Below are 71,558 nucleotides of genomic sequence, written 5' to 3' on the forward strand. Positions count from 1 at the left end.
ACCTTCCAGGATGTTAGCTGAGCCATTGTATCTCTTTGGGAAAGTATAATAGGCTTCTTGGGTCCAAGTAGTTTTCATGTCTCTCTGCTTTGCTCCATCCTTCCTCATTGTGACTGGCCTTTCCTTCTCCTAGCCCTCTATAACTCCCCAAACCTCTTAGCAGACTTTTTCTCTGAAACAAAGCACTCCACTTGTAGGGCTCACAGACTCCATTCCTCACTCTGGCCCTGGTCCTGCTGAGCTGTACTCTTAGAAGAGAAGAAGAAGAAGAGTTTGGATTTGATATCCCTCTTTATCACTACCCGAAGGAGTCTCAAAGCGGCTAACGTTCTCCTTTCCCTTCCTCCCCCACAACAAACACTCTGTGAGGTGAGTGGGGCTGAGAGACTTCAAAGAAGTGTGACTAACCCAACGTCACGCAGCAGCTGCATGTGGAGGAGCGGAGACGCGAACCCGGTTCACCAGATTACGAGTCTACTGCTCCCAACCACTACACCACACTGACTCTTACTTGTGGAGGTGCTAAATGTTGGCCTCACACAGGGTATGGTTGAAAGACCAAAGTCTGCTCCTATCTTGGCTACATGCTCCAGTCTATCCTTTTGCTTCCCTTCTTGGTTAGACACCTGCAGATATCCATAACAACCTCCTCTTCTCTTAACAACCCCTGTTGATAAGGTGGAGCACAGGAAGTCAATCAAAACATCAAAATGTTCACAATTGTAAAACTTCTCTAATCATCCCTAGATCCTCTCAAATCTTGCCCGACTCACTTCCCCAAACCCAAACCACCAGAAAGGATCCCAAGCATGGACTTGCTTCTCTAAATCCTACACAGTTACATGCCATCTCCCCTCACATCCTACGTTTCCTCCACATCGACACACACCAATATCTTTCCCAGGGTCTGAACTCTACATAAGCCACTCATCCTCAAGCTTCCTTCAAGTGGCTATTTTGGTGTGATGAACTCAACATGAGTGTTGTCATGGGAGAGGGCATGTCTTGTGAACATATTAGGGTACTTTGTGACTTGCTGAGCATACATATTTCTTGGGGGGGGGGGAGAGGTGAGTGAAGATATTGAGGAACAACAGCTAACTACTGTATCATGTGCTGTACAACGGTTGGCACCTTTCAGAGGTGCACCCAGCACAGCTAAAAGCTATAGCGTTCATTTTTACTAGTCTTCTGCAAAAGTTATTACCTGACATTTTGTATTAGTCACTCTAATTAACATCCTGAAATAATGTAATATTTTGAGTCAGGAATGTTAAAGAGCAAATGTTGTACAGTGGGTAGCATATCTGAATTGGACCAATGAGAAAGCGCATGAAGATCACTGGGAAACCTTGGTCCAGTTACTTTCTCTTTTTCTAACTTCTCAGGGTTATTGTGAGGATAAAATGGGTTGTGTCTGTGGGTGTCCCTTTTATCACTGTTATGAAAGAACCATTTGGCTACCGTCAGTAAGGATAGCGCATTAATACTTACTATGACTCCGCTGAATAGTCTCCCTTTTCAGTTTTCAAAAACAGAAATTTCAGTTGAATAGAAATATATCCTGAAGAAGACTTCAATTATTTGAATATCTCTCTCTCTCTCTCTCTCTCTCTCTCTCTCTCTCTCTCTCTCTCTCTCCTCTTGAACAGTGTTGTTGACTTTTCCTCTTGCTGCTGTATATTCCTCGTCACTTGAGTCATCGTAGCCAAGCAAGGATCACAAAGGCCAAAAAAGGAAGACATGTTTTGAAACTCTCAAAAAATATTATGGAAAAATTGTGAATAGTGAGTATTAAAACTAATCTTTAAGAGACGCGGGTGGCGCTGTGGGTTAAACCACAGAGCCTGGCACTTGCCGATCAGAAGGTCGGCGGTTCGAATCTCCGTGACGGGGTGAGCTCCTGTTGCTCAGTCCCTGCTCCTGCCAACCTAGCAGTTCGAAAGCACATTAAGTGCAAGTAGATAAATAGGTACTGCTCTGGCGGGAAGGTAAACGGCGTTTCCGTGGCTGCTCTGGTTCGCCAGAAGTGGCTTAGTCGTGCTGGCCACATAAAGCGAGATGAGCGCCGCAACCCCAGAGTCTTCTGTGACTGGACCTTGAAAGTAATCTTGTTGGTGAAGAAAATAATAATTTGGAGATTAAGCTTCTGGCATGGTTCTTTCGTGCTAAACTTTACACAGCTGGGCACAACTCATTAAGAAATGATCGCACTCATGTCCCATTGAAATAAATAAGAGCTGCTCAAGGCCATTCATGTGCCCCTTTCACAAATCCCATTCACTTCAATGGAGCATGGACTGGAGACATTCCCAAAGGGTTGTGCCCAGTGTTAATACACTGCTTTCACTTCAAATGAGAGAAGAATCTGGCCCAAGCTCTTCTCATGATAAATATCACAGTTTTTTAAAGGTTCCAAAAATCCAGCTTTAACACTCACTTAAAGTGATAATTGTTATCTATAGGAGGTGAGTGCAGAAGGAGTGTTTGTTAGGAGAGCAATTAAACTTCAGTCTTAGAACTACACAAATATACTGTCTGGGGTTGCCCCCCTCCCTCTGCAGAGAAACCATCTTCATCCACCGTGTTGCCACTGCATTCATAAAAGCAAATTACATCAAGGCATTGAACCTTAGAGAGTTTAAAAATAAGACTTTTGCAAACTCCACTACAAGGGAAGATGCTCCAGTGCCTCTCCCTGCCCTTAAATAATGCAAAGTAATAGGCTACCAGTTCAGTTATTTTAAACTAAAACAGATAAAAATAGATGAGATCTCTCATCTTTTTTATTACCGAATCATGATGTGGAATAATGAAGGCAAAGTATAGCTGCTGAGGTCTTTCACAGTTGGGCTTACCCAAGGGGCGGGGTGGGGAGACTCTTGCAATGATGCAGTCAGGCTAGCAGTGGAAATTCACTGGGAAAATGAGCAATGAGATTTGATGGGGCAACCTGTTGAGTCCCACCAAAGCCACCAGGTTCAGTTCAGATGAACCTCTCTATAAGGTCTTTCCACCTTAGTCCACCATGTGTCATGGGCTGAGGCTACAGAGAGGAAAGAGATGCCAGCTTTCAAGAAGTATTGCACAGCAGTAGCCCAGAAATGTGGATTGTTTCATAGCGTGTGTGTTTCTTCCCCATTTCTCTTTAGTTTCAGAAAACTCATTTGACTGACTATAGCTAGGCTGGAAAGGATGAAGAACGTAAGTTGAGCTGTTCAACTTGAGAAGCAGATCTGGCTCTCCATAGGAAAGGTGGTCTTGTTTCCATTGTTTCAATCACTCTAAAGCGCTCTGGAGGCATCATAGCCCAAGATGGTTGCCAATATAGTACCCTTCAGATGGTGCTTGACGACAACTCCCCTGAGCCCCAGCCAACATATGAAGGACACCACATTGGCTAACCCTGTCCTAGCCAATCAAGAAATTCAAAGAAAGCAGGATGATATTACATGGTTGCGTGATATCTGCTGTGGACCCCCAGAAACAAAAGAAGTCCAGGTTGCCAAATGCCTGAGCAGAGCTTCCTTCCAGAGTCCTAATGCTCAGAGAACAGCAAGTTGGAGATCAGCAGAGATCACATGGACTTAAGAGTACCACAGGGTTGTATGACTCAAGTCTCTTCCTTATCACTGGTGGAGAATGGCTGCTGCTACCATTTCCGTGACCATCTTCACCCTCGTAAAAATCTTCATGTCTTCATAGCATACAGACTGCTTCATCTGAGGTGGTGCCACCACATGTTGCCTTGTGCTAATAGGAGAGTCTGTGTGATGTAGTGCTGGACTAAGACCTAAGGAGACCCAGCTTCACTTTCTACCTAGACATCCAGCTCACTGAATGATCTTAGGCCAGCCACTGTCTCTCAGCATAATCTCCTTCACAAGGTTGTTGGATGAGGAAAGAACAAGGCAAATCCACCTGGTTAAACGTGATAAGGCCGCCTCCAGAGAATGCACAGCATTCTGAAGACCCAACAATTATCAGGTCTTGCAGAGCATCTTTCAAAGCACCCTCTTGCACAGTGCCTTGCACAGTGCTTTGGAGGCACCACTGATCAGCTGATCTGCAGTATCTGCAAGCCCCACCCCCTGCTTTTGGCTCAAGCAGATTTTTTACCTGTAGGGCAGATGGGCGTGGCTTGGCCAAAATACCTCACCCCCAATGATAAGCCCTGCAGGCTGGAGGTCTCCCACCACTGTCTTGATAATACACAGAAAGATGGGCAGTGCAGAAAACGCTGCACTGGAGAAAGAGAAAATGAAGAACTTTTCAAATACCTGAAGGATTGTTATTTAGAAGGCAGCAAAGCAGGTTTGGGAGGTGGGTTGTTATCCAAGAAGACTATTCATTTTGTCCTGGGTACCTAGGAAGGTAGTTCCAGGAAATTGTATTAAGGCAGGTGATTATTCTTTTTCCTTTTTTCCTTTTGGGGCTTTTTTAGGTTCCTGAAACTCAGTAGTTCTGGGTCTAGTCAATGCCTGGACAAGAGAAACTCATAGTAGGTTGAGTTACAGATAGGTAGCCGTGTTGGTCTGCCATAGTCAAAACAAAAAAAATCCTTCCAGTAGCACCTTAAAGACCAACTAAGTCAGTTCTTGGTATGAGCTTTCATGTAGGTTGGTTAGCTATAATGTGGCCTCCAGCTGAGTATTCTCCCTTTAATTAAGCTCCATCCCTATGTACAGAAGGCAGGCAGTACATCTGTACACATTCCAGTGCTTCTTGAAAACTCTGAGTTCTCTCGCTTCTGATCCTGCTGACCATGACTGCGATTCAGCGAAGCCCTTCCCGCCAGCCCTACCAGAGAGGACGAGGAAGCGCATCCTTCGCGCATCCCCTGCTGGAGAGGGAATCTCCTTGCGCACCAAGAGGAGGGAAAGGCGGACCTCGCAGGGGAGGATGGCCAAGGTGCCACTCTCCTCGCCCCGAGCGTAGAAAGGACCCGGCTGTGCGCAACGGAGAGGGAATCTTTTGTTTTCTGTTCGTATGGCCGTCCGGCCCAGGATGTCGTGCTGCCTGAGGAAATGCTACCCAGTCAAGGTGCAACCGAGAGCCATTTGATTACAGGTGGCTTGCGTGCAGCAAAGCAAATTGAACAGGGAAGGAAAGGCACTCTGCACATTCCCCAAAGCACGCACATCTGCTTGTCCATTGGGCCATCGATCGGGCTTGGGAATGTCTACACGGACTGGCGGCGGCTCTCCAGGGTTTCAGGCAGGGATCATTTCCAAGCCGCCCTGGAGATATGTTTTTTATTACTGTTGTTGTTGTTCCCTTCTGCTTGCAAGGCAGGAGCTGTACCACTGAGCTAAGGCCCTTCCCGGTGGATTTCCCCATAAATTGGAAAGGGTAGCCTGGCAGCGCCGCTGTGCGCCATAAGGGCGCTTAAGAGCGCACGCTTTTGGAAGCGGAACCTCTGGGAGGGCGCTGCTGTAAACTCCCCGGCCTGAATACCAAGGAGAGACCCTGGCATGGGAGGGACCAGAGAGCTTCGCGGGACGAGTATGCTCTGCCACGGTCCCGGGAGAAACTTCGCAGATCACCAGACAAGCCCCCGCGCCCCGCGCCATCCTGCTACGGCTTCTCCAAATAAAAGGCGCGCCGTGGCCAGGGAGCCTCCTACCGTTTCGGGAAGGAACTGGCAGGCAGGGACCTGGGAGAAAGCGAGGGGTCGGAGTGCTGGGAGTTGGGAGACGCCCCCCCCCCAACTTCCTCGACTTAATAGAGGAGAGAAGAACCCGAAGCGACTCCGAGCTTGGCCGTTTCCCCACCAAGGTGGATTCAGCAGTGGAAATGAAAGCGATGCTGGGGATAGTGGGGAGGATTCTGAAAGAGGAAGGAAGGAAGGTAGAGATGCGGAGTGCGTGGCTGGCTGGGAGAAACACTGAGGACCAGTAACTTTCTTTTTTAATGAGGGCACGCCCCTACCTGCGGACAAAGGGGAGGCCAGATAAACAGCCTTTGCACCAGAGAAGAGAGACGGGAAGACCCTTTCAAGCTCAAATGGTTAAAATGATGCGTTCCCTACCACGACATTGTGATGTCTGTGCAACTTTAAATCAGTGCAACTCACTTCTGAGAGAACTCGTTTTTATTCAGAGCAAAAGTGCCTTGCAATTAAAGGGGAATAATAAAACAGAGGTCGGGGGAACCTAAATGCAAATGTCTGGGCGGAGGGGTTTTCAGAAGCCTCCAGGATGTGGACAGAGATGTTCCAGATTTGCTAGCTAGGATCTGCGCCACTATTACGGGATGCTAGAAATTTCACAGGCAAGGAGACGTTCGGTGCTACTGCGATGGGGTGGGAGGAAGGTTGCGGTAGGTCTGGCGTGGTGTAATAGAGAAGAGCTATCGCCTGCCTGTCGAAAAGAGGAAGAAGCTGTATACTGACCATTTGTCCATTTTGCTCAGCACTGCTCACACGGACAGGCAGTGGCTCTCCAGGGTTTGAGGCAGCGGTCTCTCTCAGCCCTACCTCGAAGTGTCGGGCCTTGAATCTGGGGCCTTAGCAGGCAAGCCAGATGCCACGCGAGGAAAGGCATGAGAAGAGAGCGAGCCTGGTGGACTTTTATGAGTCTCTAAGGCAAATTCAGAGGGACAGGGTTATATGCATAGTGAAGAAGCACAGGAGTCCGCTTTATACTGGTGAGACCACCCACTCCTACCCCCACCCCGTTTCTTCATCTTGACTCTCCTAAATGGAATAACTATTTGTTGTTCTTCACATTTTGGAAGTGCAAGTTAGCAACTGCTACTGAGCTGCAAGCAACCATTATTATTCCATAAAAATTCTGACTGGGTAGGGAATTTAATAAGGGTTCAAGTCCAGAACTATGTGTAGCCTGAACAGACAGGTGGGTAGGGAAAGGAAGGGAGGTCATATTCTTTGCTTGGTTGGGGGGAGAACTCAGGTATGGAGGACCCCATAAAGAGAGAGGGGCAGTACACCTTGTGAGGGGCGGGGGATTTTCCTGCCTTCAAGACGCCGGGACCAAAGAAAGTAGTGTCAAAGCATCTATCTCTTTAACTGCCTCTCTATATACATAAATATCTATCTCGCTATCTGTCTCGCTATATACATAAACATATATGAATATACATCAATGAAAGGTTAAGTGGTGACACGTGTCCCTCAACCTGGGTCTTATGAGTGGGGAGCCGTTCATCTGAACAACTGGGTCTCTATGGTATATTTTTCATCTCTTCATTCGACAGATAGGAGGGCAGCTTTCTTGGGCTCTTTCAGAAGACAGAGCCAACCATAGCGTGAGTTTAAGATCTCAAAGGCAACTGGTTTCCCATTGATTTTCTTTTTTTTTTTAATTCAAGAGGCTAAGAGATTAATCCTCACACAGAGTTCATCTAGGCCCAGGATTTATTGGTCAGAGTTGCTTAGACACAGGCAGGCACACACGTTGTGTGCATGACTGTGGCTATTACATATACACAACTTTTTTCCCTACCCTATGGGAAACATCAGCAATTACCTGCTTCAGGTGCCCTTTGAAGGCAAATCCCACCACCACCGCCAGGCCTTCCCTGATCATTCAGCTGCACCCTGTCATTTTTGTACATTTTGCCTCCTTTTTACTGCTCTTCTGATTGTTTTGCTGCATATTGGTAATTTTCCAGGTTTTTTTAGTCGTTGTACACCTATCAGAGGATTTTCTTGTACCATAAAGCTGTACATAAATGGTCTTGAACAAAGACATAAATCAGGCTGAATATTCAAAAACTCCAAATATCTCCCCCCCCCCGCCGCCGCCCGACTTGAGATGTTTAACCTTCAGAAGCCTGCAAGGAATATTGGAGTCATTGAAGCCAACAGCATTGCAGTGTAGGCCAGAACTCAGCATTCACGCCTCGCTTCTGCGATGCCCCCTCTGAAAAAGGAAAAGCGTTCTTCACGCCACCGCTCCTAGGTAGGACAACATGAAGTAGGCATATGGGACGGGGAAGTTTTATTCAAGTAGCACGCTGTCTATAAAGTTCCCGTATAGAAACAGTTTTTAAAAGTGACATTTACGCACAATCGCTCCTTCGTTGGTTGGCTCTCAAGAATGACTGGGCATGCACCCCTCTTTGTGTGTGTACGGAATGTCCCCTTTCAGGAGAAAGTCCTGGAATAAAGGACACCTTGGGGCTCCGTCTGCGCTTCTCTCTTCCACCTTCCTTTGCATCATTTCTAAGAGATGGGGAGGGGGGGGGAGATAGAAGGAGGGTGGAACAGCTGCAGCCCCAGAGCTTAGGTGAAGCTGACTAGACCCAGCCCTAGCGAAGAGCAGCTCTGTTTTCTTTCATCTCCCTTTTGATAGCGGAGCTGATCTGAACTTCCTACCTCGTTACAACTTTTCTTCCTCCTTTCCTCCCGCCGGCCCCCCCGCCCCCACCCACTTTTTATTACTCGCGCGTAGTAATTAATTCCTCCTTGGCGCGTTTCCTCTCCTGCAGTGATCTTTGGGTCACTGGTTTGTACATATGGCGAGCTGATAATGAAAAAGAGGCGAGCGCGGGGTGGGGGGGGGAGGAGGGCGAGGCCGGGATGGGGCCCCCGCTTCCTTGTTCCTGCAGGAGACGCGCTTGGCTGGGCGCGCAACCTCCGCGCCTTCCCGCGCCCCCAGACCTATGGCTCGAGCCCCGTTGTACGTTGAAGAGGAGGGCGGGGTGGAGGGCGGGGGGGGGAGCGATCCAAGTTTTGCAATAGCCCTGATCCTCCTCGCCAGTCAGGAGTAGCTGCTCCTTCTGACTCCTGGCCCCGTTTCATCGACGAGCTCCAAAAAAAGCCACATCAAAAGGCCATACCCGTCTTTCTTGTCTAATAAGGTTCTGTAGACTGAGATGCTTCGGATCTGTTTTCACACACAGGGAGCATATATAAGACGTGTGATTATTATTAATTTTTTTAAAAAAAAAAAATGTCAAGCCAGTTTCCAGCCCTCGCGTTTCTCTTTGAAAAGTTAGACGGGACGTCACAAACTTTTAAAGGCTGTCCATTCTAGCTAGGAACCACAACAAGACGTCGAGAGTTGGGGTTGGGTGGTTGCTGACAGAAAATCAATGATGACGCATTAAAATAAATTAATGTAAAGGCGGGGGGGGGGGTGTTTGTGTCTGACTTCTATTTTTGAATTTTCGGGTGAGCGTGACGCATCTGGTTGCAACAGGTTCGATTGGCAACCCAGCGTTCGCCCTGGAAAGCGCCGGTCCCCAAACTGGTTAAGATGATGCAGTAAAATGATAAAGGAGAGTCATTGCACTCTGTGGCTCCGGACTCCAGTAAATACGTTTGGTTTACTTAGGAGTAAGTCCCTTGATTCCCGCCGAGTTTACTTTCTAAGGAAGTACGGGAAGGATCGGGGCTTCGCCCTAGAACAACTTTACTTGCAAGTAAAAGTCGACATGACGTTTCTCACGGGTAAACATCTGGAAAGAAACGAAGTTCAAAACCAACCTGGGACTTGGGGTTCAACGTGGCATTTCCTGTAGGGATCTGTGCTTTAAAATATACGCAATCTTGTTACACCAATGGGACTACTCCAGAGTAGGTAGGGGGAAACCTATTCCTGTTGCAGATTGTTATAATTTTGCAGAATGACCCACTTCTTTCGAAACTTGGGGTCTGTTTGAGATTTTATGATAATTCACTTTTTCCCAAGCAAGGCTTGCAAGTAAGGAGAGTCTTGTGAAAAGTCTGGAGACATTCTGTAGATCGTAGTGGGTAGCTTGATAAATAGGTGGTGACTTTTTTTATATCCCCCCTCCTCAGGAAAAAAAAAATGTCCTTATTTATTTCAGTGAGTTGACGTTGCTGAATTCCTGTGAGATGCTTTCTTTGGAAAACTCAAAAGCGAACAACAGGCACGACCAACCTGTTTGCTCATGGTTGGGACTCGGCAAAGGCCGCTGAAGCTGCTCTTATCTCCAGGCCCATCTCTCCACGATTTTGCTCGTCTCTCAACACCTTTGTCCGACCAGGAGCTTTCTGTAGCCCGGGATAAAGGCGACCGTTGCCAGCCAGCGGGAGACAACCATTAATTTCACATTAAACTTAGCCCCATCCGCGCCGTTCACTTGATGACGCGTGAGGAGTCCCACGGCAACTGGAGGAAGAAATAAACTTGGATAAAGCAAAAACTTATTTTCAAAACTTTCGGATTCCGCCCCCCCCCCATCCGTATTTTATATTACTTGCATATATCATAACCTCATCCGCAAAGTTATTTCAACAGAAGCAGCTTTGGTCAACCTTAATATGTAAAAATAAATCCTTTAAAAAATACCCCCCCCCCTCCTTGTCTTCGAGACCAGGGTGCCGGAGATGCTAAGTCTAACTTTCTTGGGAAGTTGCCCCCCTTAAGTTCTCTTTCCCCCCCCGCCGCCCCCCCCAGCGATTTCAAAAGGTCCTTTCCATTGTGTTTCTAGCTAGATGGGCAGATATCAAGGTGTCTCGCTTCCACTCCGCTCCATATATTCCATAACAGCAACTGTTACTTTTCCTAACAAAATTTACCACTCTGCCAAAAAAAAAAAAAAAAGTTTAAGAGGAGTGGAAGAAGAAAAAAGAAAGAAAAGAAAAGAAAACATGTAATTGATGTTATCCCAAGAAAGCTCAGTCTCCACCCCCTTTCATTTCCAAGCCCTTCAGGTAGAAGGAGAAGAGCGAGAGAACGAGAGATGTTCCAAGATTTTTTTTTGTTGTTGATGGTTTTTTTTTTCTTTTTTGCCTTCTTCAGGGTTAATACATCAGAAGGCGAGCTTCTGCCGCCTCGGCCAATCAGAACTCAGCCCTGGCAGCTATAATATAGAACTAAAGGCAGGCTCCACTCACAAGCGTTTGTAGCTGAGCTCCCATTAGAATCCAGACCTTTTTTTTCCCTCCCCCTTCCTTCCGCCTTCATTCTTGCTTTCCCGAACGTTTTTTTGGGGGGGTCTCTGCCTCCCGGTGCCACGATCCAAACTCCGATGAGTTCCGTTATCACAAGCGACCTCCTCGAAGCTGCCATTCCAGCACCTGTCTGGCTAGGGATCGGGGGAGAGTATCCGAAGGAGCAGGCAGCGAAAAGGCGATAGGAGGCTCTGAAAGAACCGCAGATCTCCAGAGACAGAGAGAGAGAGAAAGAGAGGGAGAGAGAGACAGATAGACAGACCGAAAGAGGCAGAGAGGAGACACACACACACACACACACACACACACACCCAGGAGCCAGGCAGGGAGCCGTGTGCGCGCGTGTGTGTGTGCGTGCGTGCGCGCGCGTGGAAAGTGGCCGTTTCCTCCACGGACGGAATGCTGCTCTTGCGGAGAATTGCTCTGCTGCTGGTCTTCGTGGGCGCTCTGCTGCTCTCCTGCGGGCTGGCTTGTGGACCGGGCAGGGGCTTCGGCAAGAGGCGGCACCCGAAGAAGCTGACCCCTTTAGCCTACAAGCAGTTCATTCCCAACGTGGCAGAGAAGACGCTGGGCGCCAGTGGAAGGTACGAAGGCAAGATCAGCCGCAACTCGGAGCGCTTTAAAGAGCTCACCCCCAATTACAACCCTGACATTATTTTTAAGGATGAAGAGAACACGGGAGCCGACAGGCTGATGACACAGGTCAGGAAAAAAATAATACACCCTTCCGCTTCTTCTCGTTCAGACGTTCGCGCTTTGTGTGCGTGTATGCGGGGCGGGGTGGGGAGAGGTGGGGAGGGGGGGACCCCCTGAGTTTAAGGGGCAGTCGCGGTGGGAGCGTCCTCTCCTTCAGGGCATCCCAGCATCCTCCTCCCATCCTCGCCTTTCCTCGTCCTTAGCTCTCTTTTCTCAATGGGTCTCCATAAGTTTGCTAGAGAAAGGTGGGCGGGTGGGCGCCTCTACCTGTCTGCCTGTCTGCGTGCATTTATTCCTTCTCCTGGGCTGTGACCAGGGAGGCTGGAGAGAGGGGGAGCGCGCGTGTGTGAATGGTGTGATAGTTGCAGGGAGAACCACGCTATGCTCTTCCCTGGGAGTTGGTTGGTTAGCTGGTTCTGAGTGCATCCAGCCCCCTCCGCAGCCCCCAAGGGACCTACTTGGATCTAACGAATAGGGTGGCGCTAATGGGGCCCTTAAGTGCATATCGACTGTGCCAAACCCCTTCTTTCCCTTGGGCATTTGTTTTATTTTTATTTTTTAAAATTTAGAGACATACAGTTTAAATTAACCACCTTTCCCTAATTGCACCTTGCAAGCTTCTGCTAGTAAGGTTGGGATCTTGCACTTCCGAAAGGCTAGCTTGAAGTTCAGTGGCAATCATAATAATAATTGATAATAATAATGATAATAATAACAGCGTGATCACCGTTATTATGCGCCGTTCGACTTATCGCCGTGCTGCAAAACCATCTTTTGCAACTGTGCCAAACAGAGCGTTAATCTATCGATTTTCCTTTAAGGATGCTCACCACCAGAGCTATATTCCTTCCCCGTCCCCGCCCCCACCGCAAGAGGGGGAGGGACAAGTAACTTAACCAGCATTGCATCACTTGTTTGAGAGAAAGGGAGAATATCCGATGTATGGCTGGCGCATATATCTATCATCTATCTATCTATCTATCTATCTATCTATCTATCTATCTATCTATCTAGCTACATGCATATATAGATATATGTACATATTCAGAAGGCACCCGATTCCATAAATATTGGATATGGGCTAAAAATTGGATCCTGGATCTATTATCCATTAACCATCAACCTTTTACTAGGTGAAGAATTCTTCTGATCATCCTGAATCATAGCTAATGATCGCTATTTGCTCAGGGGTGGTGGTGTTATTTGCCATAAACTCCAACACCCCCCCCCCCGCGCACCAGCCTCCTAGTTTCGGAGTTCTTCCAACTACCTGCAATGTCATCCAGTCCCTAGAAATGGGTTTCCTTCCAAATATAGGTCAACAGTCGTTGCCCCCCTCCTCCCCGCACCTCAGTCGCTATTAATATATTTAAGCCCCACCTTCGTTTCTATAATAAGAGCTCAGCTGGAGTCACCACGAGGATGTGGGGGGGGGATTTCCTAAACTCTGCCCTCTCCGCTCCTCTTCCCCACCTCCTCTTCCTCCTCCCTATTCTTCTCCCGCGGCCTGATTTTCCGCACGTTTAGGAGATTTATCCGGGCCAAACGGAAGAGCGGCGGCGGCCGCCGCGATCTCCAGCCGACCACCTTAAATCTGACTGCACCTTAGGAGGGTGCTGACGCGCGCGCCGCGCCGAGGCGCGCGAGCCTCCCTTAACCAGGGACAGGCCAGCGCGCGGGGCTTGGGGAGAGTTCAGCGCCCGATCCCGCCTCCTGCAAGGCGAGAGAGAACGAAGGCGAAGCGCAAATGGAGAGGGCAAGGCCAGCAGCGAGGAAGAGGGGTGCCATTGTGGGCGACCCCCTCCTCTGCTCCAGTTCCCAGTCTCCTTCCATCATCTCCCACCCCACCCCCGCCTCCACCTCCCCATACGCGCACACTTCCCTCATCTGCCAAGACGCAAGAACTGGGGGGTAGCTGTGCGGCGGCCAGTCCAGCCCATCTCGCATTTTCAGCTCCACTTACTCCTCTTGTATCGATCGCAACGGCTAGAATTTCAGTTTGTATCCTTTTGAAAGGCGGCCGAGGCGGCGGCTGCTGCTGCTGTCTTCTGGTGCTGCTGACTTGCTGTGTGGCGCGGAAGCTCCAGGAACAGACGCCCCCCCCCCCGCCTTCTCCCTCTCTCCCTCTGTGCGCGCATCCCCACAGCACGAGCCTAACATGTTATGTCTAGATCTTCTTAGGCGAAGTCAATCAGAAAAGCAATCGCAAGCAAGTAAGTTCCTTCCTCCTCAAGAGAGCATGGAACGAGCTTGGGAACTGGGCATAGATGCATATGAGCAATTGGGAGGGGGGCGCAGCAAGGAGGAGATGCCGGCCTCTGTTGCTCGGCTCTAGGTTGCTTCTCTACACACGCCGCCGCCCCCCCCCCCGCTCCAGCCCCGCAGCCTTCTTCCCAAGCGCCTTGGGGTCTCTCTCTGAGCGCAGAGCGCAGAGCGCAGAGCGCAGAGCAAAGCTTCCCTTCCTTCTACTCGGCTGGCCTCCTTTGCTGCATTAGCTAGCAGCGTTTGAACTTCTGACCTTCTGTCAACTTCCCTCAGACGAAGGAAACAGAAAAACAACATCACACACACACACACACACGCTTCGCAGTGCCTCTGATTCCCTTGTATACAAAGGGGGCACCTGGGAATGCGAGGTGCGGAGTGTGTGCGCAATGGGAGGAAGGGCAAGGTGAGGAGAGCTGCGCCCGCCAGGCGCCTCAGCGGTGCCACTCGTCCAATGGACTTGGAAGGACGCTGGGTGGGGATTTCGAGGGTGCGGGTGAGACTTTTGGGGGTGGGCGGGTTAAAAAGAGAGCAAGAACCAAGCAGGAGAGTGGGATCCCCTTTTGGGTGGGCCGGATAAGCAGACCTTGGTGGCCAAGTCCGTCGAGGCGGAGCGCAAAGGCCGCCTCGAGGGCATCCGCCAATCTGCTGCGACCCCAAGTGTGGATGCGGCGCTGCAGGTTGTGGGGAGGGAGGGGTAGAAAGCGTGGGGCGGGATGTGCCTTGGAGATGCAGAATGTCAGTATGAATGGTCTGGTGGGTCACCTCGTCAGATCTGTTCCCCCACGCCTTGCCTCCTGCTTCGTCCCGGCGCAGCCGAGATTCAGCCGAGGGTTTGCCTGCTCCTTTCAACCTTGGGGGAAAGGAAAGGGGGGAGGAGAGAGAGAGAGAGATCTGACGCCCTGGACGGAATGGTTAAACTTTCAGAGCAGTTGCTTGAATGCATTAGCCGCTGGTTAATATTAACTCCGGGAGTGGGGAGGGGGAGAAGAGCGCAAATAGAGAGAGCTCGGAGCTGGCGGGTGATTCCTACGTTTACAGGTGACAGAAGCTCTTGGTTGAAGGGTTCTCCCCACCCCGCCTCCCACACCCAGCCCTACACGCGGCCAGCCATTGGCTGGATCTGCAGGCAAGATAAGGGTGCCAGCTCTTTTATGATAAAGTTGGAATTCGTCTGAAATAATAATAATAAACCCCAGGGGAGCCGTTAAGGAACCGCCGCCCCCTTCATAGCTCTCGGGAGCCAAAGAGAGGCACGCAGACCTAGTCTGGAAGGTCGTTCTCGCAGCCCGATCCTATGAATATTTACTTGGAAGTCAGTGCCACCGAGTTCAAGGGGACGGGGACTGCTGTTTACCGGGACTAAATCCTACTGAGCTCAGTGGGGTTTACTTCTGAGCAGCGATATATAGGATTGCAGCTTTACTCCTAAGGCACGCGGGCATAGGGTTGCAGATTTTCGCAGCCCGGGACTTTGTCTGTTTACTCGAGAGTAAATCTCACACAGAGTGGGGCGGGGACGGCTCCCCGCAGCCTCGCTATGAAGGTATTGACTGGTGCATAGGAGCGCGATCCTATGCCTGCCTGCCTACTCAGAAGCCACCGCCAGCGGGGCTTACTCTCGGGTAAAACGATCGCTGCCTGGCTTGGGGATAGGCAGGCACAGGATCGCGCTGCGGCGGGCCCGACAGGTGCCTGTTCGAAGTGTGGGTTGGCTGGCTGGGGGGAAAGAGGGAGGCGGCGGGCGGCTTGTTGAGCCCCTCGGCCAGGCCCCTTTGGCGTGCGCGCGCAGACGCACACGGCGCCCACCGACGCGGTCCTGCTGCGCTTCACGGTGGCTGAGCAGAGCGGGGCTTGATCGGCGGCACACGACCCGATGAATTAATAAATAGCTGAGGCTTCACGGCTTTTGACTCTGACAATCCCGGCTCAGCCGGTCTTTCCCTCCCCCTCCTCTCTGCGCTTGGCAAAGAGGCTGCTCGGAGCTGCCAGAGAATCCCCGAAGCTGCCCTTTCCTCCCTGCCGGCCACCGTGCGCCCCGTCCCTCCAAAGCCTCCCGTCGAGAATGGAGTCTGCCCTGGAAGTTCACGTGTCTGGGCTCGGAGGGTGTAAGATTTTCCTTACGCCCGCCCCCCCCCCAGCCTAGCCTGCGATGGTCAAAGTTTCAGGTCCCCACCTCCTCTTTCTGTCTTTCTTTCTTTCTTTCTTCCGCGGCGCAAAGGGAAAGGGAATAGGCCGGCCAGCGGGGCGGAATGCGCCACGACCCGGGCCACGCTGCGCAAGGAGTTTGCGCCAAGTCTGGGCACTTTCTAGTCATTGCGTGATCAGCTTCTCGCCTCTCCTTCCACAATTATGATAACGGCGGTGATGATGTCACTGTTAATACAAAGCCCTTCCCGGCAATGCTAAGTGGTGGCGTTTTGCTCGTAGGAAGCGAAAACCTAGGCCTCGGCTGGGTGCTCTCTCTCTTGGAAAGGCTGGAACAGACGCGGGAGAAGCTCCTTCTGAGGTGCAGAAAGCCCCCCTCCAAAAAACCAAACAAACAACAACAACACTCCACCTTCCTCCTTTCTGAAGGACCTGAAAAGGGCACTCGTGTCTTTTGCTACTTATTCCAAACTTTGCTACTTAGTGGAAGCTGTCTCCAATGTAGGGAGAGGTGCTTTTCCTCGAAGAAAGGCAACGTCTTTTTAAAATTCGGAATGCAAAATGCATAGAAAAGCGGGTTGCCCGGATTGATGTTATTTAATTGGGGGCAGATTATACATTTTCCATGTCTTGGGGGGGAAGAAGGAAAAATATAATCGAAAGAATGATCTGTGTTTTGGTATGTGTCTTTGGACTTTTCTCTGTCCTTCAAGCAATCTCTCCTCCCCTGGTTAATCCAGGCCTGTGGCAAAGCTTTTGGGGACTTCGATAGCTATAGTGAGGTCGGAGAAAGCGAGCGCCAGGAGGTTCCCCGGTTGCCGATTGCAGAGAGACAACGGAGGGGTTGTAGGGCTGTAGATGACGCAGAAAGACCTCGGCCAAGAGTCCCTCCCACCCAGTGGCGTGGGGGGTGCAGGGGGGCCAGCCGCACCGGGCGCAACATCTGGGGCTTAGGGTTATGGGGCGCAAATCCACGGGTTAGGGGGTGCAAATTACTTGCCTTGCCCCGGGTGCTGACAACCCACGCTACGCCACTGCTCCCACCTGGAGATGCTGGGGACAGTCAGAACATGGGAGCCTCTGCATTCAAAGCAGGTGCTCTTCTGTCGACCTACGGCACTCTCTCTCTCTCTCTCCATCCCTAAAAGCAGCCGAAGAACACCCACAGGCATCAGCACCCAAATGGGCTCCAGAGAGCACATGCAGCAGGAACTGCTGAGCAAGATGCAGGAAGGAAACGGCAGTCTTGCACTTGCCAGTTGTATTAGGTTAGGAGGCCAGTTTAGACATTGAGCAGAACCAAGTGGCGCAGTGGCTCTTGGATTTTATAATCTCAGGCTACAGGTGGGGGTTTGCATGTTTGAATTTCCTCCACACAAAAGGGAAATAATCTTCATGCAGAAAAGAAACAGCATTTCAGGAAGAAGATGGGTTTGGCCTGCTCTTATTTTTTTCTGAGTGCACACAGAGAGGTTTTGGTTTGTTTGGAGAAAGAAGCCGTCAGACCTGCACAGAACTTCAGCTTGAAGTGGCACAGTCTAGCAAAGGCTTGACGGTTTACAACTTTATTCTGAATAAGGTGGTAGGCAGAGTAGATCCAAGAGCAGAAAATGTGGGCCTGAGTCCTCAATGCTGCGTAGCAAGGGATAAGTCCCATTGGCCATTTCTGCGCTTCTGACTGAATCTTGGAATCAATGCTTTTGATATATTGGAAGGCTTAACTTTATAGAAAGTTAGCCTTCCGTCAGTTTGCTTCAAAAGCCAACCCCACTGACTTTCCCCACTTAGCACCCTGATCTTAACCTCAGTTCTGCTTGGGAGTAAAAATATTAGGATATGGGGTGGTCAATCCCATGGACACCTGGAACGATTCAAGCAGCTGCTGTTTCAAACGTACAAAAGGCAGGACCCTAGTAGGCATGTCTACTCAGAAGTATGTCCTATTGTGTCCAGCAAGGCTTACTCCCATGTAAGGATCACAACTTTACTTGCAAATAGGTTCCAAGAAGGCGAAGCGAACTGGTTTCGGAGTAAACGCATTTAGAGGTGTCCTCCTGGGTTATCAGATAACCGGGGCTGTTGGTAAGGCTGGCTTTGTGGGTGCGTTTTCCAGTGGGGCATAGCTTAAGCCAGCCTCTGCGCCCACCTCTTTTTCCCTGGGGTGCACCTGCTTGTTTTCTGGGAACCGTGTCCAATGTTTCAGTCCTGGGACTCCTATCTAAAAGGCACATTTTTAAATTTGAGGGTCCGCGCGTGAGTTTCTTGACCCTACAGCAGCTGGATCCCACACGAGATCATGAGATGCGGGGAGGTACAGAAGGCAATTGTGCCCCCCCCGGTAAAATTTGCTCGGCTGCCAGTGTGGAGAAAGGGGTCTTGCCCTCGCGTGACACACTAAAAGCATAAGGAACGAACACCCGTGGCGCTTGGAAGGGCCGGGGACGCGAGTGGGAAGCGTTGCCGGGGCTTCCCTACTCAATTCCGCGCATCTTCAGGGAGGGCTGGGAGAGACTCGTGCTGAAATTCTGGGAGAGCCACTGCCAGTCAGTGTAGACGGTATGGAGCTACAAGGACCCTCAGTGTCAGCTGCTTCCTATATCCCCACGCTCCAATTATGGGATCCAAAACGATTCTTCTCGGGAGATTCCAGCGTAGGGTGGCGCAGAAGCGTATCTTTTTGTGCCTGCGAGCGATCCTCGGGGCAGAGATTAGAGCCTATGCGTACGTTCTCCGTGATGGGTTAAGGGTTAAGACCGCAACACACACACACACACACACGGACGTTTCGTGCAACTCGATCCTATCCATGTTTATACAGGAGCAAGTACTTCTGAAGGACTTATTCCCAAGGAAGTTTCCACGTGATCCACAGCCACCTTTTCATGCTGTTGGTCTCTGCCCGGTAGTTCCAGCTCCCGTCTTTTCTACCCACCTGCTTCTTTGCCAGCCCCAACTGGAGGCTTTGCTCGCAAAACCGACTTGCGATGTATCCTAAACAGGCAGAAACGTTCAGGATGAAATCATGGGTCCGCACGGGTTTTCCTCCGTAGTGAGTGGGCAGAGGAGATAGCTTAAAAAGTAAATAAGCCTTCTTGGTTTTCGGAGAGATGATGGGAAGCTTTAAGGCCGCGATCCTAAGCAGATCCCCGCTTCCCGGTTTCGAAATCAACGCGGTTCTTTCTTACCTCGGAAAGAGCTTTTCTTAAAAAAAATGTTTGCGATGGAATGCTTCGGTCACTGGAGGATACCACCCACAAAACATCTGTGGATCGCACCTTTCTCCCCGCCCTGCCTTCTAAGATGTTCTCATATTCTATTCGCTCTGCTCTCAAACGGTCCCTAGAAATAAGCAACGTGGGTATGGGTCTAGTAAAGGTGTATGTATGTATGTGCGTGCGTGAGTCAGTATCCTTGGGGTGGGAGCGGGGTGGGCTTAGCCAGTTGGGCAACAGGCTGGGAGACACGGGTAGCCGCTGGGATAGTTGTCATGTATGCCTTCGCAGTCTGAGTCTTCCTCTTGGCTCTGCGTGGAAATCCGGAGTCCACTCAGAGTGGGAGAGCGCACCAGCGCCCAACGGCAGCGAGACTGCTGTGGGGTGGGGAGGGATTGGAGCCCATTTAGGGGTGCAAGAGGAAGAGGAGCGATCCTAGCTGACATCCCTTCCGGATCCTGGCCTTGACAGAAGCGCACCAGATCCATATCAATGAATGCACCGATCTGTTTTAGGGTTGAAGGGTGGAGAACCTCCATCATGTTGTCGCTGGACTCCCAGCAACTCCCATCACCCCCAGCCAGAATGGCCAGTGGCGGGGAATAGGGGGCCCAGCAGCTCCTGGGGGGGCCCACAGGTTCCCCATTCCTGATGCGAGGAGTAGGGAAGCGATACGATTCGGGTACCGGAGTGCTGTTTAACCCTTTGCAGCCTTCGCGCGTCTCCAGAAAGATGCACGCGGAAGGGAGGTGTGGATGGGTCGCTGCTGCTGCTATTACTACTCTGGGATGGCGGGAGTGGGGAAGCGAGGAGCGGCTGGCCTTCCTTTCCTCCCCTCGCGATGCTCCTGTGCTCTGCTTGACCTCCCCCCCCTGCACCCCACCCCCCCTGCAGCGCTGCAAGGATAAGCTGAACGCCTTGGCGATCTCGGTGATGAACCAGTGGCCTGGCGTGAAGCTGCGCGTGACCGAGGGCTGGGACGAGGACGGCCACCACTCCGAGGAGTCGCTGCACTACGAGGGCCGCGCCGTGGACATCACCACCTCGGATCGGGACCGCAGCAAGTATGGCATGCTGGCGCGCCTGGCCGTCGAGGCCGGCTTCGACTGGGTGTACTACGAGTCCAAGGCGCACATCCACTGCTCGGTCAAGGCCGGTAAGAAGGGGCTGGGGGCGGCTCATTCGACTCGGGAACCGACCCTTAACACCCCCTCCCAATAAATATAGATGTTGCTGTGTTATTAACCTCTTAGTAGCATTTCACAATACTGTAATCATAGCTTGTTTGGATGGGGCCTTGTGCGCTTCCTTCGGGTAACTCCTGCAGCCAAACTGGTGTCAAAAGTATTGCTCTGCTTTCCTTTGGAGGCATCAGCGAGGTCCAAGGCTTGGTCGCCTGGGCAGCCCAGGACCTCCAGACACACTGCCCAGGCTTGTGCCCCACTTCAGTGCTGCTAAGGCAGTGGTTCGACTTCAATCCCCTCCACAAACGCACTCCATTGTCTCTCTATAGACAGACGGATGCCAAACACACATAGCTTGGCCTGTATAGAAAGAGAAGGGGCAGTGCTAAGCTCCAACTCCTAGTAGTAAGCAGGTAGTAAGTACAGTAGTAGTTGACATCTGTTTCTTTATTCCAAACGACATAGCAGGCACTGTATAGATCACGCAGAAGGGATTGGTCTTCGATCCTAACAGCTTGTTGTAACCATTGCTGCCAGTAGTAAGCAAATCCTAGTATTAGTAGTACTTGACATTCACTTTGCGCCAGGGACATGCTAGTTGAAATATTGAAAAGGACTGGTCACTGGTTCTCACAGCCAACAATTAGTCCTGCTATAGGACAGTTGCGACAACTACAGTTATTTAGGATTCGTATTCCCAATACTGCCTACTCTGTACTAGGGGGAGAAGCAAGGAATGGAGAGGTGGAACAATCCCATGGCAATTGGCCAGATAATTGAAGAAGCACCAGTGGAGCTATAGCACCTTAAAAGACCAAGAGCTTTGTTGTGATGTGTGATTTCATGGGCAATGCAACAGGCGTATCTTAACCCAGCATACTGTCGCCAATAGTGGCAAGGCAAATGCCTCTGAGAAACTCACAAAGCGGGTGTGAAGGTGTTGAGCTAGCCCAGCAATCCACAGGTAGGCTGCCTTTATGTGTAGAGGTTCCTGCTTAGCTATCATGGCCAGTCTGCCAAGCCACTGGCAGGCCCATTCTCCACAAATCTGCCAAATCCTTGGTTGCTGGTGTCCATCAACTTGACTTCATTGTGCCTTGTGTAGAGAATGAATGGAATGGTGCTTAGGGCAGGACTGGGGAATCTGTGGCTCTCCAAACCTCACTGGACCCCAGTTCCCTCCAGGCCTAGCCAGCATAGCCAATGGTTAGAGATGTTGTAGTCCAGCAACAGCTGGAGGTCCACAGGTTCCCCAACCAGGCTTATGGAGAAGTGGTGGTGGTGGCTGTTGTCCTGTGGAAATGGTAGGGCAGAAGGCAGGGAACCCAACCATAGTTGGGAGCCAGAGCCAATGAAAGGAGAGCTGGCTAGTTTTGGTCTCCACTGTCCTCCCTGCTGAATTGTACAAGCCCAACGCTGAGGCTGAGGTCCAGGCAGTGTCACCTGCTGGTCTGGGTGTAAGAAGGCAAGCAGATGGGCCGGGAGGAATCAAGGCTGAGCTTGGTGGGACAGGGCCCCAATTGCCCTATTGGACATAACTCTAATGTGAAGTCTGCATTGAATGTCCATTGAACCCATAATGTAAGGGAGAATCCACCTCTCATGGACGGATCTGTCCTTCATTGACATGATGAGACCTTGACCACGGAGATGTGGCTCCCACCCTCCTCTGGAAACTACCATATTTTTCACTCTATAACACGCACCAGACCATAACACGCACGTAGTTTTTAGAGGAGGAAAACAAGAAAAAAAATATTCTAAACAAAATAGTGGATATGTGATTTTTGTGGTTCATGCTGTGGCCACAGACATGTGATCTGACAGTGAGTTTGGAGTAGCCCAATGCAAAAATCCTGAGGATCCATGTGGATCCATGCTTTGTAACCACGGAGGAGGGAAGGAAGGGGAACCATGGATCCTCTGCTCACGACTGCAGCAGATCCCCCCAGCCACCCACAGGCATTTGCTCCATAACACATACAGACATTTCCCCTTACTTTCTAGGAGGAAAAAAGTGAGTGTTATGGTGCAAAAAATACAGTACCTGAGAAAAGGCTATCCCAGACTTGCCTGCCAGATCTAAAGGCCGCAGTCTTGCTGCCCACTTGAAGGCAGCTCCATTTAAGTCAGTGAGACTTACTTCCAAGGAAAACTGTCTAGGAATCTGAATAAAGAGAGCTTGTTGAAAACCTCTCTCCCCAAGCCAGTTAAGCCCTTTGTTTTTCTACTTCCAACTCCCGAGTACAAAATCTGCGCAGCCTTATTTTGACTTGTTTGCAAGCAACAGCATTTTACTTCCCAGGACTGTGTTTAGACAGGGAGATGCTGAGTTCTCACTAGAAGGAAGGAGATTAGATCCCACGCACCCTACCCTATCCCGAGGAAGAGTCAAAGCGCACTGGTCATAGGCCAGGCTTGCCCCTAGCAGTCAGGATTCCATCTCTGCTGAATCACTGGCAAATGCACTTGAGGCTGCGAGTCAAAGTTGCAAGATGGATTTAGGTGCAGCGAGTGAGAGGCTGGTTTCGAAGGGCACAGGCTTCCAACTCAGCGTGGCTACAACATGGGTCGCCATTGATGCGGTTTAACTTGCTCCTCAGCACACCTTTAACTCCCTGGGACGCGGGTGGCACTGTGGGTTAAACCACAGAGCCTAGGACTTGCCGATCAGAAGGTCGGCGGTTCGAATCCCCGCGACGGGATGAGCTCCCGTTGCTCAGTCCCTGCTCCTGCCAACCTAGCAGTTCAAAAGCACATCAAAGTGCAAGTAGATAAATAGGTAATAGGTACCACTCTGGCGGGAAGGTAAACGGCATTTCTGTGCGTTGCTCTGGTTTGCCAGAAGCAGCTCAGTCATGCTGGCCACATGACCCAGAAGCTGTACGCCGGCTCCCTCGGCCAATAAAGCGAGATGAGCGCCGCAACCCCAGAGTCGGCCACGACTGGACCTAATGGTCAGGAGTCCCTTTACCTTTACTTTACAGCACACTTTTAACTCCCTGGTGAGCATCAGCGAGTTGAGCTGGCCTAGTGTTCAATTTATCCGGAGTAAATGTAACTGGAGTAGTAGTGCATTGCTGCACCTGTAGTAAGATTAGAGGCTTGACAATCCAATTCCAGCTCCTTCAGACTCTCTTAGAACTGACTCAGCCCTTTCAGGCCTGACCTAGATAGTTCCTTGCGATTGTAAGCAGCTGGCACCCCCAACTCAAGCCCATCCCTCGCTTCAAATGCAAACAGTTCTCAGGCAGGGGCAGCTCATTCGTTTGCTGCTCATCCTTGTAGGCAAGTCAGGTTTTCCAACGACTCGCGAGCAAATGCAACTTTGGCACTGGGGTTTGGGGATGGGGGGGCGGGGCGGGGCGGGGCGGCGCGCGCCCCCTTTGTGACTCTTCTGGGAAGAAGAAAAAGATTCTAGTAGAGAATTCTCACGTGTTTGACTCTCCAACAGGCAGCGCGACCCACAAACTAATTTACCCGGCACAATTGCTCTTACATAGGGCCAGGGCTGTTTTCTGACAGACAGGGTGTGCCCAAGACCCCATTTTCTTTCGCAACGAGCTGGAAGAGGCCAAGTCCTGTGTCGACTGGATTTCAAATGCTTTCCCACCACGCCTCGCCCTATATTCATCCTAAAATAGGTTAATTAGTAAACTCCTTCCTCATTATTCTTCTTGTTCCTGCTTCTCTGTCATCTGCAATAAAACCACCCTAGTTCCGATGAAAAAAAAGTTGTTTTCTCAAATCCGGATTGTAAATCGGCACATTGGCATGAGGCAAATGCTTTTAATCTGGATCACAAATGGCCACCGTTTAGATGAGCCCAAACCTACAGGGTGTAGGGGCCAAACACACAAACACACACACACACCCCTCCACACACACACCTTCAGCTTCCTTCTTACAACCCACCTGGCGGTACTGGGAATCCCCCATGCTTGCAGCGCCACCTGCCGATCCGACGGAGAAATGCACGCATGTGGCCGGCCCCCTCCCCCTCAAGCTATCTGCATAAATTGTCGCTTTTTAGCAAAACAGTTAACGGTGAATTATTTCGGAGGAGTCAGGCCGCTTGTTTTGCCACCTCCTCTCGTTTGTTTGTTGCCTGGAGTTTAAACAGTAGTTCAATGGCAGCTTTCAGCTGGGGCAAAAAAAAAAAAAAACCAACAAAAAAAAACACCCACCACCACTTTAAACGTGCCAAGAAACACGCATTCGCGAAAGAAAAATAATGAACTTGCTCTAAATATATCGATTGACATAAGAAACAAGAGTTAACGGCGCGCCCGTGTTTGGGAGGAGGGCGGGGAGCAGCCACCCATTTAAGTCAATGGAGAAGATTTCATTGAGAAGAGGATGGAAACAGATCGGGTTTCTTCTAACTAGCCTCTAATGCAGGCATCCCCAAACTCGTCCCTCCAGCTGTTTTGGGACTACAATTCCCATCATCCCTGACCGCTGGTCCTGCTAGCTAGGGATGATGGGAGTTGTAGTCCCAAAACAGCTGGAGGGCCGAGTTTGGAGGTGCCTGCTCTAATGTCTAATGAAAAGAGTTCCTATCCCTAAATATATGCTCTCCCACTTCTCCCCTTCCACACCCTCACACACAGAGTTCCATCTCTGCCCCCAACCCTACCATGAAATGAGTAGGAAATTCACTGCCCCTGTTTAAAGAACAATTAGCAGAGGGTCCCTGCTGATGTGCAGACAGCATATCCCACATTTCTTTGGCTTCAGGCTATGAGAGGTAACATTTAAAAAGCCTTGAACAGCATCAGCTTATTTAAGTACGCAGTGAAAGCAAAGCACCTGAGCCTTACGAGGCTAGTTTACGGGAAGAAGATGAAAAGGTGTGCGTATTTCCATGTGTGCGTAAGAATATGTGCATAAGACAGGGATGAGGAAACTGCAGCCTTCTAGACGCTGTTCAGCTCTGTCTGCTTCAGCCAGCCAGGCCAATGGTCAAGGACGATGGGCATTGTAGTCCAATGACATTTTGAGAGTCACTGGTTGCCCTCCCCGGGCAGAGGACGCACCTAAATAGTCCTTGTTTTTCTGCCACGCCAAAAAATAAAATAAAAATAAAAAGCTTAAACAAAGAGGAAGGGGCAGGAGGGAGGGTTAAGTTTCCTACACAGGGAATGCTCAGGGGTACTCATCCATAGCTTTTAGAATCCAGCTGGATTTAAGAACACAAGAAGAGCCTGCTGGATGAGGCCATGGTCCCATCCAGTCCAGCATCCGATTCTCACAGTGCCCAACCAGATGCCAGTAAGAAACCTGCAAGCAGTTTCTGAGCCCAGGAGCCACTCTCCTCTCCTGTGGTTTCCAGTAACTGTTATTTGGAAGTATTTATGCTTCCATCTATGGTGGCAGAGTGTGGCCAGTAGCCACTGATAGCTTTCTCCCAGTTAATAATTATTACTATAATTAACAACTGACCCAAATTATTCATTTCCCTTCAAAAAGGCACTGGATTTCCACCCTGTAGCTCTTGCAAATTATCTATCTTTACACATTTGTATTGTGGATACGATAGTATAGACTTTCCCATCCCCCAAAACCTGGCTTCCAAAACAGGAACTTAAGTCCCTACACACACTCTCTCTCACACACACACTCATACAGGATAGTTTGATCATTATTGTGGTGCATGTTGGGTGCTGTAGGATCACTGGAAATCCCCAAAGGACTTGGACAATGTCAAGTTTATATATAGGTACCATTTACATCTAAAGGTGCTTGAGATTTAGGCTGATGCCTGGCCCTACTTTACCTGCAAGTCAACCCTTACTCAGTCACTGAAGAGGGCATGGAAATGGTTAAAATCTGGACCCAGAGTTAATAACAACTAGATTGGTCCATAACAGCATCCAGAAGTCTAGGACATTGCAGATAGGAAGAATAATGGGCTGTGGCAATTTCTGTTTCACATATTTTTCATGATCCTCCTAGTGAGCGTGGAACATCTTGTGGTGGCAGCCTAGAACCATCTATGTTTGTCCTTATAAGATAAACATACAAAAATAGTAAAATAGTACAGGAGATAGATGATAGATGATAGATAGATAGATGATAGATAGATATAGATAGATGATAGATAGATGATAGATAGATAGATAGATAGATAGATAGATAGATAGATAGATATAGATAGATAGACAGACTTGTACTGTAGTTTGTAGATTAAGGACGATTTTGCCAATGCAAAGGCATCCAGATGTTGCTAGACTACAACTCCCATCAGCTCCAGCCAGTGTTCTGGCTAGGGCTGATAGGAGTTGTAGTCCAACATCATTTGGAGGACACCAGATGGGCAAAGGCTGAATTAATGAACAAAATGGACTACTGAGTTGATTCCAACTAAGTTCTACTTAGAGTAGACCCACTGAAGTGCAGGGACTTGTCTAACTTAGGTTTATCCATTAGAATCCACTCTGAGTAGAACCTAGTCTGGTTACAAACAATGAATTTTAGTTGGTCTACTTTGAGCGGAGTGTAGCTGGAGGCAAACCATAGAATCTAGATGGTGTCAGGGTTCAAAGGGCCTTCCCCCAAGACTCTTTTGGAAGTGAAGGACAATTGCAGTGCAATAATGTGGAATGGTATAATAGTGTTATTCTTGTGGTGTAATAGTGCTTGCCAGTTCCCTTTGTCTCACTTGTGCACATTCACTAGCTCCAATGGAACAGGGAAAACTCAACACATATAGCTGTGCTTGTTGCTACAGCTCTGTGTTGAGAAAATTAGCACCTTTTGAAAAATTGTCCTGTCCTTCAGTTACTAGAAGCACAGGACCTCTGATAGGGAACTGGCAGGTTTTCATAGTATTTGATCTCCCCTGTAGTCTAGAACACCATGGGCACAAAATGAGCATTGAAGAAGTTGTTTTTTTCTAAGTAAAGGAACCCAAATAGTTTTAGTTTATAAATATTTATTTGTAGTCTGCTTATATACAAATGTACGGTAAATACAGCATTTCTACCCTATAATTGTTCAAAGATGGATCACAAGATAATGATAATATTAAAATTAGACAACTGGGGGAACTGCAACAAAATCTTGTCCAAGTTTGGAACGAAAAAAATCCCATTGATCTCAGAATTTCTATGGATCTCTCGAACATTATCAGGTTCTCACTGAAATTTGTCTTTCAGAATTACTTTTTAAATGAAACTTAGATTTGAAGTCCTGCTCATTTAAACTTAAGGCACTACCATTTAATATCAAGGTGCCAAAGTTACTACTTTTATTCTCACCCCACCCAAAAAACCCCTTACTTCTATAATTTCATGTTGTTGCTGTTTTAAATGGAATTAGGAAACCATGGTTTTGATGCACAAATTGTTACATGGTGAGACCTGAAATAGGAAAGAGGATCAGGGGAAGCTGGGATATGGAGAACTTATTAGGTCTGAGCAACAGATCTTGCTGTAGCTTGCTCCCAGTGTGGGCATAGCCAGGATTTATTGGGGGGGGGGAGAACCTCAGTCAGTTAAGTATTTATATTGATTTACTTGATTTAGGGGGGCAGCTGCCCCCACCGCCCTTTTGGCTACGCCCATGTCTCCTAGGTCCAGTTCTAAACCCCCACTTAAGCAAGATTTCTTTTTTAAAGTTTGGTTTCTGCCAGAGGAGTCAAATCAGCTCTAATCCAAGTTTTCAATCTCACCTGCCTTCTGGAGTGAATTATCTGTTAGCCGAGCTACCACCCACAAGGTCAACACAAAAGGAACACTACTACAATAATAAATGGTTTTATAGGGCCTTCACATCAGGGAAGAATTCACCCTTTATAGATCTTTCAACAACCATTTCAAGTGCTGTACTCAAAAGCAGCCTTTGCCAACTGGGTGCCCTCCGAAGATTGTTGGACTACAACTCCCATCAGCCCTGGTTTGTAGCATGGAGGATGCCATGTTAATAATAATAATAATAATAATAATAATAATAATAATAATAATAATAATTTATTTATACCCCTCCCATCTGACTGGGTTTCCCCAGCCACTCTGGGCGGCTTCCAACAAAACACTAAAATACAACAACCTATTAAACATTAAAAGCTTCCCTAAACAGGGCTGCCTTTAGATGTCTTCTAAAAGTCTCGTAGTTATTTTTCTCTTTGGCATCTGGTGTGAGGGCATTCCACAGGGCGGGTACCACCACCAAGAAGGCCCTCTGCCTGGTTCCCTGTAACTTGGCTTCTTGCAGCGAGGGAACCGCCAGAAGGTAAAGGCTGCTCCTGGCCAGCCTAAACTGGGTGCCCATACTCATCTTCAGCACCATCCAATTCCATCAGAAGCAAATGGCCCCACCAGGCTCAATCTGGGCATTGAAATTCAGGGCACGCTCAGGATTTGGGAAGGGAGGGGGGTAACCTGGAGGGCATGTCACACGAGGTCGTGTGACTGTACAACGTGGATTTCCCCAGCCCTGGCTTGAATCCCGTCTGCTCCAGCTGGTTCCCAATGGCCAGGCTCTGGTTTCATGACTGAGAATGCAATGAGGAGATTAAAAAACCAAAGCAGTCCAGGCAGGGGAGGTTCTCTGAGCCGCCATCTCTGTTTGCAAAAAGTATGATCCCGGAGATTGGAATGCAAAAGAGGCGAGCTGCCCCCCCCCCAGGCCTGAATGACTGTCAAGAGGGGAAAGGCACCGTATAAGAGACAAGACGGATCATGGGGGCTGGGGCAGGCGAGGGGGGCAGGCGGGAGGAGAGGGAGACTGAGAGCAAGCTCCTCCATTTCAATTTCAAATACACATCTTGAGTGTTTTGGAAAAGTGTCTTGGTCTGTGCAAATAGCTCTTGGAAGGCCTTTGGTGGGGAGAGGGCAGTAGGGTTGTATAGGGTCTTCTTTTTGCCAAAGTATGCGTGTGTGAATTGGCATAGAGGCCCCCCCCCACACCTGAACAAATAGGGGGCCCGAGGGGGGTGGCAGGGTGGAGTGTTGGAAGTGTCCTCTCTTCTGAGAGTGCCTCCCTTTTATTGCACAGATCAGAATGACAATGCTGGCCTTTTATTGGATTTTAATTAGAGAACCCAAATAAGGGCCTGCTCAAAGAAGCAGATTTTCACACCTCCGCCAGCTTGCTGGCATGTTTACTGAGTTGCTACACAACTGGACCTATTCATCAGGCCCCTCTGAGTGTGCAAATAAAGCCTAGGCTGAAGAAGACGGGACTTTGGGGGGAACGGGTGGCTGGGGGGGGGAGGGGAGGGAGGTTGTCTGAAGGTGTCAGGAACTTTTCTTTTCGCTTCCTCGCAAAAGGCGTCCTTGCCTCCTTCCCGAAGATTTCTGTTCTGTTCCTTCCCCACCCTCCACTCCCAAGCCGGGGAGATAAAACTGTTAGCCGATCAATACCAATCTGTTTTGTTTTGTTTTTCCTATTTTACCCCTTCCTGAGAAAAGGCATTAGGAAAGGTTCCAAGGGTTGATTTCGAAATGTAATTGCTCAGCCGTCTAGCCACAGAGGGAGCTGAGCCACTGGCTGCCCCGACCCAGCCTGCTTTTAGGAGGAAATTTGTTCTGGAAATAGCCCACTCAGGAAGGAAGAGGGAACTTGAAAGACAGAGAGGGAAGATGGGTTTCACCATCCTGGCTCCGTTGAAACCCAGCGTGGCACTTGACTAGAGCCAGCTCACACAGCTTATTTTGCAAAAGCTCTTGATGTTGGAGGGTGGGACTGTGAGGGAATTTTAGATACCGGACCGAATGGTCATATGGGGAACCCTTGGCAAGATGTATCTGGGAATCTTTCCCTAGTGCATCTGAGCGCCTTCCTTCTTATTCAGAGTGAGGCCTGCACATCCTCCCTGATGTTGACGTGGGGCAGGATGTTGTTGGACTCCACCTCCCATCATCCCTGACCATGGACCATGCTGGCTGGTGCTGATTGGAGTTGGGGTCCAACATTAGAGGGTACCATGATATCTCATGTCTGGAAAGTATGGCAGAAGCAGTCAGTTCTACTTTTTCCTTTGGGGAGAAAGCTGTGAGGGCAACTTATGCCCACATCCTGCCTTCTGGTGCTATTTTCTGAGAGACCGGGGTGTCCAGCGATCTTTAGATGGGTCTTCTTGGCCCACCCTTTGAAACTCTTTGTTGAATTCCAAATGTAAACCAGTTTAACTGCAACAGCTTTCCCAGAGATGGTGAGAATTGTAGTTTTGTGGGGGTACTTGATAGTTCTTCCCCTTCCTGACTCACCAAGATTTCTGGGGAGATGGAGTAGTCAGTCTAAGACTGCAACACTATGCACACTTACATGGAAACAAAGCCACAATCTTTTGTTTCAAGTCCCAAATCTGCCTGCTTCCTTCCTCTTTAATATTTTTCTGCAGTTTGGATGCACTTGCAAAGTGCAATTCTGGTAAGATCCAAACTACCTGCAATCACATGCAATTTTTATATAGATTTGTGACAATGTCACGAATGTGACATATATCTCAAGTCCTTCAGATACCTACTGAGAGCAGCGCCCCTTCCCTGAAAATAAGCCCCACTGAACACTGTTTATATTTATTGGTTTATTAAATTTGTGACTCACTTCCCACAACAAAAAGTCCTGAAGCAATTTACAACACTTACTTGTGAGTAAACACCTACAGGATTGCACTGTTTGTCTTTGGTGTAGAAAGGTTGCTGCTTCTATGACATTCAAGGATGATGGTACAGTTCTTAGGGTATTAAGCAACCTTTGAGTCTTTCATTCCAGTTGACTGAGAAAAGATCTGGCAGCTTGCTAACTGTTCCTGAGGCTCCCCTCTGGTGCCAGGCTACCACCTTTCTTCATCTGTCTAAGCCAGTTAACCCACAGCCAAGAGCAGCTTTAAACATAGCAATGAAGCTGGAACCCAGATCTCCTTGGATGGAATGTTCTGACTTGGGATATGACTCCATTTAGATTGCCAGTGGATGGGCTGATTCAGGTGGTTCAGAAACTGTGGTCCATGGACCACCAGTGGTCTGTGAGCTTCATTCAAGTGGTGTGTTTCAACCAGTGGCTGCTTGGTTGTGCCAAAGGTTACGCAGAAAATGTGGGTTTGGAGTTGGGTTTCTTTGAAGTAGGAGAGAGAGGCACAGAGGTGTTTCGGAAGGCAGTTCCAGGGATAGGAAGTGTTTATGGCAGCAGATGCATCAAAATTATCATCCTGTGGTGGCCTTTCAAAGAACTACATTCTGGGGCATGTTATTTGTGAAACTCCCAGTGCGTTGGTACTCAATAGTGGCACCATGGAAATGGTATCTCTATGTCATGGGGAAAACACTTGTTTCCAAACAAGTGTTTTTGGGATAATGGCGTGCTTTTTATGTTCTTTCTTGTCCAACTCTTGCAACAAACTGAGTGTTGACTTTGAAGTAGGGAGGCTTGCTGAGTTCAAATCCTTTTTCATTCACGAACTCTCTGTGTAACCTTGAGGAAGTTCCTCATTCATAAAACTGTAGTATCTGTCACCTTCCTTGGAGATCTGCTTTGACCACGAATAATTACTAAGGAGAACTTGTGATGGACTATTATTATTCCTGGTCCTATGGATACTAAGGATTTTTTTTTTTAATGTTGTAAAATTGGCCCATGTGAACTATGCTGATCCAAAGCAAGGCTATATTGAGGGCACAAGGTTAAGTATCTCCTCCAAGTTTTCTAAGGAGCTGGGATTTCATCTCACAATCTGGGGGTGGCTGCTGTGTCCTCCGTGAGAGAGTAGCTTGACCCTGGGTGAATTTGGGGTGTCTGTAAGCAAGAGAAAGTCCTCAAAGGTTTTTGATCTGAATACAAGTATTCAGCAAGAAACAAAAACCCACATCTGAATCTGAATTTGAAAACTGCTCCTTGTTTGAGCTTGAAAAGCATTTGTTTGAGCTCTGATGTTTAACTTCCTGGGTAGAGCCAGAGACCCACCCAATATGTTTGGTTTCTTTGGAGAAAGGTGTTAAATTGTTTCAGGCAATAAATATGTCCAAGGAAGTTGGTATATTACAGTAGACATGGTATTGGCTGATGTTTATGAGAAGGAATTGAGGCTTCAGGTTATGGGAGAGACAGAAGACTCTTTATTTTCTTTGTTCTCTTCCCCTTCAGTATTGAAAGAGAATCAGCTCAACACAAACGTAGTCAGTCAGCTCAAGACGAACACAGTCCGTTTAGCTTGGGCCTGGCCTTATGTTACAAGAGAGTGAAAAGGCTCATGTCCAGGCAAAATGCAAGAACAGTCAGTCAAAAATCCCTGCTCCAAAGATCTTACAGTCTTGATTTGGTGATGCAGGGGACAAGGCAGGCTTGGGGTTGGGGGAAGGACAGGTCACAAAATGACAGACCAGGATAAATAGGGTCTTTATTTCAGAGATGGGTAGGAAGAAATCTTGGTGTGCACACCTTTTAGTGGCTGCATTCATCTTCCCTGAGCTGAGATATGCCTGTTCAAACTGGGCCAGTAATGAGTCAAATTAAAAGTGTGCTGACATGGGACCTGTGAAGCCATTAGGAGGACCACAGATTTTGTCTGCTGTTTGAAGCAAATCCGAGGGCACAAGGTCCCTCTTCTCCCTGGCAACTGCGTTTCCATAGTAACAGAGTTTCAGTGGCTACCGCAGAGTACAGCTCCCTAGTTTTATACTGCCCCTATATTATTCCATCAACAGTTGCACAGGTTTTATGTACATATATATGCTTATAAAATTTATCACTCTTACACACGCACACACACACACACACACACACACACACACAATGTAAGGATTGTAGTCAGCTAAGTCCTACTCACTGTAGAACCATTGGTGTGACTTAACATGTCTACAGTGGTACCTCGGGTTAAGTACTTAACTCGTTCCGGAGGTCCGTTCTTAACCTGAAACTGTTCTTAACCTGAAGTACCACTTTAGCTAATGCAGCCTCCTGCTGCCGCTGCGCCACCAGAGCACGATTTCTGTTCTTATCCTGAAGCAAAGTTCTTAACCTGAAGCACTATTTCTGGGTTAGCGGAGTGTGTAACCTGAAGCGTATGTAACCCAAGGTACCACTGTATTGACTTCAGTGGGTCCTTAAGTGTAGGTGGTGCTCATGCATTTGCTTGCTTTGGACGAAACAGAAATATGAGCCCCTACAGTCAATGCTTTTACTGCAGTTACCACACAGCTGCACTCAATGCCTGGTGCAATGATGATGATAATTTATATCTGGCAGATAAATCTGTTAGAGACGGCAAAATGACCCTAGGGTGAGAGTTGGCTCGCTGAGGTCATTTGGCCGGCCACACCTTTTTGCTCTTTTAAGACATTGCAGAGTGGCAAAAGAATGTTTAGACTTTATTTTTGAAAGGGGGGTGTGTGCATTGTATAGATGCAGATATATAGGATGTGATTTTTACATGTAGACTTCATATATTAGTGGGAGAAGCTGTCTTTTCTCCCAAGTAAGTTCTAATTTTACACAAGAACAGGAGCATTGCTTGGTACTTAACTTTTAGCAGGACTGTAGCCCTAATCTGCAAAGGTCAATCCTCTATCATGAAGAGCGACCAGAAGATGGTCAATTTGAAGGACTGTCTGCTGCATAGATAGAGGTCCATCAGAAGGGAGACTTGCAAAGGGCTTTAAATTGTCCCACCAACAGTTTCAGCACCTGGACGGCAGACTAAGCAGGGATGGAGGTCACCTCTCCATTTGCAAATTTTACACTCGTTGGTGTATTCATTTTTTGTGCTGGCGAATCTCCTCTTCTTTGGTAATGTGTAAATGGCCACCCTAGCAACTTTATATGCATATAGATTAGAGCTGGAATTAAATACAGTGGTACCTCGGGTTACAGACGCTCAGGTTACAGACTCCGCTAACCCAGAAATAGTACCTCGGGTTAAGAACTTTGCTTCAGGATGAAAACAAAAATTGCGCGGCGGCAGCGGGAGACCCCATTAGCTAAAGTGGTACCTCAGGTTAAGAACAGTTTCAGGTTAAGAACGGACCTCCAGAATAAATTAAGTTCTTAACCAGAGGTACCACTGTATACAGATAATAAAAAATTATTACCAAAACCAAAGCAAAACAAATCACAGAGACAGACACAGAACCACAAACGTATAAATAATATTTTCACAGTACAGATTTAGCTGATGGAGTAGAGTAGGAGGCACCTATTTAAAGTATGAGTTGTTCTGAAGAATAAACAGCAAATTTATTTGTTTTTTATCCTCCTGCCTCATCAATCCTCCCTCCTAAACTTCCTTGATTCCAACAGTCACCCATGTATATTATCTGCCACAGGAAGTATGGCAGCAGTTTAGTTTTGTTTGTTGGGCACTGGAAAGGCAAACATGAGTCTTGTGCAAAACCGTGTTTGTGTGTGTAAGTATTGGACAGCAAGCAGCTGAATAGTCTTCTACTGGAGTCAACAGAAGGGGTTTCTTTAAAGCCTGCCATAATTGCAGCAGGCTGGGGCAATTTCAAAGTAGGCTGCAGCTAGCGGGGAAGTGCTTGAAAAAAGTGTTCTGTTAGCTACAAAAGAAGTCTTCTTTTGAGCATAAATTTCAGTGGGGAAAGGGGTGGGGTTGTGGGTCCCGTGGGCACCAGATGAGGTCTATATAGGCATAGGCGCACCAGCAAGTGCAGCACTGGTGACCCCCGGTTTATAGGATGGATTTTTGCATGTGCAAAGAACTGGTTGTCTGACAGAAGGGGAGAGCAGGCAGGGCATATGTGCTCAGCCTGTTTAGGAAGATAAATCTCCTGCATGAACGTATTATGGCCTCAGACCCCAGGGTTGGCAGGAAACCTGCCCCAAAGTGTTTGCTCTTGGCCATGGGCCATTCAAGCAGGACAATAGCTGAGGTGAGGCCAGCAGATGGCTGCTCCGGCTAAGGAATGTTCAGAAACAAGCACCCAACCCAAATGTGGTGTGGTGGTTAAAGTGTTGGACTAGGACCTGGGAGAATAGGGTTCAAATCCTCAGTCCTGAAGCTCACTGGGTGATCTTTCTCTTAGGCCACCCTACCTCACAGGGTTGTTGTGAGGAAAAAATGGAGAGCGGGAAAACCATGTGTGCCACCTTTGAAGAAAGGTGGAAGAGAATTCTAATGATGTTTTACACTTTGTGACATAACAGTTTTTGTTTAAAGATGAGGGCTTCATTTTAGAATTGGAACATTTCTGGTTTAAAAAACAACAATACAGTGGTACCTCAGGTTAAATACGTTTCAGGTTACATATGCTTCAGGTTACAGACTCTGCTAACCCAGAAATATTACCTCAGGTTAAGAACTTTGCTTCAGGATGAGAACAGAAATCAGGCAGCAGCGGCATGGCAGCAGCGGGAGGCCCCATTAGCTAAAGTGGTGCTTCAGGTTAAGAACAGTTTCAGGTTAAGAACGGACCTCCAGAACGAATTAAGTACATAACCAGACATACCACTGTAATAATCAGCAGCAACTGGTGCCCTTGATATTGTTCCAAACATTACCCACTTGGCAGACCAAAGCAGCACCCACACAAATGTTTCCTTGGCTCAGGGTGGATTTTTCAAGATCACTATCTACACGCTTGAAGTGTTCATGGAAATTAAAAAAAATTCCCCTTTTGATTTCTGTGAGTGGCATTCAGCTCTGTTTTGCTCAGAGTAGACCTGTTGAAATCCATAGACCTAACTTAGTCATGTTCATTCATTTCAGTGGGTTTAGTTCAGGCACAGGCAAACTTGGCCCTTCAGATGTTTTGGAACTACAATTCCCATCATCCCTGACCACTGGTCCTGTTTGCTAGGGATCATGGGAGTTGTAGTCCCAAAACATCTGTAGGGCCGAGTTTCCCTGTGCCTGGTTTAGTTGAATAGCTCCCTATGATTGTGAGCGTGGCAGGGTGCTTATAGGGGTGGGGGGGGGATAGTGCGGAAGGCTAACTAAGGGGGGCACTTTTCCATTAGCAAAAGATGGAATGCATGGCTCAGAAAAAGGATAGATTTGCCCAGTCATATGTATAGATGCACATTTAGAAAGTATTGCTAAAGCTGAAATATAGCTACAACACATACACCACTACAATCATATACCCTGTGTGTCTGATAACATTTACTGGGCATTTTCCATCTTCTCTCCCTTTTTACAGTTCTTGATGGGCTTGAAACTGAGAACTCAAAAAAGAGTTGCAGGGCACATGTTCACCTGGTGTTTCCTTTTGACTAGATTGCAGTTAAATCAGCTAGGGATCCAGGGCTAATTCAGTCCCTCCTCCTCTCAACATGACCCATGTTGTTTTTTTAGGTGGGGAGGTTCTTCCAGTGCCCCTCCTGCCTTCCAGCCTGCCATAAGGGAGTCTGGATTGCTCTGACACTCCTGAGTTGAGATGTATAGGGTTTCACTGTGAGGGAATATGTTCATTATATAACTAGGTTAAACCTTAAGAGCATAAAAACTGACCTATTCAATGTACATGTTTCTGATTATAATCTTTAAAAATGCACAGAGCAAGACAGTGTTAAGAATTGAATTGTTGTTGTTGTTAAGACATTTTAAAAGTTCAGTCAACAAATTTCGGTCACCGGGGGCCTGTTTTTGATATGATTCATCATATCCATTCACATGCAACTCTTAATTCAATGATAATAAAATATTAAACTGAGGGAGAGGGGAAATAAATGGATCCCTGGACTTGAAACCCTGTCTATAAACTCTAGCTTAAGTGAGCTGATTTTAGACTCTGGACTTAATGCACATGTACAAACCCCAACCCCACCCTTTTGATGCATTTTCCTTCACTTACTGAACTCGAAAATGTGGTGAGCCCTGCTCTCCTACTCAGTAGGGCTCAGGACTTCTGCCTCATGATTGTTCCCTGACAGCACCATTGCATAGAAATGCGGCAACCCAACCTTAGAAGCAGGGCTGGATTTAGGTTTGATGAGGCCCTAAGCTACTGAAGGTAATGGGGCCCTTTATATGTCCAGCTGTCCTTTGTCAACAGCAAATCACCACTTTTTTGTGTTGAATATATGCTATATGGTAATTTATGGACCTAATAGGTATCTAAAGCCATTTGCACATAACAAAATATGCATTTTATCAACATACTTGTTGAAAAGTCCATGCAGAATGCAAAGTCCATGCAGAATGTAGGCACCCTATATATAGAAATGAGCAAACCAGTGATATTTTAGGGAGCAGGTGAGCAGGCAGGGCCCATTGCTTACATCCTAGGAGCCTACACAACACAAAACACTGTTGCTGTATGTAGGTTTTATTTTATTTGTTTTTTATCTTATATTTTGGAAATGTACATCCAGGTTGTTTTTCCTTTATTTTTGGGGGGCCCCCAAGAGAGTGGGGCCTTAAGTATAGCTTATTTAGCTTATACGTAAATCTGGCACTCTTAGAAGGACAGCTGGTTTCACATCCTTGAGTTCAAGCCTGGGATAGAAGAGAAATTCAGTTCCCTTTACACTTAAGTTGCCCACAGCACCAAAATGCAGCCATCCTTAGAAATGTTTACTTCCCTGAATTTTGCATGCAGTTCTCCAACCCAAAAATGTGTTTATGAAGGGGCAAAGGGCATATATGAAAGAGTTGCTAAAATATAAACATTTTTAACAAGGGGGTGGGTAAATGTTATTAACTGGTACAACTGCATCCAAAGGCATGAACACTAAAATGCTGGCTAATTTCCACGAGTTGCGAACTGCTGCAGAAATGAGCTGAGCTTAAGAGTGGGAAAACAAGAGACATCAATGAAGCCAAAATGACAGCTCCTCCGGTTCCAAGTGAAAGCCAATCTGTGTCCCCATCGCACACCTTACACCGGCAACCCCGGGGCAGGTGTCTCCAATGTGTGAACTTTAAAGACAAAAGGGAAAAGGGCAAGACGCTGCCTTGGGTGGGGTTCCCCTCCCCCGCTGCTTTTCATTGTAGTCAATTTGTGTGAGTAGCATCTGGGCAGCTGCGAAAGGGGGAAGAAGGAAGAGCCCCTTAACACTTTCTCTGCTCCTTCTTTCATTCCACTGTGATGCGTGCTAACTTCATAGGTAAGGGAGCAGGTGTATAAACATGCGCGGGTGGGAAAGGAACAAGGCGGGAGGGAGATTAGATTTCAAAGCTTCCTAGCCTGTCCTGGGAAGGAGGCAGGCATGTTTTGCTAGAAACTCCTCGTCTGGCATTATAATGCACCTCCACTCAGCCCGGCATTGTTGCCAACGGTAGGGATTTTCCCAGCATTGAATCTTAAGAAAGAAAAGAAAAAGGCGTAGTTGCAAGGCTCAGAGCTACACTCTTCAATCTGGAAGCTGGTCTCCTCTCCCCAGATATGCAGAGGTAGACCATGGCTATTCTGACCCATTTTAATTTAGCTGGTGATTTAGCATTTAGCCCAGGCATCCTCATATTCAGCCCTCCAGCTGTTTTGGGACTCCAACTCCCACCATCCCTAGCTAACAGGACCAGTGGCCAGGGATGATGGGAACTGTAGTCCCAAAACATCTGGAGGGCCAAATTTGGGGATGCCTGATTTAGCCTGTTCCAATGTACCAGTGAGGGTGAAAGCAGGAAGGGCTGTGGTTGTGGCAAGAAGAGTTTTGTGGGAAATGACGGCAGCAAGGTCTGAGAATCAGTAATGTGGCCGCTGCTGGGATTTTCCCAGTCTCACCTAGGCACCGAGCATTTAAATACAAAAAGGACAGGCAGGAAATAATCAACTCGAGATATTTAATACCTATGTCCAGTGGTGAGGAGACGAGGCTTTCCTTACGCACGTTCCAAGCACTCCCTTCTTAATTATTCCTCTGGCATTCAAGGCAAGTTCCTGGGCTGATCCCTACTCAAATTAAACCCTGGATTTTCCCTTGCACTTAGGAATGTATTAGAATCATAATTACAAGTAGTGATCTAGGAGCAGACATGGACCCGAGCCAGGAGGAGAGGGAGTTTTGCAGAAGCAGCTCCACTTTGGTGCAAGATTAGCAGCAAGGTGAAGAAGCTGCAGGCCAAAGTGAAGGCATCTGCTTGCAGGGCCACCGGAAGGCCCACTGGCCCATATATACGATATCTTTATTGTCATTGTCCCATGCAGAACAATGAAATTGAAAAACTACATAAAACATTCAAAAACCCCTAAAAACTCTGAGACCCCATTTTAAAATACAATATACTATAAAGACTCCCTATGCTGCGTTTAGAACCAGAATTGCATTAGCGTAGAAACTGTTTCTCAGGCAGCTAGTGCTAGTCTTTATAACCCTGGACCTTCTTCCAGAAGGCAGAAGCTGAAAGAGATGGTTTCTGGGGTGCGTACTATCCTGTGCTATCTCTGCCGCTTTCTTATGGCACCTGACGGCATAGATTTGATCTAAGCTGGGAAGAGTGCACCCAGTTATTCTCTCTGCAGTCTTTACAACCCTGGACAGCATTGTTTTTTCCCTGGCCATGCAGCTCCCAAACCACACACACAGACCATAAGTTAATACACTCTCCACAGTGCAATGGTAAAATGCCATCAACAAGTCCCAGCACAGTGCGTTTGTCAGAGTCGCACAGAGCCTCTGCCCCAGCCACAAAAAGGATGACTGTGCTCTGCTGGAGGGGATTGAACGGCAATACTCTTAGTCAGGGACCATTTACAGGAAGGAGTAGTGAAGGAGGAGTCGGCCCAATTCTCTTAGTGGGCCTCCTGCTGCGTCAGTGTGTCATGGTGCGCTCTGGTTGTGGTGGCAGCTGCTTTGGGCAATGCTGGGCTGGATCTAGACATGTCCAGAAAGTGTTTCAGGAAAATGTGTTGTAAACCTCAAAGTGGGATATATTATGTTGGCCAAAGACAGAACCCCACAGCGCCATCTGGTGTCACGGTGTTATAACGCATATAAAATGCTTTTTCTTTACTAATGTAGCTGAGTCCCTGGACGGCTGTATCTAACCACCCTTTGGACTCCCCCCAGCGGTCTAGTCTAGAGCACAGGTGGGGCACCTTTCCCACCAAGTGGTGTGTGTTAGCGGAGGCAAAAGTGAGCTGAGCAGCCAATGTATCTCTTTCCAGTGAACTGTAGGCTGGTTTCTACACAAACTCTCTCTCTCTCTCTCTCACACACACACACACCCTCTCTTTCCTCCATCCTCAGCACCAGGAAGCACTACTGAGTTCAAGGACACATTCCAGGCAGCCACAAACACTCAAGGAGGGTGGGAGGCAGGGCTGACTAGAGGGAGAGAGTGTGGCTTGACCTCAGGATCCTCCGGCCATTAGTCAGCATTCTGTGGCCCTCATTTTTCAAAATATCTATTTTATTGATTTATCAGAAACATAGAATTGTTGTGGGGAGGTTTTAGACTCTCCCACTTTTTAGGGTTCCTTCCCTACAGAATTTATGTACTTCTGCAAATATTGGGTACCCCTGCTGATATTGCACACTTGTGTGTGGAGCGTTCCATTTTTTATTTGTAAGAATTGGCTCTCACAGCCTGAGCATCAGAAACTCTTTTTTCTGGCTTTGAGGGACAGAAAAGCTTGCAGCCAGGCTATCTTGTAGGAAATATCTTCAGCTGTGCTTTGTCGCCATCTTGTTGAGTAATAAATTTTTGTTTTAATGCTGTTGTTGTGATTTATCGGAATATTTGTACCCTGTCTTGGGAAACTTTGCGTTGAAAGGCAGTTTAACAACAGCAGCAGCAGCAGCAACAACAACATTACTACTATTATTCTCATCACCATCTTACTATTATAGAAGCCACAGTAGAATTAGTTCCGATGCTTCCAATGTTTATTTTAAATTGAGCCAAATTTGAGAGGGAACTATTGACTTTGGTGCACGCTATATCAGAACAATTAGCTAGAGAGTTACAAAAGCCTGTGTCTCTCAGGTCCCTCTTCCTTGTAAATTCAACTGCATTGCACCATGTGATGTCATAGAAATTGTGCGGAAGGAGGAGCTAGAGAGATACAGGGTGTCGGCAGTTTAGTATCCCTGATAACTCCAAATTCCACTTGTGTTGTTGCTAGGAATTGCTTGTTGTTGTCAGGCTTCCGGGAACCAGCTTCCTTCCCCGTGGCACTCAGAATGGTGGTGCTCCCAATTAAGGATTCCACCCGCTTCTGTCCCTATTAATCTACGTCACTCCTACATCCTGTAATCTGAGCTTGTACCCTCTGTGCTTTCTGTTCTGCCACTTTCTGAGCTCTCTGTGACTTTGGAGAAGGGGTGGGTGAGAGCTGCCCAGAGACTGTGAATCTGTTAATCCTCTCTCCCCCAGTATTTCGTCTCCAAGCTGTTCCCCATCCAGTATTTCCCAGCTTCTGCCTTCTGAACTATGTCCCTCTGCAAACCACTGTTCCAAATCTATACTGTCCTCCTGCTCCTGGTAAGATTCAGGATCTGGATTTTGATAGGTCCCTGACAATTGTCCTGATTCGTTCTGTTTCTCGTTGGTGCCCTTGCTCTCTTCTAACACTCCTTCCCTTCTTCCACCTCCAGAGAACTCAGTGGCGGCCAAATCGGGCGGTTGCTTCCCTGGATCGGCTTGGGTAAACCTGGAGCAAGGAGGCACCAAGCTGGTGAAAGACCTCCACCCTGGAGACCGGGTCCTGGCGGCCGACGTGCAAGGGCAGCTGCTCTACAGCGAGTTCCTCGCCTTCCTGGACCAGGAGGAGCCTCCCGTTCGCAAGCTTTTCTACGTGATCGAGACCCGACGGCCCCGGGCGCGCCTCTTGCTCACGGCGGCTCACTTGCTTTTTGTGGCCCCGCCGCAGAACCACTCCAAGCCCCAGCCTGTCTTCGCCAGCCGCGTTCAGCCGGGGCAACGCGTCTACGTGCTGGGCAAAGGGAGCCAGACACTGTTGCAGGCTGAGGTGCGCAGCGTGTCCCTGCAGGAAGAGGCCTTGGGTGCCTACGCCCCGCTCACTGCTCAGGGCACTATCCTTATCAACCAGGTGTTGGCGTCGTGCTATGCGGTCATTGAGGAGCATAGCTGGGCCCACTGGGCGTTTGCCCCTTTCCGAGTCACTCACGCTCTCCTGGCGATGCTGTACCCCAGCGGCCTCTCCTCCCTGGTCCTTTTCCCAGCCGCTGCCCTGGACGACGCCCCAGCAGGAGTCCACTGGTATTCCCGCCTCCTCTACCACATTGGCCGCTGGGTATTGGATTCTGAGATGATACACCCACTGGGCATGGCCAGCTGAGGGGGACGGCTCTCCACACCCCACCTTGACCTGTCATAAGAACAGAGAATCACCTTATGTAAACTTCTTGGTGTTGTGAGCCGCTTTGAGCATGGTTTACCATGGGGAAGTGGCCTGCAAGTGAACAATGACGATGATGAAAATAGTACAAAGGGCGGGGAGGGGAGAAAACTAAGATGAAGAAGGAAAGAAAGAGAATGCAAGACTTTAAAACAATAATAATAATAGTAGGACAGTCCAAAGTAGACTTTAAGGAGCAGGAAGAGCCCAGGAATACCCCCCCCCCCAGTTTAGTTGAGAAATATATATATTTTTTATTTGATTTCTATTTTGTTGTCTGTTTGATTGTTTCGTTGTCCTCATCTCCTGGATATTTATTTGTTTGGTATTTTGAAATAGATGTTTTAAAGGATATGAACCCGACCTTCAAGAGCCTTAAATAGTTTCTTTGATAATTTATTATCATGTGAACTGTACACTCAACGGGGAGAAGAAAATTATTTTGCAAGGCCAAGCAAAAGTGCACAGAGTTCTATTTTTCTATGTGTGACACACGTCCAGACTTTCCAAAAGTAAAACTTCTGTCCCTCCCATCTGTACGTTGCTTTGCTCTTCTACAACAGTGAGTCCTGGAACAAACGAAAGACATACTACTCCATAGACAGGGGGGGGAGGGGGTCCGTAAATTATATTTTTATACACAGAATTGTAAATTCAATTTTTTTTTAGAGAGAGAGAGATCAATACTTAACAGTCACATTTCATTTTTTTGGGAAATAGTGTAAAATATAAGAATATATTATTTTAATTTAAATAGTATCAAATGTAATGTCAGCTTCTGTATTGTTTCTAATTGTCTTTGGAAATATTTTGCTTTGTATAAAAGATAACAGCCACCCCTTTTCAACCACACTCTTGGAACGCAAGACTGTTACACACACCTTAATTCATTTGCAAAACTCTGGGGAGGTGGGGAGAAACTCTCTTATTTTTACCTTCAAAATCAAGAAGAAGAAATTTATGAGAAAATATTTTTTAAAAAGCGCACATGTTGGCTATTATGTGACAATGGAGAATAGTTTGTACAGAGGAGGGGGGGAAGGATGTTTTGCATTAATAAACTGATAAATAACCGCTGTCAATTTACTAAAATGTATTTTTGAATATTTTGTAATAGTTTTAATAGTTTTATAGAAATAAAATGTGCCATGCACAGTCTGGTTAGTATATAATAACAAAGGATTCCTGATGCATCACATTGTTTTTTTCTTTTTAAACTGTTGTTGAGGTAGGAAAATGTGAACATCTGACATCACCATTCCAAGGGCTGCTGTATGGCCAAAGCTCTCTCGTTATTACTTAGTCACCTTCTCAAATAACGTAGTCACCTTTGAACACTCCAGTGCCATTTTGAGCTGTGCTAAAATCTCTGACCTTTAGGTAACTGAGGATGGATGAATCAGTCAATTTCAGTTTCTTTAAATTTCTGCAGCCATCTGCATTTTTTTTAAAAAAATAATAATAATAAAAACGTCCTCATGAAGATTCATCAGTATTTTAGCGCAAATTTATTCCAATGTACACATTTGTATATGCGAGTTTGACTAATATACACATCTCTGCAAGCTGTTTCCTCTAGCACAATGCTCTTTTTCTATATTATGCTCACTAATGTATTCCTTTGCACACACACTTTCCAACATCCTTGGTCATTGGCTATTCTGGCTGGGGCTGATGGAAGTTGGAATCCAACAGCAACATCTGGAATAATAATAATAATAATAATAATAATAATAATAATAATAATAATAATAATTTATACCCCACCCATCTGGCTGGATTTCCCCAGACACTCTGGGCAGCTTCCAACAAAATATTAAAATACAGTAGTCCATCAAACATTAGAAGCTTCCCTAAACAGGGCTGCCTTCCGATGGCCAATGATTCCCCTAAGGTCCCTAAATCTTATGGGCACCAAGAAGGAATTTGCCATATTGTTTGGCAGAAGCCACATGCTTAACATACTGTGCTGTTTGAACCCGAGTTCATGTTATGGAGGAGGGTTTTTAGATTATCCTCAGTTCACACTGAAGAGGACCTTTGGACCTCAGTTCAATAACAGGCCATAGCAAGACTGGTATCTCTCCTTTCCTCTCTGACTAAGACTGTGTGTGCTATTACACACATGGCTTTTGAGTCTGCCAGTAATTTCAGGGTTGTAAACCTACCTTCAGGTGGGGAACTGAGAACTCTCTCCAAACTAAGTGATGGCCTTTAGGCCTGTTAAAATCATTCTCCCTTCACCTGGTGATGTGTCAATATCATCAAGGTTGTAAAGTCTTTGTTGATGGAATGTTAATACATCTGAGGTTTTAAACTTAGTTTAGATTATGTACATTTTGGGGTGTGCGCTCTCTCTCTCTCTCTCTCTCTCTCTCTCTCTCTCTCTCTCTCTCTCTCTCTCTCTCTCTCTCTCTGTAAGTGATTGATAATTCCCTCCCTAATGTCTTTGCAAATAGGCACCTTAGAGGTTTTTCGTTATCAGCTATACTGGTGGTATAATCTTCCTGAATCCACTTTCCAAACTTTGAAGCATCAAGCGATTTCAAGAAGCACCATATGGACCATAATAGATTGACTTGCAGACCATACTATGGACAAGCAAGAGACACAAATTTAACCTTGAAGATCACATTTCCTCCTGGGCTAGAGACAACCACTTCTAGATATTGTTCCCACTAGCTTCAGCCAGCATGGCCAATGGTCGGGGATGATGGAGTTGGAGTCCAGCCACATATGGAGAGCTGTAGTTTCTCCAACCTCGATTTAGAAGCCGTGTATATACTTTCCACTAATGGAAATCATCCATACTCCTACGAAATCTACTGTATGAGTAAGTAGGTCACTGATCCTTTGTGATCTTCACTCTTCATTTCATATATGATTTGCATCCCACCTGAAATATACTCGGAGTCGAGTGTGAATTTCATGCTCTTTATTCAGCTCATAGTAGCAATGAATGAAACTTTCCCCCAAATGTCTAGCTATATATACATTATTTACACAATGGGCCCGTGTGATTGGCTAATTCCGGGCTGCTCCTGCAGGCCAATCAGGTGGCTGATTCACTTCATCCAGGAGCCTGATTGGCTGCTCCTGCAGGCCAATCAGGTGGCTGATTCACTGCCACCTGGAGCTGGATTGGGTGACTCCTGCGGACCAATCCGACTGCTGCAGTCTGGATCCTATTGTTCTAGGATTCAGCTCAGTACTTAACACCACCCCTCTTCCAAGACATTTCAAGGGTGCGCCAACCATGGCTACAAATCCTGGAATCCATGAGCGAGAAGGGAAGAAAAACCTACATGAGTACTCATGCATTTATGCACCATAACTACTCCAAACTGCAAAGCACAGGCAGGAGCACTAAACGTGCACTTTGCACACTACAAGTGTGGAAATAAAAACAACACCCCCCCCCCAATATCTAGCACCCATCGTAGCAAAGTGACATTTGTGGGATACTTTCCAGATATCTTCACAACAACTCTAGGATGTCAGTTAGTAATTACAAGCAGTGAGTAGAGGTTTGGACTAAGGAAAGCGCTCATGCCAGCACACACAGGGCTTATCCCATTGTTATCCTCCCAGCAACCTTGTGCGGCAGGCAGGGCCAAAAAGAAGCAAGACGTCAGAGGTCACAGTGTGTTGGGAATTTAAACCAGGCCCCCTTGGTTTTAGGCCCCCATTTTAACCACAGCACTGCACTGGCACTCAGACAAAGTGTACGAAAAGAGTACACCAAGAATAGGCTCCCAAAACAACTAGGCTACAAAAACATCTCTCCTTCCGCTACCTCCACCTGCCGAGCCGCTTTTACAAGATTGCCTGTAAATGTGCATGGAAAGCTTCCCCCTTTTATCAGATAACAATACTCACAATCTATAAAGCATGTTAATGGTCAAATCTTAATCTGAGTCCCTCTCCTGCATAACTGCCCAGTAAGCAAGCGACGCTCGCTAGTGGCAGTAGTGGCAGTAGTGGTGTGTGTTGGGGGGTGTAACTGCACGTGGAGACATGGTTTGCCTAAGTCTTAATAATAATAATTAATAATTTAATAATTTTTTTATTTATGCCCCGCCCTCCCCAGCCAAGGCCGGGCTCAGAGCGGCTTACAAGCAATAATAAAAACAAGATGAATGATTACAACTTAAAAATAAAAATAAAATACAACATTAAAATAATGGAACATTAAAATATTAAAATGTAGCCTCATCGCAGGAGGAGAAGGAAAAGAAAGAAAGAAGGGGGGGAAAGAGAGGGAGGGAATCAAATTGGCTCCAAGCCAAAGGCCAGGCGGAACAACTCTGTCTTACAGGCACTGCGGAAAGAAATCAGATCCTGCAGGGCCCTGGTCTCATGAGGCAGAGCGTTCCACCAGGCCGGAGCCAGAGTTGAAAAGGCCCTGGCTCTGGTTGAAGCCAATCTAACTTCCTTAGGGCCTGGGACCACTAGGGTGTTGTTATTTATGGACCTTGAGGCTCTCCGTGGGGCATACCAGGAGAGGCGGTCCCGTAGGTACGAGGGTCCTAGGCCGTGAAGGGCTTTAAAGGTCAAAAGCAGCACCTTAAATCTGACCCTGTACTCCACCGGGAGCCAGTGCAGCTTGAAAAGCACTGGGTGAATATGCTCCCATGGCAGAGACCCCGTGAGGAGCCTTGCTGCAGCATTCTGTACCCGCTGGAGTTTCTGGGACAGCTTCAAGGGCAGCCCCGCATAGAGCGAATTACAGTAGTCAAGCCTGGAGATGACCGTCGCATGGATCACTTAAGACACCCTAGTGAAGGAGTGGCCGATCCTTTGAAGCGCAAAGGCCAACTTCTCTTCTGGGCAACTTTCCAGGTGTTAAAGGTAAAGGGTAAAGAGACCCCTGACCATTAGGTCCAGTCGTGGCCGACTCAGGGGTTGCAGCACTCATCTCACTTTATTGGCCGAGGGAGCTGGCGTACAGCTTCCGGGTCATGTGGCCAGCATGGCGAACCAGAGCAGCGCACGGAAACGCCGTTTACCTTCCCGCCGGAGCAGTACCTATTTATCTACTTGCATGTTGATGTGCTTTTGAACTGCTAGGTTGGCAGGAGCAGGGACCGAGCAACGGGAGCTCACTCCATCACTGGGATTCGAACTGCTGACCTTCTGATCGGCAAGTCCTAGGCTCTGTGGTTTAACCCACAGCGCCACCCGTGTGTTGGAGGGGGCCAAATGCAAAGTGGGCAGAACAACATATGTACATCTTACCTTTGAACAGTGCACCGTCCTCTCTTAACAGGAGTGAATCATAGAATTGTAGAACTGGAAAGGACCACGAGGGTCATCTAGTCCAACCCCTTGCAGTACAGGGATCTTTCCTCCAACGTGGGGCTCAAACCCACAATCCTAAGATCAAGAGTCTCATGCTCTACCAACTGAGATATATTGAGGTTAGCTACACACTCCTCTGTGACTACAATCTGGGCACACCTAATATTATTAGAGTTCAATGGGACATTCCAACCAGGCAGTCATAAGAGCCCAGCATCCTGTTCACACTGTGGCCAACCAGATTCCTGTGGGAAACCCACAAACATGACCCGAACGCGAGAGCACTCTGTGGTTTCCAGCAACTGGTCTTCAGAAGCTTTACTGCCTCCAGTTGAGGAGGCAGAGCATAGCCACCATGCCTTTGTAGCCATTGATAGCTCCCTCCTCTGTGATCTTGTCCAACCCTCTTTGAAAGCCATCTAGCTCGGTGGCTGGGACGCGGGTGGCGCTGTGGGTTAAACCACAGAGCCTAGGAGTTGCCGATCAGAAGGTCGGCAGTTCGAATCCCTGCGACAGGGTGAGCTCCCGTTGCTCGGTCCCTGCTCCTGCCAACCTAGCAGTTCAAAAGCACATCAACGTGCAAGTAGATAAATAGGTACCGCTCCGGCGGGAAGGTAAACGGCATTTCCGTGCGCTGCTCTGGTTCACCAGAAGCGGCTTAGTCATGCTGGCCACATGACCCGGAAGCTGTCTGCGGACAAACGCCGGCTCCCATGGCCCATAGAGTGAGATGAACGCCGCAAGCCCAGAGTCAGCCACGACTGGACCTAATGGTCAGGGGTCCCTTTACCCTTTACCTTTAGCTTGGTGGCCATCACTGTCTCCTGTGTGAGAGTGTTCCATAGATTAACTATGTGTTGCTTGAAGAAGTACATTCTTGTGTCTGTCTCTCATCGTTCAATATTCAGCTTCATTAGCTAGCCACGATTGGTGGCGTTATTGAGAGGGAGAATTCCCTTTCTCTATCCCCTTTCTCCATGCCACGCATAATTGTTATAAACTTCTATCATGTCACTCAAGGAGGGTGCAAAGCAGAGCCCATGAGGGGGTGGCATGAGGAGAGGCCAGAGGCCAGAGTGCCACATACAGTCATACCTCATGTTACGTTTGCTTCATGTTACGTTCTTTCAGGTTACGTCCCGTGGCAACCCGGAAGTACCGGAAAGGGTTACTTCCGGGTTTTGCCACTCACACATGCGCAGAAGTGCTAAATCGTGCTTTGCACATGCACTGAGTCACACCGTGCACCTGCGCAGATACGGCACTCCAGGTTGCGCTCTTTTCATGTTGTGAACAGGCCTCCGGAACGGATCCCGTTCGCAACCAGAGGTACCACTTTATAGAAGACTGGGGCGAGGGCTCTTTGGACCTTGGGCTCAATTTTTCCACCTCTGCCCTAGTGAGTTGACTATAGAGGGAAGATTTAAACCAGTGGTTGCAGCCCGGTCTCTTAGCTGAAGGCACCAGCTCTCAGTCACAAAACTCAAATGAACACCAGTATGTTCAGCTTCTGCTTGTAATTAGGGTGAACGTGAAAAGTTTGAAAGCTATCATCTTCACCCAGTTGTGTTGGAATAATCCAAAGACTTGTTGCATTCTTAAGCATGACATGTTGTTTGGGTGGCACGAGCGAGGCCCCCCTCTTCCAATTCTCTTTGAGACCTTTTAGGAGCAAAGGCTCAAAGCGTCCATTTATGGCTCAGGTGATGTGTACAGATGATATGAAGTAGCCTGGAAGTGCAAAGAGCCTCCTGATCTTGCTTGAAATATGCAAGGAATGTGAGGTGTGTCTGTAGGGACTTTCTCCCCACACCCAGATTAGACCTTGGGTGGACTGCATGGCATCTACATGCAAAATACTCCTTCGACAGCACAGGGGGAACCAATTTGTCAACACGCATTGGCAACAGCAGGAGGCAAGTGTGTTAGTCCTGTAGTCTATTCCTCCACACTGAGGGGCACTGATGGTGGAAAGTGTAGGCTCACTTTACCTTGAAAGAGCATCTTTGTGTGCAGATGACATCATGGGGGGGGGTGACTGATGGCTAAGGATGGATGAATCTGTCCATTTCAGTTTCTTGGTTTTTCAATATTAAATCCAGGTTCCTACATTTCTGCATTGCCTCTTCCTCACAAGAATCCAACAGTGGGTTTTCTTTTATTTTTTATAAATAATTTTTATTAGCGAACCCATCAGTATTTTTCATGCGCAGTTTTCTCTGTCAGGATGCCTTTTGTATGTTATCTTCACTAATTCCACCTTGTGACTGGGAGCACAGGTGTAGGCTTGCTTGCTTGCTTGCTATTATTATTATTATTATTATTATTATTATTATTATTATTATTATTATTATTATTATCATTACCCCACCCATCTGGCTGGGTTTCCTCAGCCACTCTGGGTGGCTTCCAACAGAATATTATTATTAATAATAATAAAGCAATAAAACATCAAACATTAACAACTTCCCTAAACAGGGTTGCCTTCAGATGCCTTCTAAAAGTCAGATAGTTGTTTATTTCCTTGACATCTGATGGGAGGGCATTCCACATATGATAGGGGGGGGGTTGGAATTGTGCATCGCCCATCATATTTTTGGAAAGGCATTTGATAAAGCGCAAGAAGTGGAGTCAGAATGGGGTTACTGAGAAACAAACTGGCACACTTGAGAAATATCTGAAATTTGCAGAACTACATTAACAACAACAACAACAAAAACCCACAACACTAAGGAGGCCCCTGCCCTCTCTCTCTCTCACAAGCAGCCCAGTGAAGAGTCAGCAAGCTCAGTAGCCACGGAATATTGAGAGTCATTTGGGGGCCAGGGAGGAAATCTGGCTGCAGGGGAGTATGAATGGAGTGGAGTCTGATGGGTTGGCTAGGATGCTGAATCGGAGCAGCTAGCCTGGGAAAACTCTATTGCTCTATGCTCTGTCCCACTTGCTTGATTTAGTATTTCAAATTTACACGCCAGTGTGTGTGCCTCGACAGAAAGGCAGCACATGAATACACAGAATAAAGGAATATTAGGAGGTGAAGGTACACCGCAACGTTTTGTTGCAAAGAATGAAAAATGCTGCAATAATTTGTGGAGAGGAGAGCGGCAGAGGCTGAATCAAATGATCAGAGATATAATCTGAAGTGGTTCACAAGTGCAGTCCTGGGTACAGGCAATGTTCCTAAGTTCAGTCAGTGCCCCCTCCATGTGTATTATTGACTATACATGCATCAGCAGAAACCTATAATGTAAAGGAGCTCTTAGATCTTAATAAAGTGTGTATCTTTTTTAAAAAAATGCATTTGTATTCCCCCACCCACTTCCTTACAAAATGCTAAGGAAGGTATTTGTGAGGTTTCTCTACTTTATTTCCTTCTTTTAAGATACTGTCAGGGGTTCAGGAGCAGAGGCAAAGGAGAGGGAGGAAATGGAGAGCGATGGGGAGGAATCCGAAGGGAGCGTAAGCGATGACAGTGGTCCGAGGTCCCTGAGTCTTTCCAGCGAATCGGAAGATTCACAGAAGGGGGCGCCCATGGTCAGAGCAAGGGGGGTGCCTAGGGGGACACCCCAGGAAGAAGGGGCCAGAGGGGACTCAGAGAGCAGCAGTTGGAAATCAGGACCAGCTTCCCCACCAGAGCGCAGTGGGGGGGGGAGGAGTCCCAGGTATCGGGATCAGGCTGCTCACCACCAATGGGAGGAGATGAGTCAGGATTGACCACGCCTCCATCGGAGAGCGCGGAAACGGTCAAGAGGAAAGTTGGAGGCTGGGCGCGCGCGCCAAGTTCAAATGTACAGGCAAGCGGCACAGCAGGTAGCCCGGATAGGGAGCCAGGTCCTAAAGCCCGCCGAAAGGAGGGACAAGAGTCAGGGGGGTCAGCGTCAGAAGAGTCCAGAAAGGAGAAGACCCCGGGGGGCAGAAGGACCCAGAGGAGGAAAGAGCAACGGAAGAGGTGGAGTAAGGCTAGAGTCTTAAACTGGTGTACAGGGGGTGGAGACTCAGACGGAGCTTCGCCGATCTAGGTTCTAAGACGTAGAGCTGCACGCTGCGGCTTGGAAATGGAAACTGAACTTCAATAAAGACTTTTGTACATTATTACTGACTAGCGTTGGTCCTCTGTGAGCTGGAACCTAGAGGCAGCTCTGACAGATACGCTCCAACATCATTGGCTGTCTAGAACAGGGGATATGTTTGATTCTCTTTGCTGCATTTGATTTCACACTTCCAAAAACTATGCCAAGACCTAAACAACATCCATCCCTCAAAACATGCACTTCTCTGAATTTTGCCAGGCCAAGTAATGTGTACAAACTTGGTTCAAATATGCACAGCAATGAAATTAGTGAAAATAATACATTATTTCTGGGAAATTGTTTTGCCAAAATGGGCATATTTGGCAATTCTACGAACAAAAGTATCTGCTAATAGAAATTCACACTAAAACACTAATGTATTTTCTTGAGTGTGTTTTTATAAACAGCTGTTGTAGAAATATGGATAATGCACATTTAAGACTCGAAAAATGGGAAATTGAAATGATCAGATATCACATTTACTAAAACAAAACAAAATTCATTATTAAAGACAGCAAACTAGTGAGGGAGCTTTCAAGTTTCAACTTTTCAGCAGGATGGATAGGGAGAAGGACCTCTGTTGATGCTGCAGCCACAAAGTGTGCATGTTTTATGAAAACTCACTTTGGGAGTCCATTTTTTAAGTGGAATAGATGTGCCCTCTAGTGGCAGATTGGTGTCTCTACAGGAACTCCACTGAACAGCACAATTCATCCATGCAGTATTAGTGAAAGCAGATATTTAAAAAGTCAGTCCCTGATGGGACCTCCATTAGAGCTACAGTAATTGCTTGTACTGATTTTAAATGCAAGAGGAGAGCATACCTGCATATCACAAGCTTGTATTTGAGGAATGGGATTGTGTCTTGTGTGGGGACAGTCCTTCTTCTTCTTCTTTGGCGATCACTCGTAGCCGAGTAAGATTGTCTTCCATAAACACGGTTTTAACAATGAGTCCATAAGTGACTGTGGAGACCAATTCTGGACCCACACGTCCTTCCACAGTGGGGACATTGGTTCCCAGGCGGGAGTTGATCACGGTGTGGATTTGCCAAGCATGCCTTCCTCTTAGCATGTTTCTCCCTTGCGTCCTGAGTTTGAGCGTCTTCAAAGTCCATGACACCTTTGGTAAAGGCTGTTCTCCAACTGGAGTGCTCGCAGGCCAGTGTTTCCCAGTTGTCGGTGTTTATACTACATTTTTAAACACTTTTTCATATGTCCTGGTAATAGCCGACAGATAATAGTTTGTGATAGAGAGGACAGAGGCACCGTTTCCCACAATGATGTCCTGTTTCCTTCTGTCTTCTCTGACCAAGGATGGTTTGTGTGGGGTTTCGAAACACTTCCAGACCTGGCAAAATCTGAACACCGTGCAGTGACAGTATGCAGGCAAATCCAAAGCAAAAACACCTCTGCCATTTCTCTAAAACCACCTTCCCCCAACCTGTGACCTTATAAATGTTGTTGGATTTAAACTCTCATGTGCCTTATTAGTGAAATCACCCAACAGGTTCCAAAATGGCAGCCAAAATAGGTTCCAACAATGGTCAGTGGGGGCCTGGAAGACTTGTGTCTTCGTTCCTGTCAGAGGATCCTGAAGCCAAGAGTTGTCGGCATCCAGGGCTCGAAAGGCCAGCTGGCTAGCCCCCGGCTGGATCGTCTCCTTCTCAACCGTGCCGCTGCGAAGATCCATCGACCTCTGGCTCCGACATAAATCAGTGACTCAGGCCTCCCAGACTTGAACACACTATATGCAGCAATGTGAACTACACAACAGAAGAGGCTGAGGCTTGTGGATACATACTAAGAACTACAGATTTATTAATCATAAATCAAGACAAAGAAACATGTCGTCTCTCCTTGCCGTCTTCTCGGAGAGAGAGTCAAAAGCCAAAGCAATACAGCGGAAGTTCCGCTTACGACAGCAAACTGTGCTGGAACACACATGTGACACACAACAATCCCATGTCTGAAACAAAAGGTGGAATGGAATCTTCCAACAGAGGCCTCACAAACCATACTGGGTTTCATTTGCATGATAGGGATTGGCACTGGGAGTTGGACTCTCTAAGCCAAGTTTCCTTAAACTCGGCCCTCCAGATGTTTCTGGCCTACAACTCCCATGATCCCTAGCTAACAGGGCCAGTGGTCAGGGATGATGGGAATTTTGTTTGTGTTACTGTGTTCCGTGAAGTGGGACTATTGTCCTTTGTTCTTTTTTCTCTTTGCTGTCTGATGCTAGAGAGAGAGGGAGCCATGTTGCAGTGCTCCGTGTGTTTATATGTAAATAAAATAGATTAGCCCAAATGCTGAGTTGCTGAGGTCTGTCACACAAACTGCGCAGACTCTGCAGATCCCTAAGGGTGGCAGTGCCTGTTGACATTGGTTGCTGTGATGTTCGGGCTGAAGAAAGCTTTTGAAGCTCCCGAATGATTGACCAGGAGGGAGAGAACATGTCAGTCGGGCATGTGTCTCTGCCAGGATCCTACTCGAGTGTAGGACAAGCTCCTAACAGTGGGGGGGGTGTCCAACAATTTGGGGAGAACCACAGGTCAGAGTACACCTTGTACAGCGTGCTTTTACATGAGTAGAATGTGTCCATTTATTTAAAATGCATCTCTGGGTTATTTGTGGGGCCTGCCTGGTGTTTTTACATGAGCCAGATTGAGAAGGCAATTGGGCTGGATCCGGCTCCCGGGCCTTAGTTTGCCTACCCATGCCCTAATGCATCAATGACATGTTGCAGAATACACCTATACAACAAAACAAAGCAGAACCCAAGTCTGGAAGGGTGCTGGGAAGCTGCCATGGGGTGGCTGCTTGCAAATGTCACCTCCCCTTTCTCTGTCCTTTGCATGTGTCCCTTGAACGCCTTTACTGCAGCTGGGGCAAAGGGGGGCCTTTTGCTGATTAAAGCCATGGCTGCTCGAGAGCACGAAATATTTCCTGCTGCAAATTATGCAAATCCACCCTCCCATCTAAGAGATCTCACCCCATTTCTAATCAGGAAGAAGGGGTGGATTTTGGCATCATTCCAGGCACCAACTGGAGAATCAGGGGAGGGCTGCGGGGGGGGGGATGTTTAACTAATTGGATATCCCAGGAAGGGTGGAAAGACCAATGACTTGGCTTAGCAGCATGACACCCAGCTCCTCATGTGCCAGGGAGCTCATAGGTGCCAGCTTAAGTCATAGGGGAGAAGCTAGCATAATGTAGACACCCCAAACCGCTCTTGGCCTGAGTGTCCTCTCCAGGCCTCCATCCCTTTCTGAAGCCCTTTCATCAGTTGCATTCAGCATGAGAGCCAATTTTGCCTTTTAAAAAAAATAATAATAATTTTTTTTTCAAGAGGAGGTAATTATTTCTCGACAATTAGGTCCAATCAGTTCACCTTAAGCAGCTGGCAAGTATGTAATCATTCAGCCTCATTTGCAACCATAACGGCCTTTTAGCTGCAGTAATTTTCAGGTGCTTGTGACCACTTTAGTCACGAACTCGAAGAAATAAAAATCGTAGAAACGCAGGCGGAAGTGGGGAGGAGAGGCCGGGGCCCCATGTGTGCAGGGTTGGGGGGTGGGGGAAGGAGAGGGAGGGAGGGAGCCAGCAGCAGAAAAATGATGGACACTCTAAAAACGGATCTTAAATGAAAAGGAGGGTCCCCGACCACCCGCTGACCCAAACAGAGTGATTGAGGGTTTGGCTGATGAGACATGATGCAGCCACAGCCCCTCTCCCAGAGAGGAACTGATTTCTCGTCCGAGATGTCGTTGATTAAATGGGACACATGGGCAAGGCCCAGGAGAATGGGGGGGTGCAAACAGGAAAGAGAAAGGAAATAATATTTCACAGTTTACTAGGTGTCTGTTTCTCTAACGTAAAAGGTGGCTGCTTTAGGAAAGGGCTTATGAAGGACTGTGAGAAGAATTAAGGAGAGCTATAGCTACAAAGAACTGGCTGGAGTGTGGGTTTTCTCTCACTAACACAGAAAGGTTGGCCCTGTGTCCAGCTCCGAGGGCCTTCTGGTGGTTCCCTCGCTGCGAGAAGTAAGGTTGCAGGGAACCAGGCAGAGGGTCTTCTTGATAGTGGCACCTGCCTTGTGGAACACCCTTCCAGCAGATGTCAAGGCAATAAACAACTACAGTCATACCTCGGGTTGAAGTAGCTTCAGGTTAAACAGACGCGCAGACAGAGGTTGCGTTCGCTTCAGGATGCGAATGGAGCTCTGGAACGGATTCCGTTCACATCCAGAGGTACCACTGTATTTTACTTTTAAAAGACAACTGAAGTTTATGGAAGTTTTTAATGTCTGATGCTGTATTGTTTTTAATATTTGGTGGAAGCCATCCAGAGTTGTTGTTGTTAATAATAATAATAATAATAATAATAATAATAATAATAATAATAATAAATGTAGCGGCAGGAGAAACATGAGTACTCCATCCCTAGCAAAACTACCCATCATTTGCTGCGTGTAGGTAGGGATTTTTTATCATGAGATAAGCACTGCACTCACCTGTGGGGTTCTCGGGGGTGATCCAACATCAGGGGCGGGCGGCACTTTGCTTCCTCTGAAGGTCATCCACACAATGGAGAAACAAGTCTGTTTCTAACTGCATGGCACTGGTTCTGCTTTCTGCACAGGTACAACATGGCCTCTCTTGGGCTCACAGTAGATTCAGGCCCAGCCACTGTCTTGTTGGGTACCAACTCACAGCTGTAGTTTGTTCAGGGTGCTGAGAGCTGCCAGATCCCCACTCCCTTCACTGATGTACGGTTCCCAGAGGAGTATAACGGTTTCCAGAGCTCTGTAGCTTTGTGAGGGGAATGAGGATCACTCCACAGGTCTCAGCACCCTTAAACTACAACTCACAAGGTTCTTTGGGGGAAGCTATGCCTAGTGAAAGTGGTATCGTAGTGCTTTAAATGCCTGGTGGGGACGTGGTCGTGGTAAACGTGGAGAGAGAAGTATCTTACTTTGGCTCATCAATTAGCTAGCGGGGGGAAATGAACAATTTAAGGTGTTCATGTCACTATCATCATCACCATTAAATTCATATCCTCACAAAGGAGCCCAGGGTAGGAAACCCAAAGGGGATAAAACAAACAAATGCATCTCAAAAACAAGTGCAGTAAAAAAGCAGACTGGGAGAGATATCTACTTCAGATATGGCTCACACATATTGTAGGAGTGAGTTGCTTTGAAGTGTGTGAGCCAGCCACAAGCGAAAAGGTTTAGGGACCTGTGAAATCTTGCAAACTTTCTTCTTACAATGGCCAAGTTCTGCTGCCACCTAGCGGAGGCACACTGGTGAAACAACCAAGAATATTGCCAAACCAATTGCAGGGGTGAGCAAAAGGTAGATCGGGATCTACTGGGGGGGGGGGGTTGCAGCAGATCTGCAGGAGTTTCTGACTCCCAGTTGTCTAACGATATCTACCACTGAAAGCCACCACATCCTAAATTAGGCTTCGGAGACAAGGAACGCTGGGGGGCGGGATCAGGAGTGGAGCATATGCTCAGAGACACCCTGTCCTTAATTCTTAGTATGATGTCCTCTCTTCAAAGCCACTTGTGATAGGGAAGAAGTAGGCGGACTTGCAACAGGGAGTAGGCGGGGTCAGTTAAAGGGCTGTTTATTGGAGGCAACCAGGGAACAGAACAAAATATATATTCACTTGGTGGCAGAGGTGAAGCTAAAATGATGGAGGGGGGGTTATTAATGAATGTTAGAATGATGTCAGATAGAAATTAGGCGGTTTCCAGCTGTAATGTTTTAAGAGAATATGGAAAAAAGGTTTAGAAGCAGGTTAAAACTTATTGATAAGGATTTGCTGAACTAACAATTTGAATTGGAATACAAAAAAGGGAGGTATGAGGAGGTCTGGGAAATAAGTTAATGAAAAATAAGTTATTGAAAATTTGTGTGTTTTTAAGTATTTTTGTTTTTGTATTTTTGTTATTTTTTCTTTTTGACTTTTTTATTGTATTAATATTGAAAACTTTAATAAATATCTTTTTTAAAAAAATGATGGAGGGGTTGATTTGGCTCGATGTCCATATTTCCTCATTTCTCTCTCACAACAGCAAAGTCATATTCACCTCATTTAGTCAAGGGTTTTCCTACCTCACAGGGTTATTGTGGGAACATGTCAGTATAGGACAGGCTGCCCTAAGCCCTTGAAATATGGCAAGCAGAGCTTCTGAAATACAGTGGTACCTCAGGTTACAGATGCTTCAGGTTACAGACCCCACTAACCCAGAAATAGTACCTCGGGTTAAGAACTTTGCTTCAGGATGAGAACAGAAATCGCGCGGTGGTGGCGCGGAAGCAGCAGCGGGAGGCCCCATTAGCTAAAGTGGTATCTCAGGTTAAGAACATTTTCAGGTTAAGAACAGACCTCCAGAACAAATTCAGTTCTTAACCCGAGGTACTACTGTACTGTGAAAAACTGCATTCATATTAGAAAACAAGTTTTACTGCGTGTCAAATAAACCACAGTGCACAAAAACAAGGTACAATGAAAGGACTTTTATTTGCACATTTCAATTACATTTGGATGTGTTTTAACTGCAGGACAGCTGAAATCTGGAATCCAATCTTTTCTCTCTCTTTTTACACTGACCATTTCTGAGAAGTCATGCATTTTTACATTGATATCACATTTACAACCTCCAGAGAAATCTTCCAAGGCAAGAAGAAGGAATTTTGAAGCAAAAATGCACACAAGATTACATGTAACAAAATGAGCTGCAAAATAACTTGGGTTGTTGATTCTGTAGAGAACATGAGGTGGCGAGAAGCAGACCCCACACCGCCCCTTGAAGTCACTATCATGTCAGAGCTGTCTCTTGCATTTATCCTAATAAACACAGTCCATATCAGAGAAATACAAGTCTGAACAGCATTGCTTCTTGTGCTCAAGCTGTATACAGTATTTCACGAAGTTACAGGATAGGATCACACCACAGCAATCGTAATAAATGGCTCAAAAGGTTAACACTATTGCTACGTGAGAAAGGTTATAGAGCTACTCCTACCACTGAATTCAGAGAGAATTAGGAGAGCCTGCAAAAAGGAAGAAGGGGAGGAAAAGGTTAATAACACTTCGTTCTCCCAGGCCTGCCAATGGTACCACTCTCCTGTACGAGCAAGGAATGCATATAAGTGGAATGGTTAAATGATATATCCCCCCCCATTTTCTGCAACGCACATTGTTCCTAAAAAGAAGCAAACCTGTAAAGAAAAAGATTAGTTGCACCTTGGAAGCAGCTAAAGCACCTGCAAACATTAAAATGATATTTTAATATTGGTAGTGGCGCCCGCCCTGTGGAACGCCCTCCCATCAGATGTCAAGAAAATAAACAACTATTTGAATTTTAGAAGACATCTGAAGGCAGCTCTGTTTAGGGAAGTTTTTAATGTTTGATGTTTTATGTGTTTTTAATATTCTATTGGGAGCCGCCCAGAGTGGTTGGGGAAACCCAGCCAAATGGGTGGGGTATAAATATATTATTATTATTATTATTATTATTATTATTATTATTATTATTCAAAGGGATGTGGAAACACCTCTGTTCCATCTAAAATATTGATACAAAGTGCCTTGTTAGTGAAATGGCCAAATGGATTCCAAAATAGTGGCTCAGCAATGGCTGGAGGAGCTTTAGAGTCTTGCGCTTGGGGTTCCTGAAGCCAAGTGGACTCTTGGGGTTCAAGGAGGTTCACTTCCATGACAGGGGAAGGTCCAGAGATTGGGATCCTCCAGAGTGGAGAACCTGTGGGCCCTGCAGATGTTGCTGCACTACAGCTCCCATCAACCCTGACCAGTGTCCATGTTTGCTGGGGCTGATGGGAGCTGGAGTCCAAGAACTGGGGCCAACGGTTCCCCAGCGGTGCCCTAAGCGGAGAGCAAACACCGCTGGCACTTCTCCAATTTGGTGAAAGACTCAGGGGTGGAGTTCTATTTGTTCCGCATGTTGCAAGCTGGGTGTAGAATACCTCCCCTGTTTTCCTTGCAAGGCAATGGGCAAGGCTACCATGTTGCCTTAGCCATTGCATTTACTTCCATGCAAGATCCTCCCAGGCCTCACAGTGAAGGAGTCGGAAGCAGCAATACCATTTGGGAGAGGAGAGCAACCAACAGGCACCACAAGACTTCAGCATGAGGTGTAGGAGATCCTTTGTCTTGAGCTGAATGATCTGGCTATATGATGGTCATAGCAACTGACAGGGGTCTTTGTGTGTGTCAGCAGAGTTACACTGACACCTTCCCAAATCACTCCGCACCCTGCTCTCTCACAGGTGTTCCAAGAACTTAAATAGGTTTCTTAGATCTGCAATGGTCCAGGAGGAGGAAAACTAATGTGTTCAACTTATTGGGTTGTACGGGTCTCCTAAATAGGAAGAAGAGCCGTGGAATTAGATGACAGCAAAGAGGGATGCAGTTCTCTTCTTAAATAGCTATATGGGAACGTAGTAAATCTGTGTTGGACAGTGGAAAGTCATGGCCCAAAAGGATGATACCTCCCTTTTTTATTTTTCTGTAGTTTAACGTATTTTTATTAAAGATTTATTGGTTTACTGAGGTATGTGCAATGTCTCTTTTTTCAAATTACATTTTCTACAGATCAGTTTCATTTGAGATGACACCCCCTTATGAGGTTTAGCTAACTGGATGGCCTTGGGCACATGTCTAATATTTCCAAACGTTATATTTAAGGTGCTACAAGCCTCTTTGTTATTTTCTAGAGCAGATTAACACTACTACCTCTGTGGAAATAGCCTCACAAAGGCCACTTTATCGGTCGGGGTATTATTATTGAGGGTCAATGAGTTAAGAACTATAAAGCATTTTGTGAATTGGAGTTGAAAAGTGCTACAGTATAAAAAGTAAACCCAGGCATGGACCAAAATCTAAACTATTATAGTGTTTTTTTAAAAAAGCTTAGACAGCATAAGATGCATTAGCCCAAAGGTTTGCTGTGAATGAAAAGTGTTTAATGCATCAGTTGTATCTGTAAAAAGAAATATATTTATTTCCTGGTCAAAGCTTGGGGGGCAGGCAGGAATCAACTCCCCAGTGTCCTATACCTGTAAAGAAAGTAATCCGGTTATTGAAAATAAAAGTTGTATTTAATTGTAGTTACGCAGAAATCAGAGAAAGAAAAAATGCTACACCAGAGTTAAGATGCACAAATAATCAGATAAATCTGATACAATTTTAGAGTTAACAGATAAATATGATACAGTTTGAGAGTTAACAGTGATCCTCACTGAATGAACAGATAACATTCCTACTTTAACTCATTAAAAAAAAAAAATACCCTACTAGATGCTCCATTTTATTGGGTTTTATGGATTTAGCTTCCCAGTTTGTCAGCATGTGCTAATAACCTCTAACAATGACCTTCTGAAAAATCAGCAAGTGTTCACAGGTTGCCTTCTTTTTATCGGATCTACATCCAACCCAATGAGGAATAGAGGCAATTCATTATTATTGTTATTTCTTTAGAAAGTTGACCTTCTACACAAAACTTTCATGTAATGTGCAAAGTGACACTTCTCCCAAAGGTGAGCATGGAATAAACCCGCTGAATATCCCCCACCCCAAGAGAAATTCTCCCCAGACAGAAGTATAAATACCAGAAGCTGGTATACATGAGATTCAATGTGAATCAGTGGTATGTAAATAAGCCCTCCAGGCTTATATAGGTAGCTAAACGAGCTCATTTTTTAAAAGAAGATTAAATAGGTTATCAAAAAAAACCTTACGTAAAATCCTTAGGATTTAATACTACTGCAATAATCCTTTTATAGTTATTGGGATTATAAATTCATCCTGATATATAAAGAGCAATGCTAACACAACATTCCACAGGTAAGCCCTCAACAAGTCAGGAGTCTAGAGGTAGCCTATGGCTTAAAACCTAATTGTAACCCTTGGTTGTCTCTTAAGGAAATCTTCATTTTGTCCAAAATTGCTGCTGCAAAATAAAGCTAAGAAGACAGTAAGACAGGTTATATAAGCAAGCGATCAAAGAAAGACACAAGAAAGGGTTGTCCATCAGTGAGGTATGAGAGGCCAGTAACTTAAAGGCTTTGCGTAAGCGCTCGTGTAATGGAAGGCCAATGGAACAGCGCAATACGGGCGTCTCCCCACTTATGCACGTCGGACTCATGCGCGACTGGGTATATGCACAACACCGGGAAATAATAAACTAAACTGATTAAAACTGAAAAAGGCACAAAAGTGGCCCCAAAAGATTGGGAAAACTGCAAAAATGGTGCACAAAGAGTGGAGAAAACAGCTAGCTATTCCAGGAGCTTTTACATTGATCTTTGAGGCCTATGGGGAGTTGGAATTTGAGAAAGGAGGGAGCGACTGTGGTAGAGTTTGACGGATCTTTGGCAGAGTTTTCACTATGTGATGCTGGTTTTCTAAAGGGGTTTTCCCCAAGGGTTTCCAGAGGTTCATAGGATGTTTACAGGCTTCATAGGTGATGTCCCCTCCCCAACCATATACACAATTTCACATATACACGCAGTACCGGGGGACATAACCCCTGCGTTAAGTGGGGAGACGCCTGTATAACATCCATGGGACTATGAGCCTATCCAGGAAAGGCGAGGGTTAAGGAAGCATATCTCATTCCCTTTCCACATGCTAGCGAAAAGATTCTTGGGCAAGTTACAAGGTTCTCCAGATGAAGAATATAATGGTGGAATTTGGAAAGGAAGCGTAGCAAAAAATAATTAAGCTAAAATATTTAGTACTGAGCTAGTATCTAAAGTGTACCCCATGGATCTAAGTCAATCTGACGGCCATCTGATGCCACCTAAAAATGTCAGGCTATATCTTTGGGAAACTGGCTGTCAAGGCTGAGATAAGATAAGTTGCAGACAAAATGTGGTGAAACTAGAAAGAGCAAGTTTTCAGTATCAATTCTTACCGGGAAAAGTATCACCACAAGGTGACATTAACTCTTCATTTCTTTGGCACTGGCCACTTTGGGTACATGTTCCCATGGTAATGACACATGGTACCATGAAGATCAGCTTCAAACAATGTGCTCCCTCCTGATTTCCCCATGTGGGGCTCATGATAGGAACAAACAACCAATAAAAAATGAAGGGGAAATGTCATCTCATGCCAATATTTCTCCATATAGATGATCATATAGACTCACCCTAATTCTATTCATTAGTGATTGAGACTTGCCATATATTTTGTGGTATTATACCACCAACAGGCAAGGACTGGGACCCTGGGGCCTGCCAGATGTTGTGTGACTCCAACTCCCATTGGCCTCAGCCAGCATGGCTAATGGTGAGGGATGATGGGAGTTGTAGTCCAGCAACTTATGGAGAAACAAAGATTCCTCACCCCTGACCAAGGGAATGGAAGTCAGAGGCCAGTTATTCCTCCTCCTCCTTTTTGGTCTGTGGGACATTAGAACTATTCAAAAAATCTACTGTGATGTGGGTTGTAGATTGCAGCAACATGTATTTTATATATTGTTCCCTAGCTAATTAAACTTTATGTTTAGCCTCTATAGTTCAAGGTCCGAGCATTAGGGGGGGGGGGGAAACCGCTATTTATAAACTCACTTAAGTTGAGTATCTCTCCTTTATGCTCAACATTATAACAAAAACTCTTTTGATAGTTTGAAGGAGTGTTAAAACACAATACGGATACAGGGAGGATAGGTGCAAGTTCCCTTGACTCGTCTGCATCATGAGAATGAAGTAAACAACCTCCATTTCACAGTCTTGATAGAAACACTGTTATCCAGCAGGTAAATATATTTCATAAATTAAGGTTACCAAAACCTAAAAAGCTCCCTTGCCCAAATTAAAAACACACAAACCCCTGTAAAAATGACAGATACTCTATTTCCCATTTAGCTTATTTACCGTATTGGTCATTGCTATAAAACCATAATTTCTATTCCAGTATCACATGTAAGTTGGCTGCACCTTTTTGTTAGCAAGGACATGAACTGAGGTATACTAGGAAATGTTGCAAATTTAAGTGAAAAGAAAAAAACGAGGGGGGAAAGTATTCCACTGATAGTATTCACTGGCTAAATATCCATTCCAGGTTTCTGAAAGTTTATGGACAAATAATACACAGGTCAGGATATATGTATTGACTTACTAGCATCTTTATAAAAAAAAAAGTTGAAGAGTTACACCAAAAAAAGAACATTTATGGAACTTCTTCCACTCAACTTCGATAAGACAACAACACCCCCTTGCCCACCAAATAAGCTTTGATGTGGCTGAATCTGCAAGTGCAGGAAGAGCTTCATTTACATTTTGTTTAAAAGTCCCTTATTTACATAATACATTAAATGCAATTCTTGCATTTCACATCTTATTTCAAATGCATGATACAGAAAGAACAAGATAATGGTTGCAACAGATCTTCTACAAAAATTAAACTGGGGAAACATTGTACAAAGGACAGGGCCTCCTGTTCTTAGCTGTGATTTTGCTTTTGTGGACAGCACTTCAAAAAAAATGGAAAAGGAAAGGGAGAAAAGAAATAAAAGCCACACTGTGATCCTGCCAACATATCCGGTTCCAAGTGAGCATTAATCAATCAAGATATATTACTACACTCAACCCAGAGGCTGGGTGCCTGCCACCCAGATCACAGGTTTTGCGCTGATAGGGGAAAGAATTGTACGCTTCTCCCTCTTTCTATAACCAAACAGGAATGTTCCTGTGTTGAAATGATGTGTGTGTACACGCACACACACACTGCATACACTATAGCCTGTAACAGATGAGGTCAGACAAACGTGTCTACACTTTACTCAGACAAAAGCACAAACCGCATTAAATGCCATACCACAGCCTATGGACAGAGAGGTTTGAAACCTGTAAACAGTTGAACAACAAAACCTCACAATTTCCTTAAGCACATCCCGTTGACACCAGCAGATCTGAACTGCAAGCTTGCTCCTTAGGCACAATGAAATCCGCACATTTACAAAGCCAAACCAACGAACTCTTGCTCACTACAGAGCTCAGCTCATTAAAGTTGCCCACATCCCAGGCAGTTCAACCACCACCTTGACCAATCTGGTTTTTTGTTTTTTGCCAAGTCTATTATTTGTTACTGAGAAGCTGTAGCTGCACAGTAGGATGAAGATCCAAGCTTTGTGAATAATTTTTATATTGTCCCTAAAAGGCAGGTTTAGCATCTGCACAAGGACCAGGGCTGACTTGGGAGGTAAGTACAGTCCGTTCAGTTCTGAACAATGCTCGATGCCTGTAAACCTTTGAAGCGCTCTTGAGCAGAGGGAAACTACGCCATCCATCATGAACTAAGACTAAGAAGCAAAAATGAAAGGCCTAAGACAGCAAAGGAAAACAAAACTCACTCCCACGGCATGGCTCTGTGGAGCACTTCAGAAAGAGCAGGAGGGTGCTTACTAGCTAGTCATTAAAAACCTAATTAAAATGATCAAACTTTTACTACTACATCACCCTAATAAAGCTACTCCTGCAGTATTTCCAGAAGGGAAAGAAAGCAATTTTGCCATTAAACGACATGACAATATTTATAGCTTAACGGCTTCATCTTAATTCAGAATTCAGTTTTTAAAATCCTACCTGTATATAGAGTTTGGTTTTTTAAAAAAAACAAACCAGTTCATAATTTCACATAAAATGCAAGCCTTAAATAGTATTTTTAAATGGTAATTCTTTTATTCTAGCCAACACGCACGCACGCACACATACATAAAAAATGCTTGTAGTTGCTTTCTAATTACAGATTATTATCTGTAATTTCGCCATTCTGGCAGTTGCCTAATATATTAGCACTGAAAAATATTTCTAGAGGAAGCTCTCTCCCCCAAAGACATCGGGGTACAAAGGAGCTATTGGTAACAAAAAGATCCCTTCCTTTGGAAGAAACAAGCAGGAGACAATGAAAAAAGCTTTACTTCTTACATAAAACACAGTTTCCTTGAAGTCTGCACATAATTTTTAGACCATCCTGGCATCCCATGGAATAAAAAGTCTTTTTAAGTTCAACTTGTTCAATTCAACAGCCTCTGCCATTATGCAGTCTTTGCTGAAAATTATTATACTAAGAAAATCTGAAGGAAAGATTCTAATCAAAATAATGGTACCATTCATAACAACCTGCCAGGAATGAATCTTGTTTCCTTGAATAATACTACTAGTGTTATATTGAATGTAAACATGTACAGGTTCCCACCCCCACCCTGACATCCTGCAATCGCCTTTGAAGGCAATCTAAGATATATAATAAAAGAATGCTAATAGTCCTGCTACTCTGGGAAGGAGAGACTTGTTAAGCCAGGAGAAGAAAAGAGGAAGGTTATTCCTACAAGGTGATGTTGGAAAGGGAAAAAGGTTGAGAGCATGCACAGTACTTCATATTGTTGGCTTCACCTCACTGGGAATAAGAGCTTTCAAGAATGAACTCTTGGAAAAATGCCAACAAATTACACAGCCCATGTTTTATTCTATCTACTTAGCTAAAAAAAATCTCCAGATAGGTATGGACACCATCTCATTCCAACACCCCACATGGAAGATAAGAGCAACCATTATCAAATATTCTTTGCTATGAAGAAGCATAAAAAATTTCAAAGTTAGTGTTCTTTCAATCTGAGTCACTGTGATCATATAGTACATTTCTCAAAAAAACACCTGTGTACGCACATTTGTGCACAAGGACACGAGACCTATAGCTCCATGTGTCAACGCGGTAAAAGAAAGCCAATACAAAACTCTCCGTTTCTGGATCCTTGTTAACTCTAGCTTCCACTGCAACAAATATGCTGTCTGTAGTGTCACAGAGTAGTCTGAAGTTTCAGCGGGACACTGCAAAGCTGGCATTGGAGATCGCGAGGAGATCCTGTCTTGCGACTTCCTTCAAAGGAAGCTACATGTAGAAGAACAGACCAGTTGCGCTCAGCAGGTCACTCCACTATCAGTGCCACGTTGATGTGGGACAAATCTATCATATGCCTAAGAAGAAGGTCAACAGACAATGGTCAAGGAACACGTTTTCTACAAAGAGCACAATAGCTTAGACCATTAAGTGAAACTAAGGAACCTTACTTTCTGCACATTTCTATCACAAGTCCAAGACATGTTTCAGACATCACCATGTCAGTCTAATAATCCATGGTTTACTGAATGACATACAAGCCAGGTCCTCCCTCCTTGCCCCCCATTTAGGCGCCTGACTTCAGGGCTTGTTAATCAAGTTTCCTGTGACATCCAAACAGGGAAACTGTGGTTTAAGTGCTGCTTGCACTATAGGTTTCCAGGCCAGATATCATGGGAAACTGGTTTAGCTGTGTGGAAGGCCCACAAAGAGGAGAAGAAACAGGGGATTATATATTTGTTCATGATCATAAATGTAACATTAGAACAGCCCTACTGTATCAGACTAAAGGCCTACCTAATTCAGTATCCTGCGTCTCACAACAGCCTATTGGAAGTTCCCAATGGCTTAAGTGAAAAAATTCTCATCTTTTTAAGAAGACAAAAGGCTCTTGTATAGTGGTTTGAGTAGAATGCATCTAGGATATTTTAGATATGGCAAAATTAGAATTAATATTTACCTGTGAAACTTCTGTTGAAATTTCAACGCATCAGAGGGCTCTTTAAATTTTGCGATGGCCTTCCGCTGTTGAGGAAGCATCTGTAAACTCTATGGAAGACAAGAAGAAAACCACCTTATATTGCTTGCCTTTTAGAAGAACACCAGAGCTTTGAGTTATTTCCCTTCTCTACAAGGTGGAATCAGGCTGCTGCAGAGAATCAGAACATCATGGCTGGAATCTCACCACTTGCTGGTTGATTGAGAAATCCCATCCCTCATTCCTCTGGCCTGCCCCCAGCAGTCCTAACATGCAGCAAAAATAGGCAATTGATTGAGGCCTTTGGCAGGAATGATCATATAAAGCAGGGGTAGATATGTCAAAGGCACTGGTAGTCTCTAAAAATCTGATGTTGGAACTGAAGACCAGAGTCCCAACAAAAAGATACCCAGTTTTCTTGCACATACACACTCAACAGCTTCTCATGCTAAGTTTAAAGGGTGTTCCTGAAGTTGTCCTGAATTTTGGTGACCTGTTGTGTTGCACGGGGTATCTGCAAAGAGGCAACTTTGGAAGCCTATGGATGTGGGTCTAAGGAATTGTACATTTTATGAGCTTTGCCCAGACTTGGGATTCTAATCATTTGAAATACTTATGCAGTCTCTCTATAAAGCCACCCCAAGCTTCTGGGATGGGGAGGGGACAGCTGTTTCAGAGAGAATCAGGGTAGATTCACACTATCCCACCCCCAACTTGCAGAGGCTGTTTAAATATATCATATAAAAAACAGTAAAATTGATGAATATAAAACAAACAAGGCCCAAAGGTATCATTTTATCTGCTGTTCTTGAAAACAATAAACATACAGTTCTCCCCAAAGATAGACAGTTGGTGGCTTCTTCAATGAACCTGAACTCAGTGGGTTTATTCAGGTGTTATGAGAATAGCCCTGATTCTGTGGTACCAAATCAAAAAGTGGCTGGAAATTTTTGTGGTGGGACAGATAATCCAAGTGCATCCCAATCTGTTAATGGCTGTATTTAGAGTAGGCTGAGTCTAAATACTAACCCCTCTTCTTTACAATAGAGTAAACAGGCTTAAGAAACCTCACATTACCCCAAACTGGAGAAACACAGATACACCATAGTGGAGGTTGAATTTTGGTGGAACCCCTACACCAGAGCTTTCCAAACTGTGTGTCACGACACTTTAATGTGTCAGTAGCAGTGTGTAAGTGTGTCGCAGAAACACTCCCCGTGCTCCTCCTGGGGCTGGAAAGGAGTTAGTTTTACCTTCGGTTTGCTAGTAAAACTGAATTACCATGTGGCGAAATGATGCTGGTCTAAAAATGTGTTACCAACATGAAAAGTTTGGAAAGCTCTGCCCTATACTACAGAACAATTAGCTGTATAATTAATCCTCCACTGCTCAAACCATTCCAGACACCAGTTCTCCATCTTTCTGTGGAATACTTGAAAGACAGCTACTGCAGAATTCTGCTAGTTTTGAAACCTGAGCTATCCATCTTGCAAGAATAGTCCTGTTTTCAGAAGGCTACTTACAGGTTCTCCTAATTATTACTATACAGTGGTACCTCGTGTTACGGACGGGATCCGTTCCGGAGGCCCATCTGTAAGTTGAAAAGCCCGCAACTCGCAGTGCGATTTGGTGTTTCTACATATGTGTGAAGCATGATTAACACTTCTGTGCATGTGCTGAAACCTAGAAGTAACCCATTCCGGTACTTCCGGGTTGCCATGGGACGCAAGACGATAACACACAACCTGAAGCGGATGCAACATGAGGTATGACTGTATTGTAAGTAGCAGACACAATATTGCTTGCATCAGCAGCAAGTCCTATGTCTTTGGAGGATGCATAATGCTACTGTTTCAACCTTTTCCTTTGCTAATTTCAAGTTCTCAGAGGACACTGACAACCCATCAAAGTCAGGTAACCAATGGCTGCTTAGTTAACATGTTTAGAACCAGGCTAGTTGAACCCAAGACCAATTACTGCAAGTACCGTTTCTTTACTATGGACATAAAACAGAGTGTGTACACCCAGGCTTTAATACACAATGGCCAAAGCTGGACTACAAACAAAAAAAAGGCAGAAATCTTTAACACCCATCTTGAATAACAGTCTGGAAAGCAGCTATTTATTAACAGGACTACTCAGTTGATTACAAGTTTATTACAAGAAGCAAACTATGACTCATAAAGTAACAGCAAAAAACTTATATAAATATTTGCATTTAAAAATAACTACCCAATTTTTAAAAAGAAATTCAGGGCTTGCAGAACTTGAAAAATATTCTCTACAGAAACACATTTGTTCCTTCAAATGGTGTGATTAATCACTGAGCATAATTTCTCTTTGCTACTCTGAAATAATGAGGAACACTGGGCTAACGAAATTCCATTTTCAATTAACTTTCTTTGAAGTGGGCTTACACCCATCAAAATTAAGTAAGCAATTATTTGTTAGGCCCCAAGACTAGTTGCAGACGTTCTACTCATACATGTAAAGGTAGATTTACAGGATTACTTTATGAAATAGCACACTGCAACTTGGTGTTTGAATGATCAGCTGGCCACTTGAATATTTGAAAACCACCACCACATTTCTAATATCATGAGAAATAATCTTGCATGTCCATTTATTGCTAAATAATGATAGACAAACACGGATGAAAACAATGGCTTTAGACATTCTAGTATTCAAACAACAATTCAGGAAAACAGTGCAGCATACAACCAGTTACACATATTAAGTGAAATAAAAACAATTGAATTTGCTTGTATTCTTTTGTACAATATCAAGAAAACTAGCTGGAGGCAATTGTTTTGGTAATGTGTGGATTCTGCACTGCTATCTTTAAACAAGTTCTGGACAATGACTGTGTAACAATAACCCATAATATAACATGACATGCATTAACTGCTTCCCTCACCCCTCTTTCATCTGCAACGAACCAAATTGGGAACTGTGATTAGTTTTAAATGCAGCTTTTCTGAACAAGCCAGGATTTTGAAGCACAGGGTGGAAGTTGAATTGTTTTGTAAAACCACGGTTAAACAAACCACAGTTCTGTTCTGAACATAACAATAAACTGCAGGTACTGGAAAATGGAAGGCAATGCTTCCAATCTCCTCACAGCCGCCTTGCGGAAGGAGAAGGGATGGTATGAGAACCGTTCATGTGGCAACAAACCATAGTTTAGTGTTATGTCAAAACACATCCATTCTCTCAAAATATGTATTTCTGCTAAGTTCAGAGAGCAAGTGACGATGTTATGGAGTGAAAAGAAACCAGTCAATTAGTTGTTCATTTTGCAACACCATTATCTGAAATGTCTTCTACCAATGGGCAAAATTCCTACAGGATGAACTGATGTTCCAGAAGGTGAATGACATGTAAAGCTATTTCAGTTCACGCTGCAATTATATCAACTTCTAAAGCTCCTCCCAAGGGGTTCTAACACCTCTTCCTGATGCTGGCTACGGAGTGCTTGTTTTAACTCTTAACACGATACAGAAATGTTTATTTCCCCCAATGCATGTAAATTGGTCCTTAGAGACAAGGTGGTTTTTTGGTTTTTTACATAACCAATGCTCATTTCTACCTGAACACTTCCGGAATGAATACAAGTTTCTTTATGAACCCATTCATAAAGAAATGATCACACATTTTCATGGGAATCAAAAACATTGAAAGTGTGAAAAGAACATGTAATCTGTGACCTATATACATAAGAAAAATTTAAAAATTAAACACAAATACCAGCAGTATTCATTGGTCTTCACAGATAAAAGAAAAATGCCTTTCGTCTTATTAGGATTTTTTTAAAGCTCTTAAGTAATAAATTTAACAAAGGCCAACTTTATATCTGAATAAGGCTTCTGATGCTTGCTATGAAACCTCACAGAAAGTTTAATGAACACAAAACAAACCGAAACCTACTTTTTTTTTTTTATTCTTAGACACCC

At 46.0% G+C, this 71,558-nt stretch overlaps 2 protein-coding genes and 1 long non-coding RNA gene across 4 annotated transcripts in view; 1 reads left to right on the forward strand and 2 right to left on the reverse strand.

The window, feature by feature from the left end:
* Window positions 1-8,911: 8,911 nt before the first annotated feature.
* Window positions 8,912-14,325, reverse strand: LOC309353450. The gene is made up of 2 exons (XR_014161864.1): window positions 13,548-14,325; window positions 8,912-10,103 (listed from the first exon to the last, which is right to left on the reverse strand). It is a non-coding gene; the product is annotated as an uncharacterized lncRNA (long non-coding RNA).
* Window positions 10,791-43,780, forward strand: SHH (sonic hedgehog signaling molecule). Its single transcript, XM_081882602.1, has 3 exons — window positions 10,791-11,590; window positions 20,104-20,365; window positions 41,835-43,780. Exons 1-3 carry the CDS (start codon window positions 11,288-11,290, stop codon window positions 42,536-42,538), a joined length of 1,269 nt encoding a protein of 422 aa, XP_081738728.1. The 5' UTR covers window positions 10,791-11,287; the 3' UTR covers window positions 42,539-43,780.
* Window positions 43,781-65,692: 21,912 nt separating this feature from the next.
* Window positions 65,693-71,558, reverse strand: part of RBM33 (RNA binding motif protein 33) — an 86,030-nt gene continuing 80,164 nt past the window's right edge. For both annotated transcript variants that reach the window (XM_081931517.1, XM_081931515.1), the window contains exons 18-19: window positions 67,588-67,676; window positions 65,693-66,985 (exon numbers count right to left, since the gene is read on the reverse strand). In XM_081931517.1, the coding sequence (XP_081787643.1) occupies window positions 66,937-66,985; window positions 67,588-67,676 (138 nt within the window). In that variant the 3' untranslated portion in view covers window positions 65,693-66,936. The remainder of the gene's footprint in view (window positions 66,986-67,587; window positions 67,677-71,558) is intronic.

The sequence above is a fragment of the Podarcis melisellensis genome (assembly GCF_964234715.1).
Source record: "Podarcis melisellensis genome assembly, chromosome: 12".
NCBI lineage: Eukaryota > Metazoa > Chordata > Lepidosauria > Squamata > Lacertidae > Podarcis > Podarcis melisellensis.

Excerpts from the sequence above, each read along its gene's own strand:
- SHH (XM_081882602.1), top strand. The coding sequence starts at position 11,288 with ATGCTGCTCTTGCGGAGAATTGCTCTGCTGCTGGTCTTCGTGGGCGCT. Across the intron at positions 11,591-20,103 it reads CCGACAGGCTGATGACACAG|CGCTGCAAGGATAAGCTGAA; the intron begins GTCAGGAAAAAA and ends CCCCCCCTGCAG. Across the intron at positions 20,366-41,834 it reads CCACTGCTCGGTCAAGGCCG|AGAACTCAGTGGCGGCCAAA; the intron begins GTAAGAAGGGGC and ends TTCCACCTCCAG.